The 72,089-nt window shown below is 36.7% G+C and overlaps 1 protein-coding gene and 1 pseudogene across 1 annotated transcript; one reads left to right on the top strand and one right to left on the bottom strand.

Annotated features, from left to right (window-relative positions):
• Window positions 1-20,777: 20,777 nt before the first annotated feature.
• On the bottom strand, window positions 20,778-22,915 carry LOC109680136 (DNA-directed RNA polymerase II subunit GRINL1A pseudogene; annotated as a pseudogene).
• A 7,066-nt stretch (window positions 22,916-29,981) lies between these two features.
• LOC109680135 (cofilin-1) lies at window positions 29,982-31,111 on the top strand. Its single transcript, XM_074058138.1, has one exon. It carries the CDS (start codon window positions 30,086-30,088, stop codon window positions 30,584-30,586), a length of 501 nt encoding a protein of 166 aa, XP_073914239.1. The 5' UTR covers window positions 29,982-30,085; the 3' UTR covers window positions 30,587-31,111.
• The last annotated feature ends 40,978 nt before the right edge of the window (window positions 31,112-72,089 follow it).

Genomic DNA, 72,089 nt, shown 5'->3' on the forward strand with positions numbered 1-72,089 from the left:
TATTTCATTGTAATCAGATAGAATGCAAGATATAATTTCTATCTTCTTATATTTGCTGAGGCTTCCTTTGTGCCCTAGGATATGATCTATTTACAGAAGGTTCTGTGGGATGCTGAGAAGAATATATATTGTGTAGATTTTGGATGAAATGTTCTGTAGACATCATCTAGGTCATTTGACTATGGTGTGTTGTAGATCTAGGATTATTTATTGATTTTTTTGTTTGGATGACCTATCTTTTGATGATAGTAGGGTGTTAAAGTCTCCCACAACCACTGTGTTGGAGTTAATATATGCTTTTAGGTCTTTCAGGGTATGTTTGATGAAATTGGGTGCATTGACATTGAGTGCATATAGGTTGATAATTGTTATTTCCTTTTGTTCTATTTCCCCTTTGATTAGTATGGAATGTCCTTCTCTATCTCATTTGATCAATGCAGATTTGAAGTCTACTTTGTCAGAGATAAGTATAGCTACTCGTGCCTGTTTTCAGTGGCCATTGGCTTGGTAAATCTTCTTCCAGCCTTTCATCCTAAGCCAATGCTTATTTCTAAATGAGATGGGTCTCCTATAAGCTACAAATTGTTGAATCTTTCTTTATAATCCAGTTTGTCAAATGGTGACTTTTGATTGGGGAATTAAGTCTGCTAACATTATGTGTTAATACTGATAGGTATGTGGTGATTCCTGTCATTTAGTTGTCTTAGTTGTTTGAGGGTTTGATTGTGTGTAGCTAAATCAATGTTACTCTCTACTTTCTTGCCTTTCTTTCTTCTGTGGTTTGGTACTGCCTGCCCTTTCATGGTTATGTTGAGTTTCACTTCCTGTGTGCAGAATCCCTTGAAGAATCTTTTGTAGTGGTGGCTTTGTGTTCACATATTGTTTTAGTTTCTTCTTATCATGGAAGACTTTTATTGCTCCATCTATTTTGTTGGGTAGAATATCCTAGGGTTGAAGTTATTTTCATTCCATACCCAGTAGACCTCACCCCAAGCTCTTCTTGCTTTTAGTTTTTCTGTTGAGAAGTCTCATGTGATTTTGATGGGTTTACCTCTGTATGTTATTTGCTTTTTCTTTCTTACAGCCTTCAATATTCTTTCTTTAGTCTCTGTACTTGTTGTTTTAATGATAATATGTCATGTGTTAGTTCTATTTTGGTCAGGTCTGTTTGGTGTTCTAGCAGTTTCCTGTACCTGTATGGGCATAGTTTTGTCTGGATTTGGGAAATTTTCTGTTATTATTTTGTTGAATATATTACACATTCCTTTTGCTTGCACCTCTTTTCCTTCTTGAATGCCCATGATTCTCAGGTTTGGTATTTTGATGGAATCAGTAAGTTGTTGCAGTTTCTTTTCACAGATCTTGAGTTGTTGAACTAATAGTTCTTTGGTTTTTCCTTTAATTACCATTTCATTTTCGAGTTCTGAGGTTCTGTCTTCTGTTTGTTCTAGTCTACTGGATTGGCCTTACATTTTGCATTTCTGTTTTTTTTTTTTTCTTAGGTTTTGCATAACCTGAGTTTCTTCCTCTTTAATATTGTCTGTTTTCATCCTGAGTTCATTTATAGTTTCTTTTATTTGTTCTTGTGCTTTCTCAAATTCTCTGTTTTTGTTGTCTTGGAATTTCTTGAGTGTCTCCTGTACATTTTGGTTGACCATATCAAGTATCCTCTTTATAATATTTTCATTTATTGCTTGCAGATTTGTTCCTTCGGATTGTTCTTGTGGGCTTCATTGGGTTCTTTGGCATAGTTTATCTTCATTTTGCTGGAGTCTGCATCTGGGTATCTTATTTCTTCCTTTCCCTCTGGTTCCTGTACTAGTTTACTATTGGAGGGAAATGGTTTTACTCTTTTTTCTGTCTTCCTATCATTGCCCTTGCAATTTTACTGTTCCTGTACTGTGTGTTATTCAGTATTGTCTATGTTGTAATAATAACAATGGTGATATCTAGAATGAAAAGGTGAGAGGAGAGGGAAACTAAAGAAGGTAAAGAAAAAGGGAAAAAAAACCAAAACACACACACACACACACACACACACTAAAGAGCCAAAGAAATGAACAGGGAGTGATAGTGTACTAATCAACAGTAAACTAAACAGGCATTAGAGAGAAAGAGAGAGGATAAAAAAAATCCCCAAGTTCAAATGCAATAAAGTTTGAATCTTAATAATTTTAGTGTTTGTACTTCAGCCTCCAGTCTGGTGTTGGTGCCAGGGAATTATTTCTGTCATTGTGCCATCAAAGGGGAAAAAACAAAAACAGAGAGCAAACAAGGAAACAAACAAACTAAATATACCAAGTTGAAATGCAATACAGTTTCAGTTAGTCCTTCAGTATCCAGTCCTAATTCTGTCATTTTCTCTTCAAAGGAAGAGAAAAAAAGAAAAAGGGTCTGGAGACAGCTTTGTGGATGTCTATCTGAGGTTGTGGCTCACCTGCCACCTACTGTCTGCCTGCTGCTGTTGCAGGCTTTATTTGTTGTAGATCTCAGGAGTGAACTTACACTCACCTAGCCCCACAGGCTTTGTTTATTTAGAGTTCTCCTGGAAGCATGCCTCCTTTGTTTTCTCCAGTATACAGACCTAGCTGACTGTTGCAATTGCAGTCTTTTTTTATTTAGAGTTCCCATGGAGAGGTGCCCCTCCCTCACTCTCCGATGGAGCATGCCACACACATTGTCCGCTGTTACAAGCCTTCCCCTCTTCAAGAACACTGGGGGAGGTGGTGCCACACCCACCTTCTCTGGCTGCCTTGTTTATTTATAGTTCACATGAGGGAGTGTCCCTCCCCTGACTCCAGGACAGCTGCTGTTACAGGCTTTCCCATCTCCAAGGTTGCTGGGCAGGTGCTGCTCCTCCTGCCTTCTCTAGCCAGCTTGTTTATTTACAGTTTGAGTGTGGAGTACCCCTCCCCCCCTTGAGCTCAGGGTGTCTCACCCTCTTTGCTACTGTCTTTCTTTTTTTTGTCAGCTGCTTGTTTATTATTCAGTTTGGGTTTTTTTCTCTTTTTTTTCCCTGGGCAGTGGTCAGTCTGTCCAGGGGGTATGCTGATTTGTTCCAGGGTTGTCTGTGGGAGTTCCGCATGCTGCTTACCTCACCTGGTGGTCTGCTTCTCACAAGCAGGATAGGAGCTGGTGTCTGGTGGTGTGGGAGCTCTCCTGGTTTCTCTGTTTACCTTGGAGTGGGGATGCTATGCACGGGTTGGGTGTGGAGGTGTCAGAGTTTTCTGTCTTCTTGGTGGTTTTTCCTGCAAGGCGTATCTCCAGTGTCTCTCCAAGATTTTACTTTAGGAAGCACACGTTCTGCTTCTTCCCTCTAGTCATCATCTTGGAATCCCCCAGGAACGTTATAATTTCCTCTTTTATTTCATCAATTACCCATTCGTCATTGAGCAATGTGTTGTTTCGCTTCTAATTGTTTACGTGTTTTTACTGATGTTTTTGTTGTTGATTTCTAGTTTTAATGCATTATAGTCAGATAGAATGCATGGGATTATTTCTATTTTCTTACACTTGCTGAGGCTTGCTTTGTGCCCTAAGATTTGGTCAATTTTGGAGAAGGTTCCATTGGCTGCTGAGAAGAATGTATGTTGTGCAGAAGTTGGATGAAATATTCTGTAGACATCAGCTAGGTCCATTTATTGTAGGATTTCTTTATTGATTTTTTTGTTTGGATGACCTATCTATTGGTGATAGGGGGATATTAAAGTCTTCCACTACCACTGTGTTGGAATTTATATATGTTTTTAGTTCCTTCAGAGTATGATTGATGAAATTGGTTGCATTGACGTTGGGTGCATATAGGTTGATAATTGTTATTTCCTTTTGGTGTATTTCCCCCCTTATTAATATGGAGTGACCTTCTTTATCTTGTTTGATCAATGTAGGTTTGAATTCTACTTTGTCAGAGATAAGTATTGCTACCTCTGCCTATTTTTGAGGACCATTGGTTTGATAAATCTTCTTCCAGCCTTTCACTCTCAGCCAGTGATTATTTCTGTCAATGAGGTTGGTCTCCTGTAGGCAGTCGATTGTTGGACCTTCCTTTTTAATCTAGTTTTCCAAGTGGTGTCTTTTGATGAGGGAATTAAGTCCATTAACATTCAGTGTTAGTATTGATAAGTACATGGTGATCCCTGTCATGTAGTTGTCTTTCTTGATTAAGGGTTTGATTGTGTGCAGCTGAATCTATGTCACTCTCTACTTTCTTGCCTTTTCTTCTCCTGTGGTTTGGTATTGGCTTCCCATTAATTGTTTTGTTTGCTTTCATTATCTGTGTGCAGAAATCCTTGGAGACTCTTTTGTAGTGGTGGCTTGATGGTCATATATTGTTTTAGCTTCTGCTTATCATAGAAGACTTATTGTTCCATCTATTTTGAATGATAGTTTTGCTGGGTAGAGTATTCTAGGGTTGAAGTTATTTTCATTCAGTGCTTGGAAGACCTCAATCTATGCTCTTCTTGTTTTTAATGTTTCTGTTGAGAAGTCTGCTGTGATTTTGATGGGTTTACCTTTGTATGTTATTTGTCCTTCTTTATCTCATTGGAGCAATGTCTATTTTGTCTGAGATAAGTTTTGCTACCCCTGCCTGTTTTTGGAGCCATTGGCTTGGTAAATCTTCTTCCAGGCTTTCATCCTCAGGCAGTGTTTGTTTCTGTCAATGAGATGAGTCTCCTGTAGGTAGCAGATTGTTGGATCTTCCTTTTTAATCCAGTTTGCCAAGTAGTGTCTTTTGATGGGGGAATGAAGTCTGTTAACATTCAGTGTTAGCTGTTGGTGGGAATGTAGACTAGTACAACCACTCTGGAAAAAAATTTGGAGGCTACTTAAAAAGCTGGACATCGATCTACCATTTGATCCAGCAATACCACTCTTGGGGATATACCCAAAAGACTGTTACTCCAGAGGCACCTGCGCATCCATGTTTATTGCGGCACTATTCACAATAGCCAAGTTATGGAAACAGCCAAGATGCCCCAGCACTGACGAATGGATTAAGAAAATGTGGTATCTATACACAATGGAATTTTATGCAGCCATGAAGAAGAACGAAATGTTATCATTCGCTGGTAAATGGATGGAATTGGAGAACATCATTCTGAGTGAGGTTAGCCTGGCTCAAAAGACCAAAAATCGTATGTTCTCCCTCATATGTGGACATTAGATCAAGGGCAAACACAACAAGGGGATTGGACTATGAGCACATGATAAAAGCTTTAGCACACAAGGGAGGGGTGAGGATAGGTAAGACACCTAAAAAACTAGCTAGCATTTGTTGCCCTTAATGCAGAGAAACTAAAGCAGATACCTTAAAGCAACTGAGGCCAATAGGAAAAGGGGACCAGGAACTAGAGAAAAGGTTAGATCAAAAAGAATTCACCTAGAAGGTAACACCCACGCACAGGAAATCAATGTGAGTCAATGCCCTGTATAGCTATCCTTATCTCAACCAGCAAAACCCCTTGTTCCTTCCTATTATTGCTTATACTCTCTCTACAACAAAATTAGAGATAAGGGCAAAATAGTTTCTGCGGGGTATTGAGGGGGGGAGCGGGAGGGGGTGGAGTGGGTGGTAAGGGAGGGGGTGGGGGCAGGGGGGAGAAATGAACCAAGCCTTGTATGCACATATGAATAATAAAAGAAAAATGAAAAAAAAAAACATTCAGTGTTAGTATTGATAAGTACATGGTGATCGCTGTCATGTAGTTGTCTTTCTTGATTAAGGGTTTGATTGTGTGCAGCTGAATCTATGTCACTCTCTACTTTCTTGCCTTTTCTTCTCCTGTGGTTTGGTATTGCCTGTCCTTTCATAGTTTTGTTGCTTTCACTTTCTGCGTGCAGAACTCCTTGAAGAATCTTTTGTAGTGGTGGCTTGTTGGCCATATATTGTTTTAGATTCTGCTTATCATGGAAGAGTTTTATTGCTCCACATTTTGAATGATAGTTTTGCTGGGTAGCATATCCTAGTATTGATTCATTTTGTGCCCAGAATACCTCACTCCATGTTCTTCTTGCTTTTAATGTTTCTGTTGGGAAATGTGCTGTGATTTTGATGGGTTTACCTTTGTGTGTTATTTGTTTTTTCTCTCTTAAAGCCTTCACTATTCTTTCTCTACTCTCTGTGCTTGTTGTTTTAATGATGATATGTTGTGGGGTAGTTCTATTTTGGTCAAGTCTGTGTTTGGTGTCCTGGAGACTTCCTATACTTGAATGGGCATAGTTTTCTTTAGATTTGTGAAATTTTCTGTCATTATTTTGTTGACTATATTATGTATTACTTTTCCTGCATGTCTTCTCTTTCTTCAATGTCCATAATTCTCTGGTTTGGTCTTTTGATGGCATTGGTGAGTTTTTGCATATTCCTTTCATAGGTCTTGAGTTGTTTGGCTAACAGCTCTTCAATTTTTCCTTTAATTTCTATTTTTTCCTCCAGTTCTGAGATTCAGACTTCTGAATGAAGAAGACACAATGGAGAGGCCTTCCATTGTGTTTTGTATTATTGTTTCATTCTTTTCTCTGAGGCTTTCCATATCATGGGCCACTTCCTCTTTAATGTTGTCAATTTTCATCCTTAATTAATTTATCTCTCTATTTATGGTGTTCTCTGTGCCATTTGGTGTTTATTTGGGGCTCCTGTGAGTTCATGTATTTGTTTTTGTGGCTTCTCTTATTCCTTAGTTTTGTGTCTTGGAATTTCTTGAGTGCCTCCTGTACATTTTGTTTGACCATGTCTAGTAAAATCTCCATGAAATTCTCAGTGATTACTCAGGATTTCTTCTTTCAGGGTGTTCTTTTGGGCTTCATTGGGTTCCTTGGCATAGTTTATCTTTGTTTTGTTCAAACTGGAACCGTGTATCCATTTTTTTCATTTCCCTCTCAATCTTGTATTAATTTATTTTTTGGGGGGTAGTAGTTCCATCCTTTTTTTCATCTTCATATCATTGCACTTGGTTGCTGTTTCTGTCCCTGGTCTGTGTGTAGTTTAGTATGAGATAACTTATAATTATAAACTAATAAAACAAAGAAAGAAAGAAAAAAGAAGAAAAAGACCAAAAACGAGAGAGAGAACCAAAGAATTCAACAGGGAGATGTGGTGGACAAACAAACAGGGAACAAGATAAAAGACACATAAAAAAATTCCAGGTTCAAGAACAATAGAATTTAAGTCTTAGCTGTTCTGGTGTTACTCTTTCAGAATCCAGTCCTGGTGTTGGTATTTAAGCAGAAACTCTGTCTTAATGTGGCCAGGTGGTTGAGGAGACTCACCAGTTTTTTCCCTGTCTTTTAGCAGCAGCTGCTTAGTCAGCTCTTCCCTCAGTGAGGTATTGCTTGTCCTCAGGTTCCGGAGATCAGCTCTGTGACCCACTAACCATCTTGCTTTGGAGTTGGGTTTTTGCTGTGCTTCCTTACTGGGGGCTTGTTTCTTTGCCTCTCGCCCTTACTCTGGGCAAGGTCAGAGATCTGTCAACCTGCTTTCTGTTATCAGCATGTTTTGCTGTTTTGCTGACTGTTTTTCAAGTTTGCAACCTTGCTTGACTTGGGATGTTGCTCACTGGCTCAGGAGATGAGCTTTGTGGACTGCTATCTGCCCCTTATCAGGCAGCAGCTTATCACCTGCCCACTGTCAGTTCTTTTGCCTTTACAGTCTTTGTTTAGTGAAGGTTCATGTGGAGATCAGCTCCTTGCTTCCCCCCCTTCTCTGGTGCACTGACAGCACCCTGCACCTCTGCTGCATGTTCTTTTCAGTTCCTTGTTTATTATTCAGTTTTTTGGGTTTTTTGCGGGGTGGGGTCCATCTGCCCAGGATGTTATCATGATTTATCCCAGGGGTAACTGTGGGAATACCATGTGCCACTTATTTGTTCACCTGTTCTTCTGTGTCCCCCAGGCAGGTTTGGAGCCAGTGTCTGGTGGTGCAGGAGCCCTCTTGTTTTCTCAGTGTAATGTGGCATGGAGCTTTATATGGGCTGGGTGTTCAGGGTGTCGGAATTTTGATTCTTCTTGGTGTTTTTTTTCTGCCAAGTGTGGCTCCAGTGTCTCTGCAAAATTTTTGATTTATGGAGCTCACACTGTTTCTGCCCGCTAGTCACCATCTTGGATCCCTCCTGCATTGTTTTATCATGAATTCTTTTAATATTCATTTCAGAAATGTCTTATCAAAAAACTCATGCTGATTTTACAGATGACAGTGTGAAAGACTTATTTGAAAAACTGATATTGGAATAGCATGAAAGTATTCATCCTCAGAATTTTCCCCAAGGGAATGCCTGGGAAAGGAGGCATGAAACGAAGGACAAAAAAGATGTGTAGATAGAAATATTGAGGTTTCAACATTTATGCCATACCAATGTAAAGAGTTTGACAAAGCCTTCAATACTTCCTCAGACCTCACTGAGAACCAGAGAATTCATACTCAAGAAAAACCATACAAATGTAGAGAGTATAGTTAACCTTTTGCCTTTTCCTCACAACTTGTTGTTCATCAGAGAATCCACAATGGAGAAAAACCATGCAATTATAAACATTGCAGTACATCTTTTGCTTCTTCCTCATACCTTGTTTGGCACAATAGAATACACACAGAAGAGAAACCCTAAAACTGTAAAGAGTGTTGTAAATCTTTTCCTTATTCATCAAAACTTATTCTGTGTGAGAGAATCCACACTGGAGAGAAACCTTACAAATATAATCAATGAGACAAAGCCTTCTATTCTAACTCAAACTTTAATAAACATCAGATATTTCATGCTGGAGAGAAACTATACAAATGTTAGGATTGTGACAAATCCTTCAATTAATGCCAAATATTCAGAATCCATACTAGTGAGAACCCCCACAAATTTTAAGGAATTTGGCAAATCATTTAACTTCTGCTCTAATATTTGCAACCATCACAAAATTCACAATGTCAAGCATCCTTACCATTGATGGGAATGTGAAAATTATTCACCAAGTTCATAAGTCTTAGGGAACATCACAGAATTCTTAATGAAGAAAAGCCTACAAATAAAACATATGACTGAGAAATTTAATCATACAAATCAAGCAAACCTACAAATCAATGAAAAATATGTAAAGCTCTTTAATCAGGACATATCATATTAGATATCAGAGAGTTCATTCTGTAGAGAAACCCAACAAATGTAAAGAATATGATAAGTTTTTTCACTCCATAGCCAACATCAGTGATATAATAAGAAAGAGTCCTAGACATGAAATGAAGGTGAAGTTTTATCCTTTCTAATCCCTGATAGTATAAGAAAATTAATTGTATAAGTTTCATATAAGCAGAGAAGTGTTTATTCAAGCAAAAACTGTAGATAATAGTGGAAACTTCAAACTAAAATGGACTAAGACACAAATGATTTCAAATCTCATGACAAACCAGAAGAGAGAACAATCCATAGTCAAAGGAATTGTAGAATGGAAGGCATCAGGGACATTGATGTCTGTGTAAATATGTTTATCCTGTGTATGTATTCATATTGCTATCATTTGAGATTGTGCTGGGAAATGCTGTATATTAATTTCATGCTCCAATAAATTCAACTCATGTCTTTTTCTGACTGATTGTATGAAAACGTATTGTGCATTAGAGTTGGGATAGTCCAAACTATGTGAGGAAGTCATTTTTATTATCAGTGGTTATATAAATGACTATGGTCAAATGTAAAACCAATTGGGAAAAATAAAGGTAACTTGCTTTGTGCTTAAATTATCAGCAGGATAGCAGTCACTCTCATGAGGGGTCTATGGAATTAAGAAAGATAATTCTAAATATTTGAAATAAATCAAAATAGTTATTAATCCTGAAAGAAGAAACTGGCTAGTTCATTAAAGTACAAACAAATTTTTCAAATAGAAGCAATAAATCTTTCCATACATCAGAGTAAAAAGGAAAACTTCTCTTGGAAAGGTTACAAAAGGATCCCAAATCAACATATGTCATTTATTAGCCTTTGTGATCAAAATGAATAAGGCTGAACTGTAGGATCATTGTATCAGAAGAAATATAATGCTTCAGGAATGCTATTAATCTGTATTTTTATCAGACACCATTTAGGATATTTTTCAATAGCATGTCTAGTCTATATGTAATTATAACTTGTTTCAATTTTTAAAACAAAATCTTTTAAGACATTAGCTTCAATGACTCAAATTTTACCCTTACATAATCTCTCAAATTTTATCAAGAAGAAGGGAAATACCTATTAAGCCCATGTATAATCCTACATATTTACACCGTGAAACTTTTTTTCCAGTTAAACATCAAATACATTGCATACTATTCTCAATTTTTAAAATTTTGAATTATGGGGAACATTACAAATGTCACAATAAAATTATGTGAATATATATTTAAACTCCATAATTTATGATGATTGAGTTTTGTTTATGAAAATTTACCAAATATTTTACCTGTGTTCCCTTCTGGGCTGGAGAAACACAGATTCGTTTTTGCACTTTATGTTGTGAAGAAATATACAAATACATCGGGTTTAAAAAATTTAGGAGTAAGTATGCTACAAAGTATGTGAGTTAGTATATTTCTCTGTGTGTGTTTGTGAGAGAGAGAGAGAGAGAGAGAGAGAGAGAGAGAGAGAGAGAGAGAGAGAGACTGAGTGTGTGAACTTATTCAAAATAACAAGTACCTAGTGGACCAAATCAGTAAGTTCAGACATGATGTGGTCTACAACTTTCTCTAACTATGAGAAAATACTTGAGAAACAAAGGGCAGGCTTAAAGGAAGAAAGATTTACTTTGGCTCATGGTTTCAGATATTTCAGTCCATGATCACTTGGTTCCACTTTTGGGCCACAGATGAGGCAGAACATCATACCACCAGGGCATTCAACAGAGGTTGCTCACATTGTTTCTGCCAAAAAGTATGAGATAGAAGAAAAGGACACACTGTACCCTTCCCAGTCATGCCTCCTCTGGCCTATTTACTCCAAATAGGATACAACTTAGAATAACCTATGAAGCTATGAACTCATCGTCAGAGCCTCATGATCCAATCATCCCTCAATGGTCTCACTCCTGAACACAACTTTTCTGTGGGTTAAGCATTCAACACAGAATCTCTGGAGACATTCCAGATCCAAATGAGTACAGATGGAGGTTTATTAGGCAAGAAAAACATAAGTTATCAAAAAATGTACTTTGTCTTCTGCACATAGAATACAATTGTCAAAATTTAATGTCTCCTGAATGCAGAGTCTATGCATTAAATCCACTCTTGTTTATTGCATACTATATAGTAAGAACTAAAACACTATATTCTCAATAAAATAAAATTTAATCTACATGACAACCTCATAGAATTAAAGAATTTATTCATAAAATTCAATGGTTATCAATGATTTCATCTATAAATTGTAATTAATAGTCACCAAATATACATTGACTAATAAACTCTATTTTCTCCACATTTGTATGGAGATGAAAATCACATTATTCATTTTGTTTACTTTGATCCTCTCATCTTTAAAGAATATCATGAAAATTATTGATTTTATCGGGCTTACATTTTTAGTTTAAAACAAGCAAGTGAACATTGCAGACCATCTCAGTCTGCCACATCAACTCCCTGAATTTAGGAAATTTACTTTTGATGGTGGTATTTCACAATCACAATTTCTCACCTTCCAATTTAATCCTTAACTACATATATCTCACAGCCATTCTCCTATTCTACCTTTCCTTTATGTCAGCAGGATATGTCCTCTTACAGTGTCCTGTATGATGTGGAGCTCTTGCCACTATGTTTTCCCATCTGATCTTAGAAGTGGCTGTACAAAACTAATAGAGAGGTGACATTGTCTACTCAGTTTCTTGTGCTTGAGGACTATTCATATCCTACAAGACCCTCAACTTTATCATTGTTCCTTCTCTATGTAAGTCTTGATAAAAGACCTGGAGGCTAGAGCAGTGTTAGATTCATGTTCTCCTACCATTTATGTCAGCCAAAGGGCAGAAGGAATGGAGAGACCCTCATAATTCATTAGACAACTTTCACTTCTCATATTGTGCTCCATAGCTCCACAGTTGGTGCATTTTAACTTTGGGTGAAGGAAGAAGTGGTCAGTGAATCAGTACCAAAATCAGTCTCACTTCAAAGGCAGTACAAGAACATATTTTTATATTGGGTATCAATTCAGGGCAAAGCACATAGACCCATGATTTATTAGTTGTTAGGAAATTTTGGATATTGTGGTACTTCTCAAAGACCATTTAAACACACATTAAGGAGGGAGAATATTTTCTATAAAGATGATGTCAATGAATCAGACAATGTGTATTGGAAAGGTCACACTAAACAAGGAGCTGGCTTCTCCACAGAGGTACTGAATAGGACAGTAAGTCAGCTGAACATAAAAAAAAGCCAAGTAGGCTTGGATAAGGAAGAAAACCAAGTTATAAACTCATCAACATATTTAAATCCACTCTTCATTGTCAGTGCGATCAACTGGTTCTAAAAAAGCTTCCAAGCCTCCTCTGCCCATGTTCCTTCCTTCTGTTTTAGGGGATGGCCAGGGCCCAACTACTCTCTTCTTACTACTCCTGGTTATTTTCTTGAGTTGGTTTATGAGGCTTAGAATTCTGGTCAGACTTGCTCATGAATTTTGGATACCCTAGTTATAAGTAACACAGGTAAATAATATAGCCACAAAAGAAAAATCCATCATTCCCGTTTCTCCAGGAAGGGATGGGAGGAACTCACTGAACATGAAGTCACACCCACCGCATTTCAGTATTCCCAAAATAGATGTGCCATTCTGTGTTCTTCTCCTAGCATCTACCCACTCCCAGAATAGGATGCTGCCTGAGAAAAGATCACTTGATTCCTATGTGGTGAATTTAGGTTTGTAATTTTACATAAAAAGCATTCTGGGTTTGCATATGTCTAACCACTCTCTCCAAAATCAATGTCTTTAACACATTCATCAATAGCCATGAAATAATGATTTTTTTCCCTTAGACTTCCGTAAAATCCACTATTTTTCTGTGACAAGGCATGGCCAGCTTTGATGTAAAACCTTAGGGGAACAGCTGATGTTTCATGCACACTCCATAACCACATGCCAATTTTTACATGGGGATGAACACAAAGCCAAGTAAGTTGGGACAAGTAAGCTGCAGACAACTAGGCAGGCCAATTGTAGACGTCAGTTCACACCAGGCAACTGACACATAAAAGTTATAGTGAGAAGCACAGAAGACAGAAACCTCCTGGCATATTAAAGCAGAAATCTACTGCCCACCACTATGCCCCATGGAGAGTCCCTCAGAGTTATCTCACACTACCCACTGACATTTCAAAACTCTCATCTTAGTCTCTCCATCTTTGTGCAATTGTCTGGGTCTGGTCTACTGCAAGATGACATTTTTTTATTCAAGGCAAAATCAGTTCAAGGTTCTCTCCTGATATCAGAGTAAACCAGAGCAGAACCTTCACAAAGGCAACAACTATCATCTTCTCTGTCATTAAATCAACTTGATGAAGGGGAAAGAGGACCAAAGCACAGCCTGAATTCTGTGGGTATGAAGAGGAATTGCTCCATATCCCACAATGTTTTGGTGCCTGGAAATTGTATTATGGGAAAATGTTGAAGGAGTGGACAGAGTGGCTCCAGCATAAGAGTCCTGCCTAGCCAGGGGCCAGTGGCTCATGCCTGTAATCCAAGCTACTCAGGAGGCAATGACCCTGTGTTCAAACCCTATTGCCATTAAAAAAAGAATGAAAGAAAAACAGAAAGTTGAGGGTATTACTGAACAGCTGTTGTTCCATGTTGGAAATAAACAAGCTGAGCAGCTGAATATCTTGACAGATTGAATGTCCATTTTAATTAGTCAGTGCCTTTTTATTATGGCAGTGAAATTTAGGGAATAAGAGGGAATTGTGCCTCAGATGTGCATGACCTGACTGAATCTCATTCCATTTATGTCTCACAGGACATAGTATCTCCCATACTTACATCACTTTCTGAGATACCAAAGAGTTTAAAAAACTGTTTCCCCTGCTCCATTGTAGAATGTTGGATTTCACTGGTGTTGGTCCTGCCCAAGGGTTCTTTTTCCATGTGGAGAAAAGAAAATGAGTCCCATGGATTCTCCATAACCCTGAAACCTCCTACATGCATCACTCCATCTATCTGCTGTTACCATATTCTTACCTATTAACCCCTCATTAAAGCCACATGCATGTATGCTTTCCCTACAAATAACAGAGAAACCATGTGAGTGAGAAACAAGAAGTTAAAAGAATATGTTCACAGAGTACATATTTGAAATATGTGACATACATACCCATTATCGAGAGACCATCATAATGTACCATAGATAGCTGGGAAAAGACGATGGTGACATTTGTTCAAAGACAATAAAATACATATAGCTCTTAATTGGTAATGTTTGGACAAGTGACTTTTCAACTTTATGATGTACAAAAGCAATGAGCATATGGTAGAGACTTCCTATGAATTTACAAATATGTTATAGTCAATTAATTATATGAGATACTCAACACTTGTTTTGTAAAATAGACTATCTTAGATGATTTTACCACCTACAGTGCAGTGTTAGTGCTCTGACATTATTTAGGAGGATAGGCTAAGCCAAGATATTCCATACATTAGATGTATTGAGTAAATATTCAGCTTGCACTATTTTGCAATTAACAATCAATTTGTTGGAATTTATTTGCATTATAAGTGAAGGAATGGGCTTGATAGCTACTTGGAATACTGACATATCAATTCATATATTGTATTCCATGAGTGTTATGAATTAATATTTTATAATGTAAACATTTGTAAGGAAACATATGGGAAAATAAATTACCTAAAAAACATTGACATAGAAGATTTTTACACCAAACTGAACTATGTTAAATTTGTGCTATACCGGACTATGAATATAAGGTATGGAAAGACGTAGAAGAAATTACATCCAGTCTTCATAGAAAAGCCAGCATTTATGGTGATATGATGACAGTTTAGAAATGTGACAGATGACTATAAGTGAAAGAAAGTTTCAGATGCTTTTAGAACGAATTGAATTCGACACCTTATTAGAAGAGGAATAATTCATTACACACACAACAGATTGAATGGGAATGCATGAATAATCCTTATTTTAAATATATATCGTGATGCCTTTAAAAAAAACCAGAATCTCTGTGTACTTGAGGTAGGAATGTGTCACTTATCTAAAGTGAAAGGCATTTAACACACAAACAGTAATGGAAAATTAGGTTATATAAACAGAAATGACTTATCTTCATTGACAGGAACAGAGTCAGACAGACATTGAGAGTGACAAGGCACCAGCATGAGAGCTAACATAAAAAGCCTGCAGTCCAGTACATAAAAAGAAGTGCTGCAAATCAGTAAGAAAAAGGAAACAGTGGGTTACAATGAACAAAATCAAACAAGAGTGTTTGTAGAACAGGTTTTTAACTGACTGGACAACATGTGATAACTATTCAACTTCATTAGGAATACAAGAAATGCAAATGAAGCCTCACTATTCATATAGCACCCCGGCGACCAGAGTAGACCCACTAGGTAACTAATACACTGCTAGTGAGCTTAATGTTGGTGCAAACATTTTCTGAAAAGATTTGACAGAAGCCAAAGAGATTTAAACATCAACAGAGTAATTTCAAGACTATGTGAAAGAGACCACGAATTTGTGTCACCAGAACATATTCTGGAATTTTCATTACCCCAGAACTCTTCCTAATAGCCCCACTGAAGAACACTCACATGTGATTCAGGTGGAATGATTAACTGATGTCACACAATTTGGAACTTAGGAAACATCACAAAAGAACTCCTGTGTGTGACATGTGCAGAAACTATAGAAGATTCTACATATCTCTCTGCTGATAGATATCAGAATAATGCTCATTCTTGGAGACAGTGAAAGATAAGGATGATGAGGAGATATGTCTGGGCTGAATATTTCTGGGTTTTAATGACAAATAGTCATTCTGGCTATGCCAAATTTATCTAAACATTGGGTATTGTCTATTAACCACCAGTGCATGTATCCTATATTAATGTCAGAATTATTATTCTTTCTTTTGATGAAGCTAATCAAACCCATAGTCTCATGAATTCTAAGCAAGTCATCTACCATTAGGCTGTAAACACCACCCATGTGTCAGTCACATTTTAAATTTGAAGAAGTTAAGTAAGAGGGCCCAGGAATGAAATCCCTTGAAATTATGATTAATGTTTCAAAACAAGCTTGATTAAAAACTGATATAAGAATTACAGAGCCTCCAGTAGAAAAGCTTTAGGTAAGTTTACATAATGATAATAAAAAAGTAAATAGAACGTGTTTTAGGAAAATTATAGTGAAATAAAAAATCTAGTCCAAATATATCCATTGTTAATTTGAAAAAAGTAGACTTCCTGTTCCTATGGAAGAGAAATGTTTGACTACATTAAGTCAAGTGTTTGAGAGATATTAACCATTCATCAGTTCCAAAGCAGTATAAATATAATTAAGATAAGATCATATACTGTATCACATTTTGTCACCATGGTAATTTTTATTATTTTCAATTATTAACCTATGGTATTCAAAATCACTGCTACAGGTATAGTATTCATAATCTGACTCATTCTGTAGCACACTCACACGTGAGCACACACATACATATATTTATGCAATTGTGTGTGTGTGTGAATTGACAGTAGCTTGTCATGTGACAATGTCATACTGTGTTCTGGTTCTGTGGCAATAAGTAAACAATGGCCAGTATAGAAGCACTTATTCACATGTTTTTAGGAAAGTTAGAAGAGGCTGTATCTTTATCCAGCCTCAGCAAAGCTGGGTAGACACATGGGTGTCTTTGGTCTGGAGAACAAAGGGTCTGGCAGCAGGAAACCTGCATTCTTTACAGCACAGGTGTCCAGCATCACCTGACTGGGATGACTAGAAAGAATAAAGCCACCATGAGAGGTGAGGGAGAAAGTGTGAAAACACTCAAATGGACTCACCATAATAATAGTTTGGGAAGCTCTGGACTCAGGGGAGGATCTGGGAGAGAGATTGTGCCCATGGATGAGTTGCACATGCTGACTGTGCCAACAGGATAAAACTATGATGCAACTGGCCCAGAACAGGATCCCAAAACCAAAAACAGGGAGATGATAGTGCTACATGGGATGCAATTAAGATTCATCACGATGATCAGAAGAAAAATATCCCAAATCTTTTATCTTTCTGATGTTTTGGAAACTTTCATCAGTCACATATAATGAAAGAATGATATTTACCAAAATTATTTTTCTTTTTCATATCATGTAAACATCAGTCATTTAATTTGCTAACTCAGGTTGATTTAAAATAATTTACTTTTGTTCATTTATAAGGATTAAAATTGGATATATATACATATATATATATATATATATATATATACCACAATTTCTTGGAGCACATCAAGGACACAAAATGGTTTGTGTGCAGAGACTACTTGAGGTGCAAAGCTTTCCTGAGTAGGTCATAGCTGAGTCTTCCAACCCAGGGCGCCTTTAAACACGTAAATCCAACTGTGTATCACACACAAAATATCCACAATCTGAATTTTTAAAAATCAATGATGCTTTAATTAACTGACCTGGTAAGAGGTAGTTGAGGGCAGAACCAACCATGATGTCTCAATCTTCATTTAGGTTTGTTGAAATTATCCTGCATACCATATTGAAGTAACAGGATATTCTCTGTCTGCAGCTGGTAGGCTAAACAGTATGATCCATATTCCAATGACCATAACAAAAATATTGATTTTGCTGGCAGGGGCCACCAGAATTAATAAAAGGACTAATAAACATTTAGTCTCACTGGAACCCTTAGTTTTGAATCTCTGTTGTGACAAATGTGAGAGGAGAGGGGCCTTTCCTTCATTTCAAGTCTCTTCTGCCTGGGGGTTTGGTGGGAACAGGAAAAAGGGTTTTGCCTACCTGTTTAAAGGCAAACTCTCAAAAAGAATGTGTGATTTAAGAAAATCTTGCCTGAGAAGGAGAAGGAAGAGGGAGATTGCTGGTTCTCAGGTCAATCTGTCTCAAGTCAGTGAACACGTCTAGTTTTTTCCCTGGAATATTGCATACATAGAACTTGAAAATCTTTCCTTTTATATTGCTGATGTTCTTGCCTAATGAATGTCTTTCCGATGACTTTTGTTGTACTTTTTTGACAGTAAAGTTTAAATCTTTACAATGCTTCTCTCCTCACAGCACAGACTTCTCTGCATTCCGTCCTCTACAGATTCTTTGTATTGGAATGAATTCTTACAAGGATTTTGTGACCTGAAATGAAAGAAACCACCACAGATGAAAGAAAAACAAGAAATATGTTCATACCTAATTCCTTTAGGAATGAGCTTTGTCCTTGGAGATAAGTGAAAAAATCTTACATATAGACTCTAGGTGTTAACTGGATGCTTCATTGGATTGAAACATAATGTATTTCCTTCCCTAAAATAGCTCATGAATTTGGAAAAATGTAGAAGCATTAGAATAGTCTTAACATCTCTACACATTATGAATTTGACAAATGTAAAAACATTAGAAACTGAAGGAATGTATATGTTGGTGCCTTGAACCAAATATGGAAATGATAGTTATTTATGAGTACAAATAGGTTATGGTTTAACTGATTTTTAACCTATTGGCCACCAATACCACAACAGAGATGATGTGCATTCTGCGTTTGTTGTCAACTGTTATCAATTTGTCCTGAGAGGGTTGATGCTGACTTCATTCATTTGAGTACTGTGCTCTGTGCTAGATTCCACCACAATAGAAATGATTTTTTTACTTTTTAAATAAATTTTTATTAGGATATAGTCATTACACAGGGGGACTTCAGAGTGACAATTCCTATTAGACTTATATTGTATATTAGTTACATCACCACCATCATCTCTCATCTTCAGCCCTCTCCCGCCCCACTTAAACAGTTGAATTACAAGAGGTTTCTTTGTTTTATTTCTTATAGATATGAGAAGTTGATCAACCATATACCGTCACTTTAATTTCCTTCATTTACCCTACCCTCTCCCCAAAGTATCCACCCACACTGTACATACTTACACTCCTGTCTTTCATTATTGTATTTGAGTCAGTGTTCAGAGGGGTTTCTTAATGTATGCCCACTGTTAGTATGGTTGATTATGGTCCATTCAACCCTTTGCATTACTCTCCCTTACCCCTTTTCTCCCATCCCCCATTTTAAACACCTTTCAAAACACATCCTCATATCCTCTACCTTCACATCTTATGTTTTGCAATGTTACTTATGCTCTATCATTCTCTTTTCCTTCCATCTTTCCCCAAGTTTCATTGAGCATTTCCACTATTACAATCACATTCTACATCTTAGTTTGTATATGATCATGCTTGTTTTTGTATATATGTTTACCTTTTGGATCTATCTTCCACATATGAGAGAAAATATGCTGCCTTTGTATTTTTTAGTCTGGCTTAGTTCACTTTACCATATCCTCCAAATGCATCCATTTACCTTCAAGCCACATGTCATTATTCCTTATGGCTGAGTAAAACTCGATTATGTATATATACCACATTTTCCTGATTCATTCATCAGTTGTAGGGCACCTAGGTTGTTTCTGAAGCTTGGCTATTGTGTGAACAGTGCTGTGATAAACATCAGTGTGCAGGCTTCTCTACTGCATCCTGTCTTACGTTCTTTTTGGTAGATGGTAGATGCCAAGGCCTGCTACTAGTGGATCATATGGAAGTTCTATGTTCAGCTTTTTGAGGATTCTCCATACTGATTTCCATAGTGGTTGTGCTAATTTGCATTCCCACCAACAGTGTATAAGTGTTCCTGTTATGCCACAGGCTAGTCAGCATTTGTTGTTGTTATTACCCTTGATTATGGTCATTCTAACTGTGTTGAGATGAAATCTGTGTTGTTTTGATTTGCATATCTTTTATAACCAGGAAAGCTGAACAGTTCTTCATGTATTTACTGGCCATTTGTACCTCTTCCTTTGAGTTTTCCCTGTTTAATTCATGTGCCTATTTCTGAATTGGAGTGTTGATTCTTTGGGGGTTGAGTATTTTGAGTTCCCTGTAGTTTCTGGATATTAGTCCCTTATCAGATGAATAGCTGGCAAAGATTTTCTCCTGTTCTGTGGACTATCTCTTGAGTCTGCGCTTTGTGTTCATGCAGTTCAATTTGTTTATTCTTTCTCTTATATGCTGAGCCTTTTGAGGTCTATTTAGGAAATCATTCTCTATACCTACTTATTCTAGTGTATTTCCTACTATTTCCTGGAGTTTTTTTCAAAGTTTCAGACCTTGTATTAAGGTCTGTGATCCACTTTGAGTTGATTTTGGTACAGGGATTAAGAAAGGGATCTAGTTTCAGTCTTCTATGTGTGGGTGTACAGTTTTCCAAGAAGCATTTGTTGAAAAGGTTGTGTTTTCTCCATCGTGTGTTTTGGGCACCTTTGTTGTAGATAAGTTATCTATAGATATGTGGGTGTATGTCTTGTTCTTCTATTCTGATGCATTGGTCTTTCTGTCTATTTTTATATCAATATCATGCTGTTTTTATTGTTATGGCTCTGTAGTACAGTAAATTGGGTATTGTGATGCCTCCAGCACTGGACTTTTTGCCTACAATTGCTTTAGCTATTCAAGATCTTTTGTGTTTTCATATGTTTTTTTTTTTGAGGTTGCTCTAATTAATATTTCATTTTTTCTTTCAATACTTTTAAAGGTTCCACATATTAGACAAAGAATTTTTTGATAACAGAAGTGTTAATTTATCTGAAGACAATGTAATTTACAATGACATGACGTGTACACATGTGAGAATGAAATTTCGGCAGCCTGTAAATGCCTCTTTGGGGGAATAAAAACCATATACTGACAACTCAATTTTAACTTTAAAGAGAAAATTGCTCTTCTTACCACATGTGAGTGTCCTGTGCAAGCACCTGTGGTCTGTCAGGGCAATGAACTCAAGTCAGGTGACACAGAACAGCTCCTCCTTTTACCCAGCTCAGTCTACTTGGACATATCTCATACTTTGAGTTACTCCAGCCAAATCTGGTCATCTAGAAAAACCTCCACTCTCCAGCACCTTCTCAAAGTTCTCCTTATTCCTAATCAGAAGAAAGGTAACAGTCTTCCTAAGGGAAGGTAGGAGAAGGAAATACTCATTTGTTGAGTGTTTTCTCAACATCTTCTGAGGTATTCACATCCAACATCTTAGTAACTCCATACAAGCATGCATACTCAACTTCTCCCTTCACTACTCAAAAAACGAGCAAACTATGACTTCCTAATTCATTTTCGGGACCTGGGACAGCTAAGTATTTCACTGAAAGGCAGGTGATAAATGCTACCTGACAGAGGTAAGAATAAGGAAAAAGCATAGTGATCTGCTTTCATTTGACTTAAAAGAAAAAAATGTACTCTACTACATACTAAAATTTCAGACCAATGAACAACACACTGCAAAACCTTAATATGATGTGGTTAGTATTCAGTATTAAACTTTTCAAGCACATAAAGATCATCTTCTGAAAAACCAGCTCAGCTTTTGCTGTAGCTACCTTTGTGTGACTTTACAATTTTTCCCCCAACAGTGTCTGACACTGATCTTGATACTTGGTAGGAAGTCTGATGTGAGCTAATGACATCTCAGCAGTGGGAGACTTAGACGGGAGGCTCCCAATGACCTCTTCGGAACTCCTCGTCAGAGGACTGGGAATCATCTTCATCCCTTGCTTCCCGGTACTTCCCTGAAGAATCCCCTTCTGGATTATAACTCTGTATTTTAATATTAAGTCTTTCAGATAACTTTTGTGCTGCGAGCTTCGCTTGCAGCTCCTCATAATTCTGTTTCTGCTGTATCTGAAGTGCCCAAGACTCCTCTATGGAGAGCAGGGCGTAGGCAGATGGTGAAGCGGCAGGAGTCGCGCTGCTGTGATGTCATCAAGATGCTGCTTATCCCTGCGCCGTCGCTCACCTGAGGAAACAGGGGACTCTGCCCGTGGACAATGACTAGGCAAGTCATCCTGTTGTGATAGCAACACATTGGTTTTAAATTTGTGTGGTGGGGGCACTGGGGTTTTGGCCCGCATTTCTTGCACTTCTATGTAATGAGGTTTCTTAGGAGTCCCACTACAAAGGCCTATCAAGTTCTCAGCACTTGTGTTTTCTTCTAAGTGTTCACCTGGGTCTGCAATTGTGATCCTTTGTAACTTGTCAACAAACGGGTTGTCGAAGGTGCTGGGAATATCTTCTGCTTGACTTGAAATAAAATGCTGGGGGAGATGGCCTCTAGCTCCAGGTGCCCTGGCTCTGCTGCTGGAAGCTGGACACTTATTCACTGTGTACTCAGCCTCTGGAGTCTCTTCATTGCTTTTATGAGCTGATGCACAAGTCCCTGTTTTTCTGAGGTTGTTTTAGATGAGTTGATGTTATCTATAGAGGAACGGCCAGGAACTGGGGATGAAGTATCAAGTATCTGGTCAGAATTCTGCGCCTTCTTTATGTCCACATCAAGTCCTGCAATTGCTTTTTGCCTTAGCTTACAGTCTAAACTAACAGGACGCAACAGTTCACTTTTTCCTCTGACCTCTTCACGTTCTGCAATGGTAGCTTTCAGTGTGGCAACAGTGCCCGAGATCTTTTTACCTTTGTCGGGCAATTGCAGATGAATTTTTCGTTGCGCAAAAGTCTCTCCTGGCGCTTCAACATCTCCCGCAGCTCCGCCAAACTCCGCTGCCCCAAGTCCTCGGGAGCTTGGGGCTCGAAGCCGCGGGGCAGCGAGGACATTCTGCGGGGCTGAGGCTCACGAGGCAGCGGGCAGTCGGCGTCCTCCGCAGACCCCACCGCTGGCGCCAGATCCGCGGCCGGCGGCGACTCCGGAGCATGAGCGGGAGTGGCCATTTTCCTGTGCTTTCATATGTATTTCAAGATTGATTTTTCAATTTCTGTGCAGAATGTCCTTGGTATTTTGTTAGGGATTGCATTGAACATGTAGATTGTTTTTGGTAGTATGGTCATTTTCACAGTGTTGATTCTACCAATCCATGAGCATGGAAGTTCTTTCCATTTTCTGATGTGTTCTTCGAGTTCTCTCTACAGTGGTTATAGTTTTCATTAAAATAGTCTTTGGTGTTTCATTAAATTTATTACAAGTTACTTTGTTTTTGAGGCCATTGTAAATGGGAATGTTTTCCTGATTTCTTTCTCAATCTGTTCATTGTTGGTATACAGGAAGGCTACCGATTTCTGTACGTTAATTTTGTATACTGATAGTTTGCTTGAAGTGTTTGTGATTTTTAATAGTTTTTGGTAGAGTTTTTAAGGTCTTTTAGGTATAGGTTATGTCATCTACAGAAAGGGGTAATTTGAATTCTTCCTTTCCTATTTGAATCCCTTTTATTTCTTGCTCTTGTCTTATTGGTCTGGGTAGGAATTCCAAAACTATATTGAACAGGAATAGAGAAAGTATGCATCCCTGTCTTGTTCCTGACTTTAATGGGAACAGTTGCATTTGTTCTCCATTTCAAATGTCAGCTCTAGGTTTGTCATATATTGCCTGTCTTATGTTGAGGATCATTCCTTCTATTCCTAGTTTCTTCAGAGTTTTTATCATGAAAGGGTATTGAATTTTGTCAAAGGCTTTTTCTGCATCTATTGAGAGGATCATGTGGTTTGGCCTTGCTTCTGTTTATCTGCTGTATTACATTTATGGATTTATATATGTTGAACCATCTTTGTATCCCTGGAATGAAACAGACTTGGTCATGGTGTATTGCATGTGTTGTTGAATTATGTTTCCTAGTATTTTGTGGAGAATCTTTGTGTCTATGTTCATTAAAGATTTTGGTCTCTAATTTTCTTTTTTGGTTGCATCTTTATTAGGAATTGGCATGAGTGTAATGCTGGCTTCATAGAATGAGTTTGGTAGTGTTCCTTCCCTGTCTTTTTTCTGGAAAAGTTTGAGGAGTATTGGTGTGAATTCTTCTTTAAAGGCTTGGTAAAATTTGGCACTGAAGCCATCAGTTCCTGGGCTCCACTTTGTAGGGAGAGCCCAGGAACTGGGCTTTAATTTCATTGCTTGTAATAGGACTATTTAGGAGTTTAATATCTTCTTGGTTTAATTTTGTTGGTTATATGCATCTAAGAATTTAACCATTTCCTCTAGACTTTCTAGTTTACTTGAACATAAACTTTAAAAGTACTCTGTAATGATCCTTTGAATTTCGTTAGGACTTGTGGTTTTGTCCCCTTTTTTATCTCTGAGTTTATTAATTTGAGTCTTTTCCCTCCTCTATTTTGTCATGTTGTCTAAGTCTTTGTCAATCTTGCTAATCTTCTCAAAGAATCAACTTTTTGTTTCATTGATTCTTTGCATAAATTTTTTTGTCTCTATGTTTTCGATCTTGACCCTGATCTTAATATTCCTTTCTGTTTGCTGTTTCAGGGTTTGGTTTGTTCTTGTTTTTGAGGAGCTAAATGTGCATCATTTGGTTGTTTATTTCAGAGGCCTTTGTTTTTTTAATGTAGCACTTTTAGCTATATCCTTTCCCTGTAGCATGGCCTTTGCTGTGTTCCACAGATTCTGGGAGGTTTTTTTTCATTTTCATAGGATTCTAGGTAGTTTTAATTTCTTCCCTTTCTTTGGTCACCCACTGATCTTACAGCAGTGTGTTGTTTAGTATCCATGTGTTTGAATATTTTTGAGGTTTCTTTTGTGGATGAGGTCTAGTTTTATTCCATTGTGATCTAATGTGATACAGGGGGTTATTTCAATTTCTTGAGTTTGTTGAGACTTGCTTTGTGTCCTAAAATATGATCTGTTTTTCAAAAAACTCCCATGAGCTGCAGAAAAGAATGTGTATTGCCTAGTTGTTGGGTGAAATACTCTGTAGATATCTAATATGTCCATTTGGTCTAATGTGTGTAGGTGTTCTCAAGTTTCTTTGTTGAACTTTTGTCTGGATGATCTATCTACTGGTCACAGTATTCAGGTCTCCCACTATCCCAGTGTTAGGGACTATCTGTGCTCTTGGGTCCAATAGATTTTTTCAGTATAGATGTTTGCCCCTGTGTTTGGTATATATATATATATATATATATATATATATATAAAGAATTGATATTTCCTCTTGATGAATTGATCCTTTAATTAATATGAAGTGACCATCATGTTTCTTTGAAATAATTTTAATTAGTGTATTTTCTGGATATGAGTAGAGCCATTGCTCCCTGTTTACTGGGTTCATTTGTTTGGAAAACCTTTATACATCCTTTGACTCTAAGCCAGTGTTTACTTTTTGTAGTAGCAACTTACAGTTGGGTCTTGTTTTTAAACCAAGTTTGCTATTCTATGTCTTTTGAGAGGGTCTTTGAGGCCATTTGCATTCAGTATTAATATTGAGAAGTGCTTGTTGGGTCAAGTAATTTTTATTCTCCTGTTTAGTTTTACCTATTCCTTGTTTACTGTTCTGCTTGATTAAAAGGGCTTATTCTTTCTTGAATGTTCCTCTTTCACTCTAGTTTTTCTTCTGTATGTAAAAGTCCTCTGTAGTGCTGGCTTTGTAGTTGTGAACTCCTTTAGTTTTACCTTTTTGTGGAAGGTTTTAATTTCTGGAAGAGTGGGGATTCCAGCTCTTAGAAGGGGAGAGAGGACTCTCCTGCAGGCAGTCTTGGTGAGAAGTACTTGGCCTCTGTGGACTCTGGGGAAGCAGGCCTCTTGGTACCACGGGCAGAGTAGCAGGTTACTACTTACCTCCCCTCAGTAAGGATTCTGGTGTTCTGACTCTTTAATGGGAGGGCAGGTGCTCGCCTGTGGTTGCACACAGTGGGGCACACTCAGGCTTTGTGCATCTTGGGAGGCATGCCTCCTAACACCATGAGGTTTAGAGGATTGGAGTCATTTGTAGCATTTAGGGGTGGGGATCCAGAAATGATCTTTTCTCTCTTTACCATTAATAAGTATCATGAGGGGGTTTATGCATGATGTACATAAATCACATTCAATGAAAAAAGTCAATTTTCCTCTTAATTTCGTTAAAATGATAACATCCATAGCAGGAGGAAGGTTCTCCCCTTCATTTGCTGGAGAAACTGGCTTTTCCAGATGGAGTATCTGATGCATATGTTTGCTCGGGGTATTTCAATTTTATTACACAAAGAGGATACAGATATACTATAAGTTATTACTTGTTTTGTATCTTCACAAGAACAATCATCATATTATGAATATTGCCTACATATCTTCTATAACCCATAGATAATACTGTACTTTCAATTAATGCTACAAAAATTGAAAAGCAATAAACTTAGAAAAAGCTAATATTTTCCTTTAATCATTCGTTGTGTTTGTCTTCATACATATATAAAAACCACTCATAATTCAGAAATGAATCTTAAGACTCAACATAGTCAATTTTCTTCAGAAAACCTTTCTATTACATCACTTTTTTAGGGACTGGGGTTTGAACTCAAGGCTTTGCCCATGCAACTCAATTGCTCTACTGTTTGAGCCACATCTCCAGTTCACTTTGTTCAGTTTATGTTGGAGATGGGGCCTGTGAATTATTTGCAAGGGGTAGCCTCAAACCTCATGCCTCCCAATCTCAGACTCCCAAATTGTATTACAGGTATCACCAACTGGCATGTAACAATGTATAACTTTTGAGTTACATATGGTTGTCTGCTTTATATACATATGTGTGTATAAAATATATACATTACTGGATCAATTGTTTTGGCTTCTCATTTTTGCTACGCTCCTCAGTAAGGAAACTACCTCTGAAAATTGGGCATGTTTTGTCTGTTTATGTTGGCCTGTGTATAATTGTGATACAAATTGTGGTTCAGATAAAATGGCACCAGCCCATGTCTTGTATACACTGCATGTGTGGCAGAATACTCAATTAAAATAAGTAATCTCGTAGTTTCTTTTGAGTTTTACACATTTATTTTAGTGAGATGACTACTATGTCAAAGTTATATTTGTATTTCAGGGTGTATTGACATTCAAGGATGTGGCTATCAAGTTCTCGCAAAAGAAATGGGAATGCCTGAACCCTTCTCAGAGGGCTCTGTACAGGTTTGTGATGTTGGAGAACTACAGCAACCTGGTCTCTGTGGGTAAAAATATGTTTGTTTCAGAACTCAAAGGTTATCAGCACTGTTTCTTTCCTGTCTATTTTGCAAGAGTGTCTGTTTTGTGTGGATGAACCTCAAACACTAGACCTCAAAAATTCTTTGAGTTCATTAGTATTGAAAAGCGCATAATCATGCCATTTTATGTTGAATTTAACCTTCCTATTTTTGGATTTGATGTGTGTGCTTCATCTATATCAGTGGCATTTTCAGAAATTCAGCAGAATATAGTATCAGGGTCTACATCCTAAAGCCCCATTCCCAACCTTTGGCTTTAATGCAGTAGTACTTTCTGTGGAGTGAATGTGAAAACTGAAAATGCTTCCTAATTGTTCTGAAGAATCTGTCAGGAAATAATACCTGTGGGAAAATACATTTCTATAGTCTCCTTTTATGTTTGTGTTTTTTCTACAAGGCAAAACACCAAGTTAACAATCTGAGTACTTCCTATAGAATCAACCCCAAGACTCATGTTATTTTTTCCAATATGCAGGTCTCACTGTCTCTAAACCAGACCTAGAAACCTGTCTGGAGAAAAGCAGGGAGCCCTGGAAAGTGAAAAGATTGAGAACAGCAGAAAAACATCCATGTACACTGGAATGAATGAAGCAGGGGACCCAGGTCAGACATGTAGGGTCCTGAAAATGTGGGTAATATACTGCTTCTTCCTTAGAAATCAATTTTGAGAAGCATGGGTCATTTCACTTGCTATCACAGAGGGTCTTCCCTTTCTCTATGCTTATTGTGTTCCTAAAATTTCTAAGGCTCCTCCTATCTTAAAGTGTTCTTCTAGCACACTCACAGAAAGAGCTAACATCCTTCCTTTCATATGGAAGGGCCTGCTGATATCCTTGTCCAAAAACATTTGCAGGCCTAGAACTTTGGCACACATTTCCAAAGACATATAAGATAAAAACTTTTAATAAATGAACCTCATAATAAAGAATTTATTCTACCTAACAGAAGGTTTAAAATGGAGGTGGAGGAGTAAGGGTGGTTTAAAGATCAGCTGAATTTGACCAAAGCACATTATACAATGTTTGCTAATGTCACTGTGAAATTTTTTCTTTTTTAAAAAAAGAACAGCAGTGCATATAGTAGTTGTCATTATCTATTTGATTTAACTTTTCACTGTATTATGAAATGCAACAATATTTATACATTTTCAACTACATTGTGGTATATTGATATAAAATAAACTGCACATATGAAAGTAAATAATTTGATGAGTTTCAAAATAAGGGAGCACATTAGTGGGTCTTACCTGAAGCAATTTTTACTGAGTGTTCTCTGTATGATGTTTCTAGCCATCTTTTTTGGTGGTACAGGGGTTGACCTCGGGCCCTGTGATTGCAAGGCAGGTGCTTTTCCATTGATCCACTCTGTTAGCAAAGTGTGAAGTTTCTATTTCCTTTATGCTTTCTACATTTGTGAACAGCAATTCTTGTGTAAGAATATTTGTCTCTTGTTCCCTATTTATGTACTCAGTCAATTACATCATTATGGATTCATAGATACTTACTTTGGGGTTAAAATTCTAAAGTATTATTAATTTTAAGGCTGAAATTTCACCTGTAATAAAAGGTATCTCTTACAGTTTCTCTCTTGTATTCTATTTTTCACCTGCTGGCATTAGACATGCCCTCATAATTTTTTTTTATCACCTCCATCTATTACTTTGTGTATTGGCTAGCATTGGCCCTATTTGAATTTAACAATAAAACCTGAGTCACATTATTTTTTTAAAAAGTTGCTTTATTAGCTTTTATATTCATGTTTATTAGTATTTTCCTCATCAAATGATGAAGTTATTCTGTACACTTTTTTTGCCACATTCCATTGCCTCTAAATTTCCATGTCAGGAGAGCCAATGTTTAAAATTGTTTTCTAGGATCCTTATTTTAATACAGTAAGTGTTAATATTAGGGATTTTAGAGGTCAAATTTTCTCTTACTCTTGTTTTGGAATTCTGCTTTCTGCGTTACTTTTCTCAGTGTTTGTACCTTTGCATTACTAAAATACATTTTACATTTATGATGATTTAGTAAATATTTTTATAATTTTATAACTTTATAAAATGAGTAGAAATGAAAATATGAATTGGTCATATTTCTAGAGCCAATAAGATTATGCTTCTTATTCATATGATTGTTACAGCTATTTTAGTCACAATGGATGGTTCTTTTCTTGGTCAATGTGGAATCCTGTCCAGATGAAGAATCATCAAAATTTTCTTAAATTTTTTTCCTTCCATGAGACTTTCAGCACAACTAAATGTCATTTATTTTATGGCTCTTGATGTTTATCCTAATGGGTTATTGTATTGTTAAATTATTATGTTTATTACCTTCGTCAATTCTGAGAAATTTTCCTCCAATATGTCTTGTTGTATTCCTTGTTTCCCTAATTCCTGTGACTTCTGTTTTTATCCTGTTGCTGGTATTTTCAGCTTCCTGATTTATTTAGTTTGTATTGCTCTTACTTACCCAATGACAAAGTTTAAGATGGTTATTTTGTATTTTACAGGTAATTGTTGAATTAGCATTTTTAGAGCTGATTTCTGAGTTATTTGCTTACTTTGATTGGGCATATTTCAAAATCGTTGTATGCTTTGGTAAATGTTTTTGGGATTATGTCATTTAGAAAATTATTATTTGTGGAACATTTCATCAATTATGTGAAATAGTAGGGCAATTCAACAAAAGTTAACAATTGATCTACCATAGCTGGTGTAAGTCCAATTGCTCTTGGTGTGTATCCAGAGGAATTGAAAACTTTGGGCGGCTCCTACTAAACGGAAGGGGCCGGGAGAGGCCGCGTTCAGTCAGATCCCGGCAGCAGCTGCGGCGGCTCTGGTCTTCTCTGGCTCTCTTTGCCATCTCCTTTTCGTTTCCGGAAACATGGCCTCTGGTGTGGCTGTCTCTGATGGCGTTGTCAAGGTGTTCAATGACATGAAGGTGCGCAAGTCCTCCACGCCACAAGAAGTGAAGAAACGCAAGAAGGCAGTGCTGTTTTGCCTGAGTGAAGACAAGAAAAACATCATTCTGGAGGAGGGCAAGGAGATCCTGGTAGGCGATGTGGGCCAGACTGTGGATGACCCCTACGCCACCTTTGTCAAGATGCTGCCAGACAAGGACGGTCGATATGCTCTCTATGATGCAACCTACGACACCAAGGAGAGCAAGAAGGAAGACCTGGTGTTCATCTTCTGGGCCCCTGAGTGTGCACCCCTTAAGAGCAAAATGATCTATGCCAGCTCCAAGGACGCCATCAAGAAGAAGCTGACAGGGATCAAGCATGAATTACAAGCAAACTGCTATGAGGAGGTTAAGGACCGCTGCACCTTGGCAGAGAAGCTGGGGGGCAGTGCTGTCATCTCCCTGGAGGGCAAGCCTTTGTGAGCCCCCTCCAGCCCCCTGCCTGGAGCATCTGGCAGCCCCAGACCTGCCCTTGGGGATTGCAGGCTGCCCCCTTCCTGCCAGACCAGAGGGGCTGGGGGGTATCCCAGCAGGGGGAGGGCAATTCCTTCATCCCAGTTGCCAAACAGCCTCCCCACCCCCTGGACCTTCCTCCTCCCTCCATCCCTGACGGTTCTGGCCTTCCCAAACTGCTTTTCATCTTCTGATTCCTCTTGGGTTGAAGCAGACCAAGTCCTCCCCAGACACCCAGTTTTGGCGGGGGGGCTGTATTTTTTTTAACGACACCCCTACTCCCCCACCTATTCCTTCCCCATCCCATGCTGCCAACTTCTAACCGCAATAGTGACTCTGTGCTTGTCTGTTTAGTTCTGTGTACAAATGGAATGTTGTGGAGATGACCCCTCCCCGCGCCTGGTTCCCTTTCCTTTTTTCCCTGGTCTTTGGCCTTTCATGGAAGCAGGACCAGTAAGGGACCTTCAGTTTAAAAAAAAAAAAAGACAATAAAAAGGCTCATTAACAGGGGAAAAAAAAAAAGAAAACTTTGGAAAGCTTTCTGTTCACCCACATTTACTAAAGCATAACTCACTATAGCCAATATAAGAGCAGCATGAGAGTCCGTGGAGGGTGAATGAATAGAAAAATGTGATGTGTGCATATAAATGAAGGGACAGAATTTTAGTTTCATAGATTCAATGCGTGAGAGATAAGAATTATCGATATATATGTTCTTACAAATTCTAACAGAATGAATGTGAAATGATTTAATTGTCAAAATACTTTCTGATGTATTATGTACATTGCATAATGCATACTTTAGAATACAGCTTGTTTCAAATGGTGGCCACACACTTTTCCATCTGCATATTTAAAAACAAATGAATAATCAAAAAGCAATATATCATAATATATGCTTTTTTTCATTCAGAAAAATTGTGACACCTATCAGACATGGTAGAGATTCCCTCTCAAAACATATGTCTGTGTGTTTTTTCTCTGAAATTGTGTCTATATCATTCTGCTGGAAGAACATTGGTTTCAATTATTCTTATAATTTCTGGTGCCATATGAATTTTTAGTACCAGGTCTGAGAGGAATCAACCTGTCAACCATAATACACCAGTTTTCCCCTCAACACGCCATGTAAGGAAATGAACTTCAGGGCATCCTCCCCTAAGCCAAGAGCATGAACACATGTTCTTTTCATTATAACTTCATGTGCCAGTTGCTCCACTATTCTCAGTCTCTTCTGAGGAAAATCAAGCGTGGGGAGTTTCTCCTATATGACACATACTGTATTCAGAGAGGGAAGGGAAGTGCTGTGAAAACAGAAAAACTGCCCTTCCCTCCTCTATGTGGCTACCTTGATGTTTGAACTCAACTCCAAAGCTGAATAATCATTCCCCTTTTGGAATTTTCATAAAGGCAACCTGGTCACTGCATGCCATTAAACATAATGTGCTTGTGAAGGAATGAGCTGCTGAAATTTTCTTTTACAACATTTTTTAATGTCCTCAAATGGGAATAATTATATAAATAAGCTTGCCAAATTATGTTACCCAGAGGTCAATAAACATGATGAACTCTTATTTATATTTCTTTCAGATATGTCTTCTCATGACATTCAAGCAGATTTTACAGAAGACAGGATGCAAGATTCATTCCAAAAATTGATGTTGGAAGAATATGAAATTGTACATTCTGAGACTATTCTCCAAGGGAAAGTCTGGAAAGCAGTCATTACTCTGAAGATCTGAAAAGATGTGAAACTAGACATATCATGGTTGCAACATCTTTGTCAAACCAATGCAAAGAATTTGACAAAGCTATCAAGGGTTACTCAGGTCTCACTAAGAAAATTAATTCTGGAGAAAAACCCTATAAATGGAAAGATTATAGTAAATCATTTGTTGATATCTCACAACTTGTTTTGCATCAGAGAATCCACGCTAGAGAGAAACCATAAGAATGGGAAGAGTGTAGCAAACCTTTTGCTTATGTATCAAAACTTGTTCAACATCACAGAATTCACACTGTAGAAAAACAATGGAAATGTCAAAAGTGTGGGAAATCTTTTGCTACTTCTTCACAACTTTCTATGAATCAGAGAATAGGCTTAGGAGAGAAAACCTACATACATGAAGATTGTGACAAAGCCTTTGATTGTCAGTCAAACCTTATTAAACATCAGAAAATTCATACTGGAGAAAAACCACATAAATGTATAGTGTGGTAAATCTTTGGCTCATTCCTCAGGACTTGTTTTCCATCACAGACTCCTCAGTGGAGAGAAGCCTTACAAATGTAGACACTGTACTAAATCATTTGCTTCAGACTTTTACCTTTTTGTGCATCAAAGAATCCACACTGGTGAAAAACCATACACATGTAAAACTACTTCATCTTTTGCTTCTTCCTCACAACTTTGTGTGCATCAGAGAATCCACCCAAGGAAAGAAACCTTACAAATGTAAACAATGCAATGAAGCCTTCTAATCTAACTCAAACCTTTAAAAAACATGAGAAAGTTCATACTGAGGAGACGATATACAAATGTAAGGACTGTGACAAACCTTTCAATCAATATTCAAGAGTTAGAAACCATCTGAGAATCCATACTGCAAAAAAGCAGTATAATTGAGAAGAATTTAACAAATCACTGAACTCCAAATGTATACTTGCAACCATCACAAAATTCAAGCTATCAAGAAAACACACCAGTGACAAGAATTAATTTGACAATTCACTGACCAGGTATAGAGAAAATATCACAGAATTCATACTGAAGAAGAACCTACCAATGAAACAAAGTTCAAAGCTCTTTAGTCAGGACACACCATATTTGACATCAGGATTCATACTGCAGAGTAACCTAAGAAATGTAAAGAATATGATAAGGGCTTTCACTCCATACCCAACATCAGAGAAACAATAAGAAATAATCCCTATTCATGAAATGAAGTTGACATGAGTTTTATCCTTTCAAATCACCAGACAATATAGGAAAATTAGTAACATAAAATTGTTATCAATGCAGAGAAGTATTTATTCAGCCATCAAATCTTAGTAACAGTGGAAACTTCAAACAACAACAACAACAAAATGATGCTAACAATTTCAAATCTCATGTCAAGTCATAGGACAGAGAACAATCAGCAGTTTATTAATACATAATTTTCTGACATTGATGGGAAGAGGGGTAGTTACATTTGAGTATATATATTTTATAATTTGAATTCTTTTGTGTTGCCTATGTTTGAGATTTTGCAGGACAAGTACTGTAGATTAATTTTATGCTTCACTGAATTCAACATATGTCTTATTTCTGAATGACAATATGAAAATGTGTCACTGCATTAGATTTATGACAGTCCAACAATGTGAATAAGGCATCTTTACTATCAGTTGTTCCATAAATGAATGGTGACAAGTGTAAAATCCATTGTGAAAATCAAAAAGTAGATTGCTTTGTGCTTAAATACCAACAGGATAGAAGGCAGCCTGAGGTAGGGGTCAAGGGAATTGTTCATTAGTATTAAATAAGAAAATATAATTCTGAATATATGAAATCAATCAAAATATGAATTTCTCCTTAAAGAGGAAACTGGCTTGTTCACTAAAGTACAGATAAATTTTCAAATAGGAGCAGTAAATCTTCCTGGCATCAATGAAAAAGGAAAACTCCTCTTGGAAAGATTGCAAATGGGTCCAAATCAACAGATATCATTTGTTAGCCTTTGTGTTTAATATCAATTATATTGAACTCTAGGATCATTGTATCAAAAGAACCATAATACATTTGGAATGCTTTTAATTTCTATTTTTATCAGGCAAAGTATATTTAAATAGCTTATCTAGTCTGTGTGTAATTAGTTTGTTTCAATTAGTCAAACAAAATCTTTTTACCATACATAAGCCTGAATTTCAATGACTATAAATTATAACATTGATGTCAACATTAGTCTCTCAAACTTTGTTCAAGGCTGAGGGAGCACAAACTACACCCATGCATAATCCTAAACAGTGACACTGTGAGTCCTCTTTTGATATATTACTTAAGGTGAACACACACACACATATCCTATAATCCCATGCCTATTTTCACATGGGAATGAACATAAAAACATCATGACAAGTAAGTGTAGACACCTTTGCAAGCTAACTCTAGATGCCAATTAGCACCAAGCCACTCTCAAATAAAAGTGATAGTGAGAAACAACAATTTCTTGCTTACAAGAGACCCATGTCATCAATAGAAATAAGCATAGGTTTAGGATGAAGATCTGGAAGAAGATTTACCAAGCCAGTAGCCATCAAAAAAAGGCAGGAGTGGCAACATATCTCTGACAAAGTAGACTGCAAACCTACATTGATCAAATGAGATAAAGAATGACAGTCCATACTAATAAAAAGAGAAATAGACCAAAGGAAATAACAATTATCAACCTATATACACCCAATGACACTGCACCCAATTTCATCAAACATATGCTGATGACCTAAAAGCATATATTAACTTCAACACAGTGGTTGTGGGAGACTTTAACATCCCACTATCAACAATAGATAGGTCATCCAAACAAAAAATTAATAAAAAAATCCAAGATCTAAAACATACCATAGATCAAATGGACCAAGTTGATGTCTACAGAACATTTAATCCAAATTCTACACAATATATATTTTTCTCAGCAGCCTACAGAACCTTCTCCAAAATAGATCATATCCTAGGGCACAAGGCAAGTTTCAGCACATTTAATAAAATAGAAATTATACCATGCATTCAAACAGATCAGAATGCAATGAAACTAGAACTCAACAACAAAAATAAAGACAAAAACATGCAAACAGCTGGAAACTGAATAACTCATTGCTTAATGAACACTGAGTCATTGATGAAATAAAAGAGGAAATTAAAAAGCTCCTGGAAGTCAATGAAAATGAAAATACAACCTACCAGAATCTATGGGACACAGCAAAGGCAGTTCTGAGAGGAAAGTTCATAGCCATGAGTGTATATATTAAAAAGACTGAAAAATCTCAAATCAATGACATAATGTTACATCTCAAACTCCTAGAAAAATAAGAAGCAAATCCCAAAACAAATAGAAGGAGAGAAATATAGAAATAAGAGCTGAAATCAATGAAATAGAAACCAAAAAAACCATACAAAGAATTAATGAAACAAAAAGTTGGTTCTTTGAAAAATAAACAAGATCGATAGACCCCTGGCAAACCTGACTAAAATGAGGAGAGAAAAAACCCAAATCAGTAAAATCAGGAATGCAAAAAAGGAGATAATAACAAACAACATGGAAGTCAAGAAAATCATCAGAGATTACTTTGAGAACCTATATTCAAATAAATTTGAAAATCTTAAAGAAATGGACAGATTTCTAGATACATATGATCATCCAAAATTGAACCAAGAGGACATTAATCACCTGAATAGATCTATAACACAAAATGAAATTGAAGCAGCAATCAAGAGTCTCCCCAAAAAGAAAAGTCCAGGACCTGATGGATTCTCTGCTGAATTCTAACAGACCTTTAAAGAAGAAGTAATACCAACCCTCTTTAAACTGTTCCACTAAATAAAAAGGAAGGAACACTGGCTAACTCATTTATTAAGCCAGTATTACACTTACCCCAAAACCAGGCAAAGACACCTCCAAAAAGGAGAACTATAGGCCAATCTCCTTAATGAACATTAATGCAAAAATCCTCAGTAAAATAATGGCAAACCAAATTCAACAACACATCAAAAAGATCATTCACCATGACCAAGTAAGCTTCATCCTAGGAATGCTGCAGTGGTTCAACATATGCAAATCAATAAATGTAACATGGAACATTAACAGAAGCAAAGACAAAAACCACTTGATTATCTCAATAGATGCAAATCCAACACCATTTGATGAAAAAAGCTCTTAGAAAACTAGGACTAGAAGGAAAGTACCTCAACATTATAAAAGCTATATATGACAAACCTAGGGCCTACATTATACTTAATGGTGAAAAATGGAAACCATTCCCTCTAAAATCAGGAACAAGACAAGGATGTCAACTGTCCCCACTCATATTCAAAATAGTACTGGAAATCCTAGCCAGAGCAATTAGGAAAGAAGAAGGAATAAAAGGAATACAAACAGGTAAAGAAACTGTCAAAGTATCCCTATTTGTAGATGACATGATCCTATACCTTAAAGACTCAAAAGCTCCTAGACACCATCAACAGCTATAGCAAGGTAGCAGGATATAAAATCAACATAGAAAAATCATTAGCATTTCTATGCACTAATAATGAACAAACTGAGAAAAAACATATGAAAACAATTCCATTTAGAATAGCTTCAAAAAACAATCAAATACCTACGTGAAAATTTAACAAAGGATGTGAATGACCTCTACAAGGAAAACTATAAACTTCTGAAGAAAGAGATTGAGGAAGACTATAGAAAGTGGAGAGATCTCCCATGCTCATGGATTGGTAGAACCAACATAGTAAAAATGTCGATACTCCCCAAAGTAATCTACATGTTTAATGCACTTCCCATCAAAATCCCAATGACATTCATTAAAGAGATTGAAAAATCAACAGTTAAATTTATTTGGAAACACAGGAGACCACGAATAGCCAAGGCAATACTCAGTCAAAAGAACAATGCTGGAGGTATCATGATACCTGACTTCAAACTATATTACAAAGCAATAACAATAAAAACAGCATGGTTTTGGCACAAAAACTGACATGAAGACCAGTGGAACAGAATAGAGGACCCGGACATGAAGCCATACAACTATAACCAACTTGTCTTTGACAAAGGAGCTAAAAATATACAATGGTGAAAAAGCAGCTTCTTCAACAAAAACTGCTGGGAAAACTTATTTAGCAGTCTGCGAAAAACTGAAACTAGATCCATGTATATCACCCTATACCAATATTAACTCAAAATGGATCAAGGATCTTAATATCAGACCACAAACTCTAAAGTTCATACAGGAAAGAGTAGGAAATACTCTAGAGTTAGTAGATATAGGTAAGAACTTTCTTAATGGAACCCTGCAGCACAACAACTAATAGATAGCATAGATAAATGGGACTTCCTAAAACTAAAAAGCTTCTGCTCATCAAAAGAAATGGTCTCTAAACTGAAGAGAACACCCACAGAGTGGGAGAAACTATTTGCCAGCTATACATCAGACAAAGGACTGATAACCAGAATATATAGAGAACTCAAAAAACTAAACTCTCCCAAAATTAATGAACCAATAAAGAATTGAGCAAGTGAACTAACAGAACTTTCTCAAAAGAAGAAATTCAAATGGCCAAAAATCACGTGAAAAAATGCTCACCATCTCTAGCCATAAAGGAAATGCAAATTAAAACCACACTAAGATTCCAACTCACCCTTGTTAGAATAGCCATCATTAGCAACACCACTAACAAGAGGTGTTGGCAAGGATGCAGGGAAAAAGGAACCCTTTTACACTGCTGGTGTGAATGCAAACTAGTATAACCACTGTGGAAAAAAATTAGGAGGCTACTCAAAAAGCTAAACATTGATCTACCATATGATCCAGCAATACTGCTCTTCGGGATATACCCAAAATAATGTGACACAGGTTACTCCAGAGGCACTTGTGCACCCATGTTTACTGCAGCACTATTCACAATAGCCAAGTTATGGAAAGAGCCATGTTGCCCCACTACTGATGAATGGATCAAGAAAATGTGGTATTTATGCACAATGGAGTTATACTCAGCCATGAAGAAGAATGAAATCTTAACATTTGTAAGTAAATGGATGGAACTGGGGAACATCATTCTGAGCGAGGTTAGCCTAGCCCAAAAGACCAAAAATCATATGTTCTCCCTCATATGTGGACATTAGATCAAAGGTAAAGACAACAAGGGTATTGGACCCTGATCACATGATAAAGCGAGAGCACACAAGGGAGGTATGAGGGTAGGTAAGACATCAAAAAGCTAGATAGCATTTGTTGCCCTCAATGCAGAGAAACTAATGCAGATACTTTAAAGTGACAAAGGCCAATAAGAAAAGGGGATCAGGAACTAGAGAAAAGGTTAGTTTGAGAAGAATTAATTTAGATGGTAACACACATGTACAGGAAAGCAATGCAAGCCAACTCCCTGTATAGCTATCCTTATCTTAACTAGCAAAAGCCCTTTGTCCTTCCTATTATTGCTTAAACTCTCTCTTCAACAAAATTAGAGATAAGGGCAAAATAGTTTCTGCCTGGTAGCAATAGGATTGGGGAGAGAGGTATGGGGTGGGAGGAAGGGGGCAGAAGTGACCCAAACATTGTATGCACATATGAATAAAAAAAAGAAGACCATACAGGACATGAAAGAAGAAATCAATAAAGAAACATTAATCCTGAGAAATAACCAAGTTGATTTGAATGGTCCAATATTCCCAATAAAATCCTCTATTGAAAACTTTGCTGACAAACTGGAGCACGTTAAAAATAGAAGATCAAGAAGAGAAGGCAAAGTATAAGAATTAGATCAAACATTCAATAAACATGAAAAACTGTTAAGAAAATAAGAATAGAATATACAAGTCATTGGGGACACCAAGAAAATATCAAATCAGTGATTCATAATTTAGAAGAAAGACAAGAGATAAATGGATCTATAATAAGCAATGATAGAAGCAGTGAAAAAGAATATCCTAACCAAAAAAGAGTCCAGGACCTGTTGGATTCATGGCTACATTTGATCAGACATTTGAAGAAGAACTAATACCAATATGATCTAAATTCTTCCAGGAAATGGAAAGGGAAGGAACACTCCCACACTCAGTCTATGAGGCCAGTATTATAGTCATTCCATAACCCAACAAGAGTGCAACAATCAAAGAGGATTACAGACCATTATCTTAAATGAATATACATGCAAAAAATCTCAGCAAAATGCTGGCAAACTGAATTTAACAACACATAAAAAAGATCATACACTATGTCCAAGTTACTTTCTTTCTATGGATGCAAGAATGGTTCAATATGTGCAAATCTATATATGTGCAGCAACATATAAACTGAAGCAAAGACAAAAATCACATGATCTCCTCAATAGATACAAAAAAAGCCTTTGTCAAAATTCAGCACACTTTCATGACAAAACACTGAAGATAATTAAAGGTAAAAGATAGGGCTATTCAGAATTGTCACAATGAATCCCATTGTACAATGATTATATCTTAATAAAATAAAATTTGTACATGGAATATCAAAATGAGACCTCTTTTGTACAATTAATGTATTTTAATAAAAATGCAATAAGTACATAAAAGGCATAATACTAGTCTTAAACACATCAGTGGCTTCTGTAACATATTAAGATATTGATAAGACATGCATTAAATTTATAAAGGAAAGTAGGAAAAAATTGAAACACCAAAGAAACTAGGAATAGAAGGAGAATTACACAACATGAGAGAGGCTATATATGACAAATCTATAGCAAACATTATAGCAAATGGTGAACAACTGAAACCATTCCTGATAAAGCCAGAAATAAGACAAGGATATCCACCTACCTCCCTATTATTCAATATCATTTTTGAGTTCCTATCCATAGTCTCAGGAGGACAGGAGAAAAAACATTGAAGGGATTCACATAGGAGAGGAAAAATTCAAAATTTCCTTATTTGTAGATGATATGATCCTATATCTAAAAGACCATTAAAAACTCCCCCCAAAACTCTTAGAAATCATAAATATTTTGGGCAAAGTAGTAGTGATCACAGATCATAATGGAATGAAACAAGAACTCAACAATACATGAAACTAGAGAATGTATTTTCACATGGACACTAAAAACATACTGCTGAATGGCTAGTGGGTCATCCAAGAAATATGGGAAGAAATTGAAAATGTTCTAGAATCTAATGAAAATGAAAATACATCCTACCAGAATGTTTGTGACATAGCAAAGTGAATGCCAATGGGAAAGTATATACCCATTTTGGTCTATATAAAAAAAACCCAGAGACATCTCAACCTAATAAAGCATGTTAAGCTTCTAGAAAAGCAAGAGCAAAACAATCCCAATACTGTTAGAAGGAGAGAAATATAAAGAACAAGGGAAGTGGGGACAACATGGTGGATTTTTGACACATGTATAACCCAGCAGTGACTAACTACCCTGAAAAAGGAAGATCAGAGGACCCCAAAAGACATCCACAGGGTTCCATAACCAGAAAGAAGCAAAGTTCTCTCCAAATTCAAAAATAGAGAAGCAGCTAACCATGGGAGAAATGGGAAGAACAATTCACAGCTCACACTCCTGATCCCCTGCCCCTGATGACCCCATGTGGCTCCAGGCTCTATCACTTGGTTCTCCCTTGTTGGTAAACCCTACTTCCCAGCACACATAGAAACACGGAGTTCCACCCTCACCCTTACATATGATCCTCTATTTTCACAATGAAACTCCAGGGAAAGCAGTGTCTCTGTGCAAGTAAGACCCTCAGCTCCTGCTGCTCTACAGGTAACAGAAGGCACAAGCATCAGGCTAGGTTTCCTTGGAAGCAACACCACAGAACTGAGCTCCTTGAAGTCCATGTGGGAGATTGGGCCTGGGTAGTTCCACTGCTCCCAGGCTTACTCCTCCTGAACCAACAAAAAGAACAGCTGAACTGCACTCCCTGAGATGGGGCAGGAAATCAGGCCCCCAAACTCCCAATTCTCACAGGTGTAGTTTTTCAGAGCTGTGCCAGCAGCCAAGCCACTAAACTGGGCTCCCTGAAGCCAGTGCAGGAGCTGGGGCTTAGAAATTCCCACTGCTCACTGCCTTAGTTCTCCTGAGGTGGCAACAGAGCCACTAAACTGAGCACACTGAAGCCCCAGCAGGAAATCAGGCCCTAAGTTTCCTGATGCTAGCAGACTTGGTTCTCCTGAGCTTGCATTGAGGAAGAGCTATCAATTAATTTTTACTACCAAACAATAGTAAAAATGATTAATGACCTCAAAAAAGAAACACATAAAGGAAATGTGAATAAACAATTAAATGAGCTCAAAGAGAATACAATCAAACAGATGAATGACAATTATCTAGGACATAAAGGAGGAAATCAATACAGATATGGAAACCCTGAAAAATAATCAATCTGAAGTAAACAACTCAATATCCCAAATAAATATCACAATTAAAAGCTAGGAGAGCAGGGTGGAGCAAGTTGAAAACAGAATATAGGGAATAGAAGACAAAGTAGAGGAATTAGAGCAAACAGTAAAAGATACTGTAGAGACCCCTGTAAACAAATGTACATTGCAGCCCTATTCAAAATAACCAAGTTCTGGAAATAAACCAGATGCCCAACAATTGATGAAAGGATCATGAAATTGTGAAACATATACACAATGGACTATTATTCAACCACAAGGAATAATGACATGGGATTTGAAGGTAAATGGATGCAATTGGAGGCCATCATGCTAAGTGAAGTTAGCTAGGATCAGATAAACAAAAGATGCATGTTTTCCCTCATACAGGGAGTTTAGGTCCAAAGATAAGCATATATACAAAAACAATCATGATCATATACAATTGTAGAGCATGTTTGTAAGAGTGGAACTACTCTCTGAAACTCAGGAAAAGTAGGAAAGGAAAAGAGAATCATAGAGCATCAGTAATTTCACATACCATAAGAGGTAGAGGCTGAGGATATAAGGATGTTTATTGAAAATTGCTGAAAAATGTGGGGAAAGAGGTAAAATTATAAGGGAGAGTTTTCAAAGGAATTGAATAAATCAAAGTAAAGAACACCCACAGAGGGCATACATTAAGACACCCCTTTGAACATCAACTTAAATGTTAATAATTAAAATCAGGACTCAAAAATAGGCACAGAGTGTGTGGTGGGGGAGTTAGTAGCAGGAAGGGGGATGGTGAAGGAAAGAGATTAAGGTGATGGTATATGATGAACTTCAAATATCTATATGAAACAGAACTAAATAACCTCTTGCCATTGCTTTAAGTGGGATGGGGAGGAAGTACAGAGGGAGAGAAGATGGAGGCAATGTAAATAAGGCCCAATATAAGACTAATCAGAATTGTCACTACTAATCTCCCATGTATAATGAATATTTCCTTATAAAAATTTATTTAAAATATATAACAAAGCATAATTAATAAGATCAAGATAAAAAGAAACTTCACAAAGAATCACTGAAATAAAAAGCAGGTTTTCCAAAATGATAAAAAGATTAATAAACTCTTAGTCAACCTGATGAGACAGAGGAAGAAAAAGACCCAAATAAGTAAAATCAAAGATAAGAAAGGGGACATAAACAAAATTGCTAAAGAAATTGAGGTGATCATTATGGACTTCTTGTAAAACTTATATTCAAATAAACTAAAAAAATCTAGAAGGAATGGATAGATATTTAGATGTGTTTAGGAATAGATAGATATTTAGATGTGTTTATGAACCAAAACTGAACCAAGAGTATATTAACTACCTAAGTGAATCTGTGACAAGTAATGATTGAAGCAGTAAAAAAGAGCCTTCCAACAAAGAAGAGCACAGACTTGAGGCGTTCATGCTAAATTCAACAAATACTTTGAGGAGGAACTAATGCCAATATTCCTCAAACTTTTCCTGGAAACAGAAAGGGAAGGAACATGCTCAAACTCATTCTATGAAGCCAGTCTAAAACCCATTCCAAAACCCTACAAAGATGCAAAAATCTAGGATAATTACAGACCAATATGTTTAATGAATATAGGTGCAAAAATCACAACAAAATACTGGCAAACTGAATTCAACAACACATAAAAAATATCATACTCCATGACCAAGTCAGTTTCACTCCAGGGATGCAAGAATGGTTCAACATATGCAAATCTATAAATGTAACACAACATACAAACAGAAGCATTGACAAAAATCACAAGATCCTCTCAATAGATACACAAAAATTCTTGACAAAATTCAGCACACTTTCATGATAAAGAACTGAAGATATCTAACCAATGTACAATATAAGGCTATTCAAAGTTGTCACAATGAATCCCATTGTACATTAAATATACACTAATGAAATAAAACTGGAGTATGCAAATACCACAATGAAACCTCATTTGTACAATTAATTTATGCTAATCAAATAGAACCAAACACATAAAAGTCATAATATGAGTCTAACAGATATCATTGGCTTCTGTAATAAACTGAGATATCAATAAGGAATGCATTAAATTTATAAAGCAAAAAGGGAAAACAATTAAAGCACTGAAGAAACTAGGAAAGAAGGATGATCAGCAACATAACAAAGGTTATATATTATAAACCTAAAGCCAACATTAGAGTAAATGGTGAACAACTGAAATCACACATGCTAAAACCAGGGACAAGACAAGGATGTCCACATTCCCTTATTCAATATTCTCTTATTCAATATTGTTTTGTAGTTGTTACAGCAACAAGACAGGAGCAAGTAATCAAAGGGATTTAAGTAGGGAATGAAGAAGTCAAATTATTCATATTTGCATATGATACTAACCTATACTTAAAAGACCCTAAAAACTCACCAAAACTCATAGAAATCATAAATACTTTTGGCAAAGTAGCAATGTACAAAATTAACGTACCGATCTGTAGCCTTTCTATATACCAACAATGAATAAAGTGAGAAATAATTCAGGGATATAACCCCATTTGCAATAACTTTGAAACCAAAACTAGTAATAAACTTAATGAAGGAAACCGAGAAGATTGCAAGATGGTGGCTAGAGGGAGGAAGCAGAAAGCAAGCCTCCTATAGTGAAATCTTGGAGAGACGCTGGAGACACACTTTGCAGGCATAGTCACTGAGAAGAGGCATAACTTTGACCCCTCCACACCTCCAGCCGGCGCAGAGAATCTCCACTTCACGTTAAATGGAGAAACCAGGAGGGCCCCCAGGCCGCCAGTCGCCAGCACCCAAACGGCTTGGGAAGATGCGGACCAAGTGAGCTTCTTAGTACACGGTACTCCCACAGACAAGCCTGGGCCAGAGCAGCATAGCCCCTTGGACAGACCAACCTCCACCTAGGGAAAAAAGAGAAACTGAGTAATAAGCAATAAGAGCAATAAAGATCCGCGGGAAAGAGGGTGGGGCACACTGAGCACCAAAGATTGGGGGAAGAGAATCCTTCCCAGAACTGTAAATAAACGAGCCAGCCTGGGCAGAAAGCCTCTGGTGGAAGCAGGGGCATGCACCCAGCAACCAGGAGCGGGAAAGCTTGTGAGAGTGGCAGAGGGAGGAAAACTCCACAGGAGAGGAGGGAAGACCCACTTCCCACGTGAACTGTAAACAAACATGGCGGTTGGCAGGAACAACAGCACCGCCCAATAATCAGGAGCGGGAAAGCTTGTGAAAGTGGCGGTGGGAGGAAAACTGCACAGGAGAGGGGGGAAGACCCACCTCCCACATGAACTGTAAATATACATGCAGGCCTGACAATGCAGGTGCAGCGTCACCTTTCCCAGTGTGCTTGGAAAGGGGAAAGCTTGTAGCAGAGGCTCATGCACAGGAGAAATCTGAGTAAACAAAGCCTGCAGGGCCAGGTGAATGCTAAGCTCACCCGAGATCTGCATAAAAAACGCCTCCATAAGCAGCATGCTGACAGCAGCGGGCAGGCAAGCCACAGCTGCAGATACCATTCTCAGAATTGTCTCCAGGCTCTTTTTTTTCTTTGTCTCCCTACCTTTGATGAGAGAACAACCGAATTACACCTGCAAGCTGAAAAACTTACTGAAACTGTATTGCATTTGAACTTGGGACACTGGGTGGGGGTTTTTGTGTGTGTGTATGTGTAGTTTTGTTCTACTTTATGCATCCCCTTTGATGAGACAACTACAAAACAACATCTGAGACACCATCTCCAGGATTGGAGACTGAGACAGACACCGAAATTATTAAGACTGAAACTTAATTGCATTTGAACTTGGAGGTTTTTTGATTTTTTGGTTTTTTTGGATTTTTTTTAATTTTCTATTTTTTTATTTTATTTTAATACATTTTTATATATAGATTTTTCTTTCATTTACTTATTTTTTGTTTTTATTCTTATCTTTTTTTTATTTTTTATTTTCAATCCTCTCTCTGTCTCTCTAATGTCTGTTCAGCTTATTGTCGATTAGTACACTAAAGCTCCCTGTTTATACTTTTGAAACCTTCTTGTCTGATACCTTGTTCTGCTTTCTCCCTCTTGTCTGTATATTTGTTTTTGCCATTTCTTTAACTTCTTGCTTTCCATCTCAGCTCACCCTTCCATTCTAAATATTACCATTGTTATCATTACAAGCTAGAAAATACTTAATTGCACACAGTACAGGGACAGTAACAACACCAAAGACAATGATGGGAAGACAAAAAAAAACAGGGAAAAAAGTTTCCCCACAGCAAAAAATTAGTACAGGAACAAAACAGGAATGAAGAAAACAGGTACTCAGATCCAGACTCCAACAAAATGAAGATAAACTATGCCAAAGGACCCAATGAAGCCCACAAGAATAATTTAAAAGAAGACATACTACAGGTACCCAATGAGAATTTTATAGAGATGATACTGGATAGGGTCAACCAAAATGTACAGGAGACACTCAAGAAATTCCAAGACAACAAAAATAGAGAATTTGAAAAAGCGAAAGATGAAATAAAGGAAACCATAGAAGCTCTGTATAAACACCAAAGTGAAAGAGAGAACATGATGAATAAACAGATAAATGAACTCAGGACAAAAATAGACAACATTAAAGAGGAAAACTGCCAGGATATGGAAAACCTCAGAAAAAAGAACGAAACAGAATTGCAAAACAAAACGGAAGGCCAATCCAGCAGAATAGAACAAACAGAAGACAGAATCTCAGAACTTGAAGATGAAATGGTAATTAAAGGAAAAACTGAAGAACTATTAATTAAACAACTCAAGACCTGTGAAAAGAAAATGGAAGAACTCACTGACTCCATCAAAAGACCAAACTTGAGAATCATGGGCACCAAAGAAGGAGAAGAGGTGCAAGAAAAGGGAAAGTGTAATATATTCAACAAAATAATAACAGAAAATTTCCCAAATCTAGAGAAAGATATTCCCATACAGATGCAAGAGGCCTACAGGACACCAAACAGACCAGATCAAAATAGAACTACCCCACGACATATCATCATTAAAACAACAAGCTCAGAAACTAAGGAAAGAATATTGAAGGCTGTAAGAGAGAAAAAACAAGTAACATACAAAGGTAAACCCATCAAAATCACAGCAGACTTCTCAACAGAAACATTAAAAGCAAGAGGAGTGTGGGGTGAGATCTTCCAGGCACTGAATGAAAATAACTTCAACCCCAGGATACTCTACCCAGCAAAACTATCATTCAAAATAGATGGAGCAATAAAAGTCTTCCATGATAAGCAGAAACTAAAACAATATGTGACCACAAAGCCATCACTACAAAGGATTCTTCAAGGGATCCTGCACACAGAAAGTGAAACCCAACTTAACCATGAAAAGACAGGCAGCACCAAACCACAGGAAAAGAAAAAGCAAGACAGTAGAGAGTAACCTCAACTTAGGTACACACAATCAAACCTTCAAACAACTAAGACAACTAAATGACAGGAATCACCACATACCTATCAGTAATAATGCTTAATGTTAACAGATTTAATTCACCCATCAAAAGGCACTGCTTGTTGAAATGGATTAAAAAGGAAGATCCAACAACAATTTGTTGTTTACAGGAGACCCATCTCACCAACAGAAATAAGCATAGGCTTAGGATGAAAGGCTGGAAGAAGATTTACCAAGCCAATGGCCACCAAAATCAGGCAGGAGTAGCAATACTTGTCTCTGACAAAGTAGACTTCAAACCTATATTGATCAAATGAGATAAAGAAGGACAATCCATACTAATAAAAGAGGAAATAGACCAAAAGGAAATAATAATTATCAACCTGTACGCACCCAATGTCAACGCACCCAATTTCATCAAACATACCCTGAAAGACCTAAAAGCATATATAAATGCCAACACAGTGGTTGTGGGAGACTTTAACACTCCATTATCATCAATAGATAGGTCATCCAAACAAAAGCAATAAAGAAATCCAAGATCTAAAATATGCAATAGATCAAATGGACCTAGTTGATGTCTACAGAACATTTCATCCAACTTCTACACAATATACTTTCTTCTCAGCAGCCCATGGAACCTTCTCCAAAATAGATCATATCCTAGGGCACAAAGCAAGTCTCAGCAAATATAAGAAAATAGAAATTATACTGGGCATACTATGTGATCACAGTGCAGTAAAAGTAGAACTCAGCAACAAAACTAAAGACAAAAAACAGGCAAACAGCTGGAAACTAAATAACTTATTACTTAATGAACAATGGACCATTGATGAATAAAAGAGGAAATTTAAAAGTTCCTGGAAGACAATGAAAATGAAAACACAACTTACCAGAACCTATGGGACACAATTAAGGCAGTCCTGCGAGGAAAGTTTATAGACATGAGTGCGTATATTAAAAAGACTGAAAGATCCCAAATCAATGACCTAATGATACATCTCAAACTCCTAGAAAAACAAGAACAAGCAAATCCCAAAACAAGTAGAAGGAGAGAAATAACAAAAATAAGAGCTGAAATCAATGAAATAGAAAACAAAAAAAACATACAAAGAATTAATGAAACAAAAAGTTGGTCTTTGAAAAAATAAAGAAGATTGATAGACCCCTGGCAAACCTGATTAAAATGAGAAGAGAAAAAACCCAAATTAGTAGAATCAGGAATGCAAAAGGGGAGATAACAACAAACACCATGGATGTCCAAGAAATCATCAGAGACTACTTTGAGAACCAATATTCAAATAAATTTAAAAATCTTAAAGAAATGGACAGATTTCTAGATACATATGACCACACAAAGCTGAACCAAGAGGAAATTAATCACATGAATAGATGTATAAAACAAAATGAAATTGAAGCAGCAATCAAGAGTCTCCCCAAAAAGAAAAGTCCAGGACCTGATGGATTTTCTGCTGAATTCTATCAGACCTTTAAAGAAGAACTGATACCAACCCTCCTTAAACTGTTCCACAAAATAGAAAGGGAAGGAAAACTGCCAAACACATTTTATGAAGCCAGTATTACACTTATCCCAAAACCAGGCAAGGACACCTTCAAAAAGGAGAACTACAGGCCAATCTCCTTAATGAACACTGACGTAAAAATACTCAATAAAATAATGGCAAACGGAATTCAACAACATATAAAAAAGATTATTCACCAAGACCAAGTAGGCTTCATCCTAGGGATGCAGGTGTGGTTCAACTTATGAAAATCAATAAACATAATAAACCACATTAACAGAAGCAAAGACAAAAACCACTTGACTATCTCAATAGATGCAGAAGAAGTCTTTGATAAGATCCAACACCATTTCATGATAAAAGCTCTAAGAAAACTAGGAATAGAAGGAAAGTACCTCAACATTATAAAAGCTATATATGACAAACCTACAGCCAGCATTATACTTAAAAGAGAAAAACTGAAACCATTCCCTCTAAAATCAGGAACCAGACAAGGATGCCCACTATCTCCACTCCTATTCAACATAGTACTGGAATTCCTAGCCAGAGCAATTAGGCAAGAAGAAGGAATAAAAGGAATACAAATAGGTAAAGAAACTGTCAATATATCCCTATTTGCAGACGACATGATCCTATACCTTAAAGACCCAAAAAACTCTACTCAAAAGCTCCTAGACACCATCAATAGCTATATCAAGGTAGCAAGATATAAAATCAACATAGAAAATCATTACCATTTCTATACACTAATAATGAACAAACTAAGAACGAATATATGAAAGCAATTCCATTTACATAAGCCTCAAAAAAATTCAAATACCTAGGTGTAAACTTAACAAAGGATGTGAATGACCTCTACACGGAAAACTATACACTTCTGAAGAAAGAGATTGAGGAAGACTATAGAAAGTGGAGAGCTCTCCCATGATCATGGATTGGTAGAATCAACATAGTAAAAATGTCGATACTCCCCAAAGTAATCTACATGTTTAATGCACTTCCCATCAAAATCCCAATGACATTCATTAAAGAGATTGAAAAATCTACTGTTAAATTTATATGGAAACACAAGAGGCCATGAATAGCCAAGGCAATACTCAGTCAAAAGAACAATGCAGGAGGTATCACAATACCTGACTTCAAACTATATTACAAAGCAATAACAATAAAAACAGCATGGTACTGGCATAAAAATAGACTTGAAGACCAGTGGAAGAGAATAGAGGATCCAGATATTAAGCCACACAACTATAAGCAACTTATCTTTGACAAAGGAGCTAAAAATATACGATGGAGAAATAGCAGCCTCTTCAACAAAAACTGCTGGGAAAACTGGTTAGCAGTCTGCAAAAAACTGAAACTAGATCCATGTATATCACCCTATACCAAGATTAACTCAAAATGGATCAAGGATCTTAATATCAGACCACAAACTCTTAAGTTGATACAGGAAAGAGTAGGAATTACTCTGGAGTTAGTAGGTATAGGTAAGAACTTTCTCAATGAAACCCCAGCAGCACAGCAACTAAGAGATAACATAGATAAATGGGACCTCATAAAACTAAAAAGCTTCTGTTCATCAAAAGAAATGGTCTCTAAACTGAAGAGAACACCCACAGAGTGGGAGAAAATATTTGCCAACTATACATCAGACAAAGGACTGATAACCAGAATATACAGGGAACTTAAAAAACTAAAATCTCCCAAAACTAATGAACCAATAAAGAAATGGGCACGTGAACTAAACAGAACTTTCTCAAAAGAAGAAATTTAAATGGCCAGAAAACACATGAAAAAATGCTCACCATCTCTAGCAATAAAGGAAATGCAAATTAAAACCACGCTAAGATTCCACCTCACCCCTGTTAGAATAGCCATCATCAGCAACACCACCACCAACAGGTGTTGGCGAGGATGCGGGGAAAAAGGAACCCTCTTACACTGTTGGTGGGAATGTAGACTAGTACAACCACTCTGGAAAAAAATTTGGAGGCTACTTAAAAAGCTGGACATCGATCTACCATTTGATCCAGCAATACCACTCTTGGGGATATACCCAAAAGACTGTTACTCCAGAGGCACCTGCACATCCATGTTTATTGCGGCACTATTCACAATAGCCAAGTTATGGAAACAGCCAAGATGCCCTACTACTGACAAATGGATCAAGAAAATGTGGTATCTATACACAATCGAATTTTATGCAGCCATTCTGAGTGAGGTTAGCCTGGCTCAAAAAACCAAAAATCGTATGTTCGCCCTCATATGTGGACATTAGATCAAGGGCAAACACAACAAGGGGATTGGACTATGAGCACATGATAAAAGCGAGAGCACACAAGGGAGGGGTGAGGATAGGTAAGACACCTAAAATACTAGCTAGCATTTGTTGCCCTTAATGCAGAGAAACTAAAGCAGATACCTTAAAGCAACTGAGGCCAATAGGAAAAGGGGAACAAGTACTAGAGAAAAGGTTAGATCAAAAAGAATTAACCTAGAAGGTAACACCCATGCAGAGGAAATCAATGTGAGTCAATGCCCTGTATAGCTATCCTTATCTCAACCAGCAAAACCCCTTGTTCCTTCCTATTATTGCTTATACTCTCTCTACAACAAAATTAGAAATAAGGGCAAAATAGTTTCTGCTGGGTATTGGGGGGGGGGAAGGGAGGGGGCGGAGTGGGTGGTAAGGGAGGGGTGGGGCAGGGGGGAGAAATGAACCAAGCCTTGTATGCACATATGAATAATTAAAGAAAAATGAAAAAAAAATTCCCAATGACATTCATCAAAGAGATTGAAAAATCTACCATTAAATTTATATGGAAAGACAACATGTCACAAATAGCCAAGGAAGTACTCAGTCAAAAGAACAATGCTGGAGGTATCACGATACCCGACTTCAAACTATATTACAAAGCAATAACTATAAAAACAGCATGGTACTGGCACAAAACAGACATGAAGACCCGTGGAACTGAATAGAAGACCTGGATATGGAGCCACACAACAATAACCAATTTATCTTTGACAAAGGGACTAAAAATATACAATGGAGAAAAGACAGCCTCTTCAACAAAAACTGCTGTGAAAACTGGTTAGCAGTCTGCAAAAAACTGAAACTAGATCTATGTTTATCACCCTATACCAGTAGTAACTCAAAATGGATCAACGACCTTCATATCAGACCCCAAACTCTACAGTTGGTACAAGAAAGACTACGAAGTACTCTGGAAATAATAGGTATAGGCACAAATTTTCTCAATGGAGCCCCAGCAGCTCAGCAACTAAGAGATAGCATATATAAATGGGACTTCATAAAACTAAAAAGCTTCTGCTCAACAAAAAAATGGTCTCCAAGGTGAAGAGACCACCCATAGAGTGGGAGAAAATATTTGCCATCTACACATCAGACAAAGGATTGATTACCAGAATATATAGGGAAGTCAAAAAACTGAATTCTCCCAAAATTAATGAACCAATAAAGAAATGGGCAAGTAAAATAAACAGAACTTTCTCAAAAGAAGAAATTTAAATGGCCAAAAAACACATTAAAAAATGCTCACCATCCCTAGCAATAACAGAAATGCACTTTAAAACCACGCTAAGATTCTACCTCACCCTCGTTACAATAGCCATCATTAGCAACACCACTAACAACAGGTGTTGGTGAGGATGGGGGGAAAAAGGAACCCTCTTACACTGTTGGTGGGAATGTAAACTAGTACAACCACTCTGGAAAAAAATTTGGAGGCTACTTAAAAAGCTAAACATTGATCTACCATTTGATCCAGCAATACCACTCTTGGGGATATACCCAAAAGACTGTGACACAGGTTACTCCAGAGGTTCCTGCACACCCATGTTTATTGCAGCACTATTCACAATAGCCAAGTTATGGAAACAGCCAAGATGCCCTACTACTGACAAATGGATCAAGAAAATGTGATATCTATACACAATGGAATTTTATGCAGCCGTGAAGAAGAATGAAATGTTATTCATTCGCAGGTAAATGGATGGAATTGGGGAACATCATTCTGAGTGAGATTATCCTGGCCCAAAAGACCAAAAATCATATGTTCTCCCTCATATGCTGACATTAGATCAAGGGCAAACACAACAAGGGGATTGGACTTTGAGCACATGATAAAAGGGAGAGCACACAAGGGAGGAGTGAAGATAGTTAAGACACCCAAAAACCTAGATAGCATTTGTTGCCCTTAACGCAGAGAGACTAAAGTGGATACTTTAAAGCAACTAAGGCCAATAGAAGGGGACCAGGAACTAGAGAAAAGGGGAGTTCAAGAAGAATTAACCTAGAAGGTAACACACATGCACAGGAAATCAATGTGAGTCAACTCCCTGTATAGCTATCCTTATCTCAACTAGCAAAAACCCTTGGTCCTTCCTATTATTGCTTATACTCTCTCTTCAACAAAATTAGAGACAAGGGAAGAATCATTTCTGATTGGTAGTGAGGGGTAAAGGAGGTAAAGGGAGGTAAGGGGGGGGTGAAAGGTGGAGAAATGATCCAAACATTGTATGCAGATATGAATAAAATAAAAATTAAATAAAAGTAATGTTATTGGGAAAACAAGCTGTCCACATGTAGAAGACTGAAACTAGATCCCCGACTTTCACCCTATGCCAATATGAACTCAACATGGATCCTAGATCTTAATAGAATCCCTGAAATTTTGAAAGAACTGGAGGAGGTATTAGGAACTATACTGGAACATATAGGCATAGTCAATGATTTCCTAAATAGGACACCAACAGCTCAGCAACTAAAAGAAAGTGTGAACAAACAGAACTGCATCAAACCAAAAAGCCTCTGCACACCAAGAGAAACATTCAATAGATTTAAGAGAGTGCACACAGAATGGGAGAAAATCTTTACAAGCTATACATCCCATGAGGGCCTTATATCCATAATGTACAGGGAGCTCAAAAACTCAACCCCTAACAAATCAACATCTCAATTCAGAAGTGGGCACACGAATTGGGAATTTTCACAGAAAAAGATACAAATGGCCATCTTCAAGAGCAAAAACAACAACAAATGATGGTAAGAATGCAGGGAATGCATTCACACTATTGGTGTGAATGCAAATTAGTACAAACATTATGGAAAGCATTATGGAAGTTCCTGTAAAAGTATTAGAACTCTTATAGATCTCTCATATAGAACAGCTATGTGATCCTGTCATACTACTCTTAGACATATATTTGAGGAACCTAAGTGAGGATATGACAGGGACACTTGCACACTGCTGTTTATTGCAACATTACTCACAATGGCCAAGCTATGCAAACAACCCAGATGCCCTACAACTGATGAATGGATCAAGAAAATGTATGTGTGTGTACAATAGATTTGATTCAGTTATGTTAAGAATGAAGCCTTGTTGCTGGAAGGCAAATGGATGAAACTGGAGGGCATCATGTTAAGTGAAATTAGCCAGACTCATAAAGACAAAGGGTATGCATTTTTCTCTTATATGGCAGTGAGCTCCAAAAGATAAACATATACACAAAACAAACATGATCATGTACAAACATATGTAGAAAACTTTGTAATAGTGAAATTACCCAATTTAACTCAGGAAAGGACAGAAAAGAGGGAGAATAGCAGACAGTCAAAAATATTGAAATACATTGTTATCTGTGCAGGTACAGGATACCAGGATATATATTGGAAGCTGCTGAATAATGGGGATGGGAGAGAAGAGGTAAGGGATAGTAACAGAAGGGGTTGCAATGCCAGAAGCACAGTATAATTACAGTTAGGATATATCGAGAAACCCCCTCAAACATAGACTTTTAATACATAACAAAAGACAGGATTGTATAATACATACAGTGTGTGGGGAAATATATGAGGGAAGGGGAAAGGTGAATGGAGGAGATGAATGTGAGGGTTCACAAAATCATAGGAATAGTATGAGGAAATCTTTGAAGCTACTTTGAGTGTGGCTGGGATGTAGTAATGGGGAGGGAATTATTGGGGACAAGCTAACCAATGTACTATGAAACCCTAATAGGAACCAACGAATCCCCACTGTTTGATTAATATATTCAAATAAAAATGAAAAAAGGGTGGTTCTTGATGTATCCCAGCTGTGAATATACCTTTCTTTTTATCATTTCAATATCCTCTGTTACTCTCCCTTACCCCTTTCTACAACCCCCATACAAATAAATACATTTTGAAAATGAAAATGGGGAAGAAGTGGAAAGTATTGCACAAGAAAAATTTCTGTCAGCAAATGTAGAAAGAATAGGGAAATGGAAATGTGGCTCTGAGCCTGTAGAGTGGTGAGGAGGTACCAACTCACCAAAGTCCTGTAATCAAGCCCAGTACCACCAAAAAAATTGCCCCAAGAATACTGCAGTAAAAATTGCTTACAGCAAAATTCCCTTATGTACTTGCGCATTTCAAAACTCATCAAATTTTTATTTCACATGTGTGCAGTTTACTGTACATCTTTATTCTTCAATAAAGTCAGAAATGTATGAATATTATTACATTCATTTTCAAATGAAAAATTAAGTTTTAGGCTTCACTCAATTTGACAAGACAATTGTCTTTTTAAAATTTTTTTAATTCATTTATTCACATGTGCATACATTGTTTGGGTCATTTCTGCTCCCTGCTCTCCACCCCCTTTCTGTACCCCCCCCACCCTCTCACTTCCAGGCAAAACCTGTTCTGTCCTTATCTCTAGTTTTGTTGAAGAGAGTACATAAGCAATAATAACAAAGACAAAGCATTTTTGCTATTTGAGATAAGGATAGCTATACAGAGAGATTCCTACCATTGTTTCCACATACAAATGTGTTACATCCCAAGTTGATTCATCTCTACCTGACCTTTTCACTAGTTCCTGATCCCCTTCCCATATTGACCTCTGCCATTTTAATGTTTCTGTGTTAGGTCCTCTGCAGTAGGAACATCAAATGCTTTCATGTTTTGGATTTCCTACCTATCCCCATACCTCCCATATGTGCTCTCCCCTTAGCATGTGACACAAGTCCTACAACATTGCTGTATTTGCCCTAGATCTAAAGTTTGCATATTAGATCAAGGGCAAACACAACAAGGGGATTGGACTTTGATCACATGATGAGGGGAGAGCACACAAGAGAGGTATGAGGATATGCAAGAAACTCCAAAACAACAAGATAGCATTTGAAGTCTTCAATACAAAGGCACTAATGCAGAAACTTTAAAGTGACAGAGGCTGACAGGAGAAGGGGACCAGGAACTAGAAAAGGTTAGTTCAAGAAAAATTAATTTAGAATGTAACACATATGTACAGGAAAGCAATGTGAGTAAACTTCCTGTACAGCTATCCTTATCTCAACTAGCAAAAACCCTTGGTCTTTCCTATTATTGCTTATACTCTGTCTTCAAGAAAATTACAGATAAGGGCAAAATAGTTTCTGCCTGGTAGCGGGGGGGGGGAGGGAAGAAGGAGGGGCTGGGGGGAAAGGGAGGGGGCAGGGGGAAGAAATGACCCAAACATTGTATGCATATATGAATAAAAGAAATACATAAATAAAGATCGCATATGAGGGAGAACTTATGATTTTTGGTTTTCTGAACCTGGCTAACCTAGCTCAGAATGATGTTCTCCAGTTCCATCCATTTTCCTACAAATGATAAGATTTCATTCTTCATGGCTGAGTAAAATTCCATTGTGTATAATACCACATTTTCTTAATCCATTCATCAGTAGTGGGGCATTTTGGCTGCTTCCATACCTTGGCTATTGTGAATAGCGCTGCAATAAACATGGATGAGCAGGTGCCTCTGGAGTAACCTGTGTTGGGTTCCTTTGGGTATATCCCCAGGAGTGGGATTGCTGGATCACATGGCAGATCTATGTTTAGATTTTTAAGAAGCTTACATATTTTTTTCAGAGTGGTTGCACTAGCTTGCATTCCCACCAGCAGTGTACAAGGGTTTCTTTTTCCCTACATCCTCGCCACCACATGTTGTTGTTGGTGTTTTTGATGATGGCAATTTCAACAGGGGTGAAGTGGAATCTTAGTGTGGTTTTGATTTGCATTTCTTTAATGGCTAGAGATGGTGAGCATTTTTTCATGTGATTTTTGGCTATTTGAATTTCTTCTTTTGAGAAAGTCGGGTTGCCCATTTCTTTATTGGTTCATTGATTTTGGGAGAGTTTAGTTTCTTAAGTTCCCTGTATATTCTGGTTATCAGTCTATAAGCAGATCTGTTATTTTAAAAATATTTAATAGCATAAATGAATTGAAGAGTTTTGTTGCAATAATCACATACAATATAGATGTACTTTCAGCAAATTCAAATGCACTGTATTGATCTTTTTGTGGTTACCATTTCTTCTACTCCACATTTTTAACAGTTAGGGTAGGTAGAGAAACTTCTTTTGATGTTTATGTACTGCAATGTTTCAGTATAGAGGAATACTGAAAGGTGCTCAGAATGTCTTGGCCTACAAAGGCAGTTGAGAAGTTAGATCATGCAAGCCCTCAGATGTGAAGGTAAGCACTTTAACTCTTGCTGTGAGTATCATACAAGACCTAGGAGACCTGCCCTAGAGGGGCAAGAGAAGCCTTAGAAGATTTAAGAATATGATAGGCATTGTAGTAGTTCTTTATATTTTTATGTATATTGTGCAAATATTTCCTTTCATTCCCATGTGAATCCTATGTCAAAGCTTGTCTCTTTGCTAAGCTGATTGTTTCCTTTTCTGTAGAGAAGCTTCTTAGTTTGATGCAGTTCTTGTGTCAATTTTTGGTTTTGTTGCTTATGCATTTGGATATGATTGGAAATATTGTTGTTCTAATCAATATCCTGAATGTTTTCTCTTGTGTTTTCTTATAGTAGTTAAAGTCTGGGGTCTTACATTTCAGTCTTTCTTGAAAATTTAGTTGATAATTATAATCGGTTAAAATTGTGGACTATGTTCTCTTTTTCTTCCTTTTTTCCTAATATATTGAAAATAAGTTGTTCTTTCTCCATGTCATATTCTGTTTTCCATAACAAAAATCATTTTGTTTCAATATGCATGCTTATTTCTAGGTTCTCTATCCTTGCTTTCTTTTTTTGTAACAAGGACATATTTTTAGAAATTGTTTGAGAATAGAAGGAAGAAGGTATTTTCATTTAGGAACTCAATTTCACAATACAGTAGGACAGGAGAGATCAAGATCCAAGAGGGAACATCTAGAAAATGAACTCATTTTAAAAAGTAAATAAATAAATTTATCTAGTTTTTATTTAAACCATGCATCTTCACCTCAATCTTCTTCATTCACCCTACTCCCTCCCACAAATATCCACCACACTGTATCAATTTTTATAGTCCTGTGTTTCATAATTAATATTTAAGTTGATGTTCAGAGGTTTCTCAATGTCCACTGCATATTCATTTAGGGACTCAGCCTCACAATACAGAAGGATATGCAAGCTCAAGCTTGAAGATGGATCATCTAGAAAATGAAGTCATTTTTGAAAATAAAAAATAAGCTTATCTACTTGTTCATTTATTTATTCTTTTTCTTTTAATCTTGGGATTGAGGCAAAATTAGAATTGACTTGACCTTGGTCCATTCAACTCATTCCATTACTCTCCCTTATCTCTTGACTTCCCATCCCCCATTTTCAACAACTTGCAATACACATCCTTATATCCTTCATCTACATTCATAGATGTTATGTTTTATGATATTACTCTACCATTCTCTTTCTCTTTCTGTCTTTTCCCAAGTTCCCTAGAATAGTTTCACTATTACAAACTTGTTCTACATCTGAGTTTGTATATGGTCATACTTGTTTTTGTGTGTACGTATATCTTTTGGGTCAATCTTCCACAGATAAGAGAAAACATGCAGCCTTTGTGGTTCCAATCCTGGCTTACTTCAGTTAACATGGCATCCTCCAGTTGCATCCATTTGCCTTCAAATCACATGTCATTATTCCTTATGCCTGAGTAATACTCCATTGTGTTTATCTATCTATCTATCTATCTATCTATAATATGTAACAAATTTTATTGATTCTTTCATTCATTGCAGTGCACCTGGATTGTTTCTAAAGCATGGCTGCTGCAAATAGTGCTGTGATGCACATCAGTGTACAGGTGTCTATATTGTCTCCTTTTGGTAGATGCCTAAGAGCAGTGTCACTGGATCATATGGCAGTTCTATAGTCAGCATTTTGAAGAATATCCATGCTGCTTTCCTTAGGGGTTGTATTAATTTTCATTCCCACCAGCAGTGTATAAGGCTTCCTGTTTCACCACATCCTCACCATGATTTGTTGTTGTTATTGCCCTTGATTATGGCTGTTCTAACTGTGGTGAGATGAAATCTAGTTTTGTGTGATTTACTCCTCCTTTATAACCAGGGAAGTTGAACAATTCTTCACATATTTACTGGCCATTTGCACCTCTTCCTTTGAGAATTTCCTGTTTAATTCATGGGCCCATTTCTTCATTGGGGTGTTGATTTATCCTGGGTTGAGATTTTTGTGTTCCATGTAGATTCCTTGTAGTCCCTTATTGGATTAGAAGCTGATGAAAATTTTCTCCTACTCTGTGTGCTGTCTCTTGACTGTGGTGACTGTTTCCTTTGCTGTGCAAAAGCTCTTTAATTTGATGATGTTTCTTTTTTTTTCATTCTTTCTCTTAGATGGTGAGCATTTTGTGTTCTATTTAGGAATTCTTCCATATACCTGTCTATTCTAGGGTATGTACTACAACTGGAGTTGTGTCAAAATTTTAGACCTTATATTAAGGTCTTTGATCCACTTTGGGTCAATTTGGATGCAGGACAAAAGACAAGGATTTAGTATCAGTCTTCTACATGTGGATATCCAGTTCTCTCAGCAGCATTTGTTGAAGAGGCTGTCTTCTCAAAGATCAGTTGGCTGTGGATGTATTGGTTTATATCTTGGTCTTCTATTCTGAACCATTGTTCTTCCTCTCTGTTTCTGTGCTAATACCTTGCTGTTTTATTATTAAGTCTCTGTAGTATAGTTTGAAATGTGGTATTTTGATGCCTCCACCATTGTACATTTTCCTCAGAATTGCTTTGGCTATTAGAGGTCTTTTTGTGTTTCCATGTGTATTTCAAGATTAATTTTTCCTATTTCTGTGCAGTATGTCATTGAAATTTTGATAGGGATTATGTTGAACATGTAGAGTGCTTTTGGTAGTATGGCCATTTTCACAATATTGAGTCTAAAAATCCATAAGCATGGAAGGTCTTTCCATCTTCTGAGTATTCTTCAATTTCTCTCTTCAGTGATTTGTAGTTTTCATTAAAAATGTCTTTGGGTATTTTGTTAAATTTATTCCAAGGTACTTTATTGGTTTTGAGGCTATTGTGGATGGGACTGTTTCCCTGTTTATTTTCTCAGTCAGTTTGTTATTGGTATTTAGGGAGGCTACTAATTTCTGTATGCTAATTTTGTATCCTGGTATTTTTCCAAAAGATATTATGATTTCTAACATTTTTTGGTAGAATTGTTAGGGTCTCCTAGGAATAGGATCGTATCATCTGCAAATAGGGAGAGTTTGACTTCTTCCTTCCCTATTTGAATCCCTTTTATTTCTTGATCTTGTCTGATTGCTCTGGCTAGCAATTCCAAAACTATTTTTAATATGAGTGGAAAAAGTGGACATCCTGTCTCATTCCTGACTTTAATGGGAATGGTTTCTGTTGTTCTCCATTTAGTATAATGTTGGCTCTAGGTTTGTTTTATACAGCTTTTATTATGTTAGGAACATTTCTTCTATGCCTAGTTTCTTTTGAGCTTTTATCATGAAAGAGTGTTGGATTTTGTCAAAGGTTTTCTCTGTGTCTATTGAGAGGATCATGCAGGTTTTCTCCTTGGTTCTGTTAAGGTACTGTCCTGTTTATGGATTTACATATGTTGAACCAAGCTTGCATTCCTGGAATGAAGCCAACTTGATCATTATGTATGGTCTTTTTGGTGTGTTGTTGAATTCTGTTTGCCAGTATTTTGTTAAGAACCTTTGCATCTATGTTCATTAAAGATATTGGTCTATTATTCACTTTTTTTGGTTGTACCTTTATTAGGATTTGGAATGAGTGCAATGCAGTCTTCATAGAATGAATTTGGTACTGTTCCTTTTCTTTCTATTGCCTGGAAAGTTTGAGAACTATTGGTGTTAATTCTCTAATGGTTTGGTAAAATTCAGCTATGAATTCATCAGGTCTTGGGTTCTTCTTTGTAGGGAGGTTCTTTATTGCTATTTCAATTTCATTGCATATAATAGGATTGTTTAGGTGTTTAATACCTTCTTGGTTCAATTTTGGCTGGTTATATGCATCTAGGATTTTATCTACTTTATTTAGATTTTCCAGTTTATTGAATATAGTTTTCAAAGTACTCTCTAATGATTCTGTGGATTTTGTTAGTATTTGTGGGTATGTCCCTGTTTTCATCTCTGATGCAATTAATTTGGGTCTTTTCCATCCTCTGCTTTGTGATGATGGCTAAGGGTTTGTTGATCTTGTCAATTATTTCAAAGAACCAACTTTTTGTTTCATTGATTCTTTGAATAGTATGTTTGGTCTCCATCTCATTGATATCAGCCCCGATCTTTATTATTTCTCTTCATCTGCTGTTTTTTCATTTTGGTTTGTTCTTGTTTTTCTAGGAGCTTAAGGTGTAGCATTAGGTTTTTAAGATGAGAGGTCTGTTTCCTTAATATAGGAACTTATAATCCTCCCCCTTAGCATGGCCTTTGCTGTGTCTCACAGATTCCTGTGATTTGTATTTTCATTTTCTTTGGATTCTAGGGAACTTTTTTATTTCTTCCATTATTTATTCAGTTACCCACTGGTCTTTCAGCAGTGTGTTGTTCAGTCTCCATGTGTTTGAATATTATTTGTGATTTCTTTTGTTGTTGAGATGTAGTTTTATACCATTGAGATCTGATATGATGCAGGGGCTTATCTCAATTTTGTTGAATTTGTTGAGACACTTGCTTTGTGTCCTAACATGTGATCTATTTTGGAGAAAGTTCCATGAGTTGCAGAAGACTGGGTATGGCCTGGTTGTTCAGTGAAAATACTCTATAGAAATCTACTATGTCTATTTGGTCTAATGTGTGTGTGTAGTAGCTCTGAAGTTTCCTTGCTGAACATTTGCTTTGACGACTTATCTTTTGGTGACAGTGGAATATTGAGATTTCCCACTATCACTGTGTTAGTGTCTTTCTGTGACCTTTGATCCATTAGAGATTTTTTAATGTAGATTGGTGCCCCTGTGTTTGCTGCATATATGTTAAGAACTGATATTTTCCTCACGATGAAGTATTCTTTTCATTAATATGACATGACCTTCATGGTCTCTTCTGACTGATTTTAGTCTGAAGCTTACTTTGTCAGACATGAGTACAGCCACTCCTGCCTGTTTATGGGTTCCATTTGTTTGGAAAATATTTTTTCACCTTTTGACTCTAAAACAGTCAAAAGTGAGTGATATGAGTCTCTTGCAAGCAATATATGGTTGGTTCTTGTTTTTCCACCCATTTTGCTACTCTATATCTTTTGATTGTGGTGTTGAGGCCATTTACATTCAGTGTTAATATTCATAGGTGCCTTTTGTTTCTAATCATTTTTATTCCCCTGTTATTTACTTTTACCTACTTCTTGTTTACTGCTCTGCTTGCTCAAAATGGCTTATTCTTTCTTGAGTCTTCCTGTCATCTTCTAGTTTCTTCTTCTATATGTGAAAGTCCTTTAAATATCTTCTTGTCATGTTGGCTTGGTGGTTGCAGATTCCTTTAAGTTTCCCTTGTTGTGGAATGTTTTAATTTCTCCTTCAATTAGGAAGGATACATTTTCTGGGTAGGCTAGTGTAGGTTAAAAATTGCTGTTTTTCAGGGCCTGAATTATGTATTTCCATAATCTTCTTTTTAGAGTTTGAGTTAGAAAATCTGCTGTTAATCTAATGAATTTGCCTTTATATGTGACTTGTCTTTTCTCTTTTGCAGCTTTGTGTATTCTTTTGTTTCTCTATTTCTGACTTGCTACACTCTGTTCATCAAGTTTTTGTTTAAGATTTTTATTTGGGATGTTGAGTTGTTTATTTCAGATTAATTATTTTTCAGGGATTCCATATCTTTATTGATTTCCTCTTCCATATCCTGGATAGTCTTCTTAATTTCATTCATCTGTTCATTTGTATTCCATTTGAGCTCATTCATTTGTTTATTCACATTCTCTTTGAGACCAGAAATGAGTGTCTTATCTTTGAGCTCATTAATCATTTTTACTATTGTCTGGAATTTAGTATTTGATATCTTTTCCTCTATACAGGTGCTTAGACATGTAGTTGTGGAGTTGGATTTTGATGAAGAGTGATTCTCTTGCTCTTTCATTCCACATTGAGATTTACACATCTAGAGTTGGTTTGTGAGTGTTTTAATTCCTGTGTGCACCTATGGTTAGGATGTTGAGCTTTTTCTCATGGGGTTCCAACTGTTTTCCTCAGAGAGGGGTATCCTGAAATTTTACCCCCTGCAGAGTTTTTTTGTGGTGCAAATTATGTATTTCCTCTTCTCAGTAAGGGAACTGTGGTTCCCATTCTTTGATGGAGGAGCATGGACTCTCCTGCATTCATAGTTGTAAGGGCTAGGCCTCTGTGCACTGTGGGAGGCAAGCCTCCTGGCACCCACAGAGTAGGAGAATATTACTCAGTGGAGGAGTTGGGATTCCAGCTGTTATCTTTAGGATATTATAGGGTATTATAATTATTATTGATTTGGGGGCTAAATGGAACAGACAGAGGTGAAAGTCTCTTTTATTTTTATAAATTTGTATCAGGATATATTCCTTAGTTCTATTTCATATAGGTATAGGCCTTGAGTTGAAACTTAGTAGCACAAAAAATGTAAGAAAACTAAAACAAATATCACAGGTGCAAGGATGCATAAAAGGCTTCAGAAATAATTCAGAATGCTTTTGAAAATGTCCATTTACTATTTGGGTACCCCGGTATTTGTTCAAATTCATGAAGTATGGTATGATATTTTGATTTGTGTTCTTGCTTCCTAGTGATCAACTTAAGATACTAAGTATATTCATCACCTTTATTTTTTTATCTTTTCTTCATGGTATGTACATTCAAATATATCTTTTCTAAATTTTCAGATATACAATGCATCATTTTTTATTAATATATAGCATACTCTGTCATAGAAAACAAACTGATTCCTCCTAGAAACTAATAATATTGTACTCATCAATTATACCCTCATTGTTTCTAGTCTAAAGCAACTGTTCTCTAAACTTCTATGAGTTGAACGTGTACAGACTACACTTATGTGTGAGATAATACGATACATGTCAGTCTATCCTTGATTCATCAAATGTCCCCAGATCATCCTACATTGTCACAAATGACAGGATTCCAAATGTCTTGGAATAGTATTTCATTGTCCATATACAAAACATTTTCATAATTCCTTCATCTGTTGATAGACATTTAGCTTGAGTCCATAACCTTGGTATTGTGAAAAACACTGCAATCAATGCAGAAGTGCATATGTTTTCATTTTCTTTTTGCATATAGACAGGAGTGGGATTGCTGGTCCTAAAGTAACTATTTTTTTGAGGAATGTTCATCTGCCCTCTATAACAGATATACTACTTTACATTCCCTCCAATAGTTCACAAGTGGTCTTCCTTCTGCACACATCCTCATCAGAGCTTGCTCTTTTTGTGCTTTTGATAATAACTGTTCTTAATAACTTATTGTGTTATCTTACTTGATTTTGATTTCATTTTCCTAATAATTATGTTAAAAGATGTTTGCCATTTGCACTTCTTTAGATAAATGTCTACTAAGAACTTAAGCTCACTTTTAAAATGTTTTCTTATAAATATTTTTAGTTCTTTATATATTCTAGACATTAACCCACTTTGCATGTTGTGCAAATATTTCCTCCAGTTCTGAGAAGAAATAATTTAGAGTATGTGAGTCACATAACAAAGTCTGTCTCTTTGCTCTTTTGATTCTTTCCTTTGTTGTACAGAATTGTCCTTGTTTGAAGTAGTTTCTTTTGTCAATTTTTGTTTCTGTGCCTGTGCATTTTAGATATATCTGAAATATCTCTGCTCAAAACAATGTCATGATTAATTTCTTCTTTGTCTTCTACTAGTACTTTCAAAGTTTTTGGTCTTACCTGTCAGCCTTTAACAACACTTAGTTGATAGTTATAATTGGTTCAAGATAGATCAGTTCTTTCTTCTCCATGTGGATATCCAATTGTCTTAACATCATTTATTTAAGAAAAGGTTGTTATATCTCCATTGCATATTGCTTGTTTCCAGGACAAAAAATAAACTCTGGTTTACAATGCATGTGTTCTTTTTTGTCTGGGTTCTCTACTGTGGTTGTCTTTACTTTATTCTTCTTCTATTCCTTCTTCTTCCATCTTCTCCTCCTCCTTTATATTGATTTTTTTGCCAAGCAGAATATACAGAGGTGAAAATTTAAAATAGATTTTGATAATGCTTAAATATCTTACAGCCGTGTATTTTCTCAAATATCAGGTGTTATGGTTCATGACCTTTTTTATGCTACAGTTTAGAGCTAAATTTACATGCATTCTAATCCTCTTCCTTTATCAAAATAAGCAGGACCTTTCTATCTCCTCCACTGTTAACTGAGGACTTATATTCATAATCCTTCGACAGCACTTCCTGTGAAGGAAATCATCCTAAAATTTTCTGTTTGTTTCTTTCCTTTATTTAAAGATTACTTCAGGGAACATCAGTTGTTCATAAACAATTTACACTTATTTTAGTCCATTGTTCACTCATATTATTTGCTTAATTTCATTCTATTCTTAGGTTAAATTTTAATATTTCCTTAATATATACCCACCATACATAATCAGTTATACATATGTATATAAATAAGCTATATATACATTTATGTACATGTATTTATAAAAAATGAATTAAAATAAGTAGATAGAAGGAAACAAAGATTCAGAGTAGAACTGTATAGCACAAATATTTTAAGAGTACAATCAATGAACCATGTTCACTTAGATATTTAGTTTCTCTATCAATCAAATTTTTCCTTCACTTTCTCCTGGCATTTTTTATCTCCATATTTTCTTGCCTCCATAAACTTATTTTTTTCACTACCCTCTTTACAAAACTCCCATTTTTCTCTCTCATCTCTCAATAATTTTCCCTGTGTCATTATCTCTCTGCCAACTTCTGCTTTCTTACCATCATCTTTTTTGCCTCCACTACTGTTTTCTCTCTGTGTTCATTTTATTTTCTTTTTTGTGGGGAAAATGAGAGTGTTAATTGAGATGGAAAAAGCAGAAAGAGTAGACTGCCTGAAGCTGGGAGGGGTCCCAAGAGAGGATGCCCAATGAGTTATTTTCCATAATGATTTCTCCTCTCTCCATCATCATTTCTCTCTTCTCCACCTTCCTTTGCTTGTCTGTTTTCAATGCCCTTTGATACTGCTCCACCTACTCCCACATTGCCTTTTCTATTCCTATTAATCTCTGCAAACTTCTTTGTTATCTTTCTCTCTGTGTTCCTTTTCTCTTTGTCTCACCCAAATCTTCACAATGTTTATACCAACCTTCCCCATTCACACTACTACTGTCCATTTCCCTTTGTTCACCACCTCTCCATAAAATGTCCTCCTAAGTCTAAGTGATTTGTGGCTTGCCTTCTCATTGTTTCCCTTGCAAATACTGTTTTTTACTGCTTTCTTTTTCTCTACTTACATTTTCTTAACGTTTCTTTACAAGTTTGTGTTTTTCACCTCTCTCTGCTTCCCTCTTTATGCTTTTTAGTCTTCTTCCATCCATGAAATACATACTTACCCACCTATGTGTTACTTATATGTCTTCACTGATATTTCCCATCTCATTTTTCTTCTATCTGCTCTCCTTTCTTCTCTGAGTCCTTTTGTTCCTCATACATCTTCCTGGAAATCCCATGTCTTGAGTTTTCATCTTCTCTAGCTTGACCCCTAGGTCCCAACTCCTTTTCCTCCTGTCTACCTCTCTTACCTGAATCTCTCTCTACTCTCTCCCTCTTAGATACACATTTCCCTTTTCTTTCTTACTGACTGGTCCTTTCATGGTACACCTCCTGTTTAATTGTTACTTTTGTCCCTTCATATATCATCTCCCTAGTTTCTAGTTTACTTAGCAAAAAGTTTTTAAAGATACAAATATCTTAACAAGTAGTCTCTTAATCCACACAGTGGTAACTGAAAGTTCAAATATTTAAAAAATAAATTGAGAAGTTCTTTTTCCCCATTCTTTATTTTTGTTCTGGGTGGGGGTACATTGTGGCATTTACAAATGTTCCTACAATATACCAAATATATCATACTTGAATTTACCCCCTCCATCATTCTCCTTTATCCCTCCTCCCCAAATTCCTCAAAAAGTTTCAGCAGGTATTGTTTTACCAATCACATACATGTGTACATAGTACTAGCACTATAGTCACCTTCCTGAGCCCTTTCCCCACACCTTCCAGAATTAATTATCTCTTCAAAGAGAAATATCTTTTTTGATTCCTGTGGGAGCAATGAAGTATCCATGTTGGTAGCATTGAAGATGAGAAGAACAGTGTGCATGCAGATATACAGTGAACACCAAATTACATAAGCACACATTTATACACATGCTAACATACACCCCCACACACATGCAGATATGCAGATCCACATAACACACAGAATAAACACACTCAACCATTCTTTATGTATATTGAACAGAACATGAAATATGAAATATATTAATTCTGTGTAGAGAAAGGCATCATATTTTTATAAAATAATAAACTACAGTGAAGATAATACTCATAATATAAGTACATAAATACTTTAATGGATTTAAGCAAAATATTTTGCTGGAAACAGTTCTTAACTATTTATCAAATTTTCCTATACTATTATAATTTAAAGAATTTTACATATAAGTTTTAAATACAACTGGAAGTATGGATAAATTCTTATGAATACAGTAGATACACAATTTAAAGGAAATGATGTAGGTGTTCAAGTACATGTTTTGGTCATGACAATGGATGCAGGTCAAGAAAGTATACAGATTCAACAGTTGGGGAATTGTCATTGCTGAAGGTGAAATAATTTGAGAGATAAACTAAAAATAGTTTAGATTTTAACCCCAAAATAGATATCTGTGAACCCATACTTCATTTAGTAAGTGATGAAGTAAATAAATGGGGATGAAGAGGAAATTAGTGCTTTGGGAGAATTCCTGTCCACAAATGTAAAAGAACTGGGACATGGAAATTTCACCCTGAGGCTAGTAGAACATCTCCCTAAAAGTTCACAACCCTGAGTTAAACCCCAAGAACAACCCATAAAAATTGCCCTGAACATGCTGTGGTAAAACTTGCTTAAAACAAAATTATCTTATATGCTTGCCCATTTCAAAACACATCAAATTTTTATTTCAAATATATGCAGTTTATTGTACATTAGAAATACTTCCATAAAGTTGCACATTTATGAATTTTGTTGCACTTCCTCTCGAATGAAAAGTTAACAGATTTATGTTTCAATCAATGAACACAATTTATTATAGGCACATCTATTCTTTTAAAAATATTTTTGAGCATAAATTAATTGAACTAATGTGTTTTATTGCAATATTCATGAACAATATATGGTGTACTTTCAGCAAATTTAAATGTAGTGTATAACTCTTTTTCTGCTCACCATTTCTCCTACACCTCCCTTTTAACATTTCAGTGTGGGTAGAGAAACTTCTTCACGATGTTGCTGATGTATTACAATGTTGTAGCCTAGAGGGTTTCTGAATCATGCCCAGAGTGTGTAAGCTTGTAAAGACTATAGAACAGTGATATAAAGCAGGCCCTCACAAGTGAAGTGGAAAACTTTCACTCTTGCTGTGAGTATCCTGGAAGGCCTTTAGAAGGGCAGGAGAGCCTTAAGATTTAAGAAATGATAAGCTCAAAGAAAGAAGTGTCTATCTGGGACAGCAAGGGAAATATATACATGCTTCTCAATAACCATTTCCCAGGTAGCAATGTTGTACAAATCACATTTTTAGGTCCTTTCAGCATCTGCCCTGGAATCAATGCTTCATCAATTCCAACCTACTTGGATGATCTTCCGCTGTCTCCTCTTTCTTCCATTTCCAGGTTTTTTATTTCCTTTGCCCCAGACAGCTGACTAGGTCTGGTCTAGAGACAGTGAGACCTGCATATTAGAATAAGGAATATGGGTCTTCTTGGGAATTCTGAAGGAATTATTGGGATTTCTAGACAAGTACTGTGTTCAGTAGAAAAGAAAGAACATGAAAGAAGACAGTAGAAATTTATTCCACCAACACATTATTTCCTGACATGTTCTTTATAATAGTAAGCATTTGCAATATTCAAATGTTCACCACACCTAAACTACTATTGAATCAAATCAATGGTTGAGAACTTGAGTTCATACAATAGTGTAATGAATTTTTGAACATGCCACTGATTTAGATGAAGCATGCACATCTATTGCAGAAATTGAGAGGTTAAAGCCATATAACATGTCACAATAATGTACTTTTCAAGTCCAAGACACTCATTAGGATTTTATGAAATTTAGTATTTGTGACTCATTCACAACAGATGCACTTTAAACACAAACTACAAAGGAATCCTGAGGATGAGCTAGGAATTCCGAACCAAGAATATTCTTACCCGTAGAGACAAGACTGCTGTAGTTCTCCAGCATCATGTCCCTGTAGAGAGAGGGGTCCAAGGATTCCTACCTGTCCTTTCACAACAGTGGCCACATCAGTAAATGGCACCATTCCCTGAAATAAAAATAACAGTCCAACATTCTAGAGCATCTGCTTAGCAAGTGTGAGGGCCTTACTTCAGACCTCAGTACCACAAAACAAGCCAACTTCTCAAGCAAATGAAGATGAGAGTATTTCGTCTCCAATGGATGATACCAGCAAAAAGCAATTAAGGGGAAAGTTGAGGTTTTGCATTGAATCTGATAGTTTATACACGTCAGTCCATAAATTGCATTGATATAGTCATTAGTAGTAAATCAAAAAATTATCATCTGTCCTGTAGTGGAATCTGTAACATTTATCAAGTGAATGAAGTAGGCAACAATGCTCAGTGGACAAATTGATAACAGGTAACAATTACAGAATGCAGATAATCTGCTTCAGAATCTGCACTTCAAAAGGTCAGCAAACCCATTTCACATGCTCCCAGCAAACCCATGGATAGATGGTCTTTGTCATGCAGAAAAGTTCTTTCTACTTTGTCTTTTTTAGGAAGTAGGTGTTTCTGTAAGATGTGTATTTTTCTATTTCCAGCTTTTCTTGTTTCCTATTGGCAAAATTAATAATTTCTATTATAGCATTGAAATACAGACTACACTAGTTAGTTTTACCAAACCCAGTCAGGGGAAGAACTATTACATTTCTTTGGAATGAAAGACAATTTCAGCTGTCCAAAATGAATGCCTAAATCATCATGGTTGATTGTGTTCTCAATTCTCACTGAGCAGGGCCTGTTGATTAAAACAACATTAAAGTTTTCCCTTAGTATTCACAAACTGTGGGAGAACACGGGTGAAATTATGCTTTTATACTGGTCTGGGATTCTAATTGGAAGATGGACTATGACCTTCTTAGTAAATCTTTGCTCCTTTTGTGCTGTCTGCATAAAAATCATTTGGTGTCCATACTGTTCTCCTAGAAATTGTGATGCAGGTGGTTGAAGGTAAGCCTGTGAATTGCCTTCTTATGTATGTTCTCTGTCCATGCTCCTGTTATTCCCGTTAGAGTAATGGTCAGTATCACTAATCTAGAGAAAGGCAGGAATGATACAGAAGGTCCTTCACACCCAAATATCTCTGTCAACACACCCTAATACTATTGTTTCCTTGTGAAGATCAAAATTAACATCCTAGAAGATCACATTATTTTCTGGCCCTTTAAACATTACTAAAAGACAAAGAAGGCAGGTATGTCTGAGTAAGTCTGCTTTAGGAAAAGAATATTATTGAAATTTTCATTGGATATATACTATGTGATCACAAATATGTCATTGTGCACTTGACAGGAAACCACTAATATATTCTGAGTTGATCTTCACAATCTACTGAGAGGGGAGGTTTGCCATATTTCCCCTGAGTTTTCTGATGTTAGGATTCAGCTTTTTATATTTTCAGCTTTCCCTCATAATTGATTGAAATAAAATTGCATAGCATAAGAGCTAGACACCCTGGATATATCTGGATATATATATCTCAATCAGTCAAGCACCTGCCTTACAAGCAGCTAAGCCATGATTTGAAACCTTAATAGCACACAAAAAAGAAAATGAAATCAAAACATGTATATGTATAGTGCAGGTGTGGATTGTGTATATATATATTTATATTTTTTCCATACAGTGTAGATTTGCATTTTATGCTGGAGTCTGGCATTTTCAACTTGTAAATTATTTAGGACAAATATTGCATTTGGGTAGTTTTGTACTTTGATATCCATAGTGGTAAAACATTCATTATTACCACTTTTTATAAAAGAATGTGATGTGTTTTATCACATATAGGTTAAGATTTTGCTGCAGTAGTGGTTCAGAGATGTTTTTCTTTACACCTTCTACCTCAGACCTTTTAGCACATCAGCAATTTTTGTAGGGAAAAGTTTGCATGTGTCTATATGGAGTGCATGAAACATCATAAGTTCTATTTATGTTACATATCAATTCTTTGAAATGTCTTGTCACAGCAAAATAGTGAATTAGAATAGAATCAGTAGTTTTTGGCTGATCTCTGACTTTGGTGAATGTGGAAGAGGCTATGATATTGGAGAGAGTATCTAGACAAATCCAAACTCAGAATGGTTTTGTACAACATTTTAAGACTTAATTTCCCCATATAAAAATCAAGGGGTCTTTTCTCAGGCACTGTCCTCTTCTGGGAGTGTGTAGATGCTGGGAGAAGAACATGATTGAGAATATGAAAATACAGCAGGCATGACATTATTGTCCCTCCCATTCTTCTTGTAGAGGTATAAGAACTAGAAATTTTTCTCATGTGTTTATATAATTTTATGTGTATTATTCATGACTAGGAATTTCAGCAATTATGGCATAAATATGCCCCCTATACCCAAGTCCCAAAGACCCACTCAAGAAAAGAACAAGGAGAACCAAGAGAGCATTGCAGTTGGGCCTTGGACTGCTCCAAAAAGAGGAGGAAGAAACAATGGTCATGGCGGGCTTAGAACTTTTGAGACCCAGGGGATCTGCACAGATATTAGAGAGTGGGTTTTAATATTGTTGTGGATTT

The sequence above is a fragment of the Castor canadensis genome, chromosome 16, assembly GCF_047511655.1.
Source record: "Castor canadensis chromosome 16, mCasCan1.hap1v2, whole genome shotgun sequence".
Lineage (NCBI taxonomy): Eukaryota > Metazoa > Chordata > Mammalia > Rodentia > Castoridae > Castor > Castor canadensis.

Excerpts from the sequence above, each read along its gene's own strand:
- LOC109680135 (XM_074058138.1), top strand. The coding sequence starts at position 30,086 with ATGGCCTCTGGTGTGGCTGTCTCTGATGGCGTTGTCAAGGTGTTCAAT.